At 39.7% G+C, this 61,800-nt stretch overlaps 5 protein-coding genes and 1 non-coding gene across 17 annotated transcripts in view; 2 read left to right on the forward strand and 4 right to left on the reverse strand.

The window, feature by feature from the left end:
* zgc:92907 (uncharacterized protein LOC436733 homolog) overlaps window positions 1–2,851 on the reverse strand; it is a 5,326-nt gene extending 2,475 nt beyond the window's left edge. The window contains exons 1-2 of the mRNA XM_044204849.1: window positions 2,646–2,851; window positions 143–305 (exon numbers count right to left, since the gene is read on the reverse strand). Coding sequence (XP_044060784.1) covers window positions 143–305; window positions 2,646–2,726 — 244 coding nt within the window. The 5' untranslated portion in view covers window positions 2,727–2,851. The remainder of the gene's footprint in view (window positions 1–142; window positions 306–2,645) is intronic.
* Window positions 2,852–9,155: 6,304 nt separating this feature from the next.
* On the reverse strand, window positions 9,156–13,546 carry rap2c (RAP2C, member of RAS oncogene family). The gene is made up of 3 exons (XM_044204853.1): window positions 12,521–13,546; window positions 10,917–11,202; window positions 9,156–10,383 (listed from the first exon to the last, which is right to left on the reverse strand). The coding sequence occupies exons 1-2, from the start codon at window positions 12,791–12,793 to the stop codon at window positions 10,924–10,926; spliced, it is 552 nt and encodes a 183-aa protein (XP_044060788.1). The 5' UTR covers window positions 12,794–13,546; the 3' UTR covers window positions 9,156–10,383; window positions 10,917–10,923.
* Window positions 13,547–15,336: 1,790 nt separating this feature from the next.
* mbnl3 (muscleblind-like splicing regulator 3) lies at window positions 15,337–46,646 on the reverse strand. 11 transcript variants are annotated; one of them, XM_044204860.1, is made up of 9 exons: window positions 45,647–46,248; window positions 37,549–38,592; window positions 31,444–31,608; window positions 30,479–30,682; window positions 30,146–30,385; window positions 29,024–29,177; window positions 26,549–26,584; window positions 23,348–23,442; window positions 22,337–22,497 (listed from the first exon to the last, which is right to left on the reverse strand). In XM_044204860.1, exons 2-9 carry the CDS (start codon window positions 37,720–37,722, stop codon window positions 22,480–22,482), a joined length of 1,086 nt encoding a protein of 361 aa, XP_044060795.1. In that variant the 5' UTR covers window positions 37,723–38,592; window positions 45,647–46,248; the 3' UTR covers window positions 22,337–22,479. The 11 variants fall into 11 exon arrangements, with proteins under 11 accessions (XP_044060794.1, XP_044060791.1, XP_044060802.1 ...); XM_044204864.1 differs by having other exon boundaries at window positions 22,365–22,500; window positions 45,647–46,245; XM_044204859.1 differs by lacking the exons at window positions 23,348–23,442; window positions 45,647–46,248 and adding an exon at window positions 46,537–46,646 and having other exon boundaries at window positions 15,337–22,500.
* A 704-nt stretch (window positions 46,647–47,350) lies between these two features.
* Window positions 47,351–53,197, reverse strand: hs6st2 (heparan sulfate 6-O-sulfotransferase 2). Of its 2 annotated transcripts, none has more exons than XM_044204855.1 (2): window positions 49,618–53,197; window positions 47,351–48,782 (listed from the first exon to the last, which is right to left on the reverse strand). In XM_044204855.1, exons 1-2 carry the CDS (start codon window positions 50,190–50,192, stop codon window positions 47,957–47,959), a joined length of 1,401 nt encoding a protein of 466 aa, XP_044060790.1. In that variant the 5' UTR covers window positions 50,193–53,197; the 3' UTR covers window positions 47,351–47,956. The 2 variants fall into 2 exon arrangements, with proteins under 2 accessions (XP_044060790.1, XP_044060789.1); XM_044204854.1 differs by having other exon boundaries at window positions 47,351–48,785; window positions 49,618–53,010.
* On the forward strand, window positions 50,728–50,800 carry trnaf-gaa. The gene has a single exon. It is a non-coding gene; the product is annotated as a tRNA-Phe (tRNA).
* A 965-nt stretch (window positions 53,198–54,162) lies between the features above and the next one.
* On the forward strand, window positions 54,163–60,717 carry zgc:153018 (Transmembrane protein 179-like). The gene is made up of 4 exons (XM_044204868.1): window positions 54,163–54,671; window positions 55,823–55,960; window positions 56,793–56,871; window positions 58,126–60,717. Exons 1-4 carry the CDS (start codon window positions 54,349–54,351, stop codon window positions 58,315–58,317), a joined length of 732 nt encoding a protein of 243 aa, XP_044060803.1. The 5' UTR covers window positions 54,163–54,348; the 3' UTR covers window positions 58,318–60,717.
* Window positions 60,718–61,800: the final 1,083 nt, after the last annotated feature.

Consider the following 61,800-nt stretch of genomic DNA (forward strand, 5'->3'; position numbering starts at 1 on the left):
CTTATGGAGCAGCATCAGTTGAGTGCGATGGAATAAAAGGAATGATAAATTAATATGTAGCCACTATTCACTCCTGTAAGAGTCAACACTGAGTGTATTGTGCTGAGAGAAATAAGTTCAAGGCTTTTGATATTTTACTTACCTGCGTGGCTGACGACGAGGTCCGCCTGCTTGATGTCTTCTGCTATCGAGTCTTTGAATCGAAAAGCCTCCAGTCTGATGTGTGGACAGCTGTCAGCAGCTGGAAGAAGAGATCCTCTTCCAACCTGAAGAACCAAACGCTCATATCCACGAGCCTTTAAAGCCTGTGGGGAGAAAATAAATATCTTATTGTAAATCTGGTCACAAACACTTTGAATTTATCAAGATGTTTTATAGAGAAGCACTATTTGGATAATAAAGCTAAGACCAAAATGGATTTCACACAAAAATTAAAAACCAATGTGAAAACTTGAAGTATTCTGATATCCAAGTTTCCCCACTAATGATAAGAAAGAGCAGGTCTGAGTCACCTGAGCCAACTCTCTAAATTAACTTCCTGAGAACCAGTTTTAACACCTGACAGCATCACAGTTGTGGTTTCATATTTCCTATTTTGTGGCTGATATTTTCACACAGATTATCAGCCAGGGGCATAGCACAAAATTCTGGACCCTGTACATAATCATTCTCTATGGGCCCCTCTCCGCATCCACGGCTATTCATTCTAGTATCTTTGTAGTATCTTTGTGGGCCCTCCTCACATGAGGGCCCTTTAAACTCAGCGTTTAACATTGTAACCTCTCAATGTACAGTTTTCACAATATTTAAGAAGCTTTAAGGTTGGAAATATGATCTTATCCCACACTGTATCAGCTTCTTCCAGCTCTTCATTGAAGATTGATGTTTAATCTCAGTGACATATTCAGACCCAAGACTTGTTTTTCAGGCTGCATTATTCCATCAAATGGAAATATTCTAAATATCTTATTTCTTTTTTACTCATTTCCCCCAAATTCAGCCTGACATATTTGGTATCTTTGGAAAATGTGGGATCTCCACTAGAATTAAAAATAAAGTTCTGAGAGTCTGAGCAGTGTTTGGCTGCACAGCATGAGTTTGTAATTACTGACCAATCGACGGCTTGTTAAATTGTTAGAAGTTAGTATACAAGGAATTAACACAATATATACATTTTGGTACAAGATGTGAGCTAACAGGTGTCGATCAAACTGCAGCTTTGGAACACTGATATCAATTAAACATTTGAGAGCGCACAATGTTTATCAAAAGATTGAATCCTTTGTTTTTTTAAGAGGTTTGTTCAGTTTTCATCAGTTTTTGTTCAGACATCTTTTTTTCCCTACAAGTGGCTCCTCCCTTGTGCATTGCATTGCAGGACAATAGACCAATAGATCAATACCACACTGAAAAACAAATTGCAACTGATCTAGCATGCATACTGAGAGTGCTATCTTTAGCTGACAGCGAGAAAGTCACACACTCTATTGTTTGAACTCGCCTGGATTACTGTTATGGTCTGTTGTTCCCGTACAAAACACTGCTGCTAGGACCTTGACTTGAAGCAGGAGGGCGGGACCACAACACTCTTAAACCCTTGCACTGGATATGTGTCTCTTTAAGGTTCTACTTTTAGTCTTTAAATGTCTCCATGACCTTGTCCCTGTTTACCTCAGCAATTTGATCATCAGATATGTTCCAGCAAGATCACTTAGATCGTTGTAACTTCTTACACATCCCTGCAATTCAGTCCAGGCTGATCTTTCCAACGTTACAACGGCCCCAAACTGTGGAATTCCCTCCCAGACAATCTCGAGGTGGTTGATAACCTTGTGGCTCTTAAAAAAAAACCTTAAATCATACTTGTTTAGTCTGACTTATAATTAAGTTCTGTTTAATTTAATCTCCATTCCTTCACTTTTATAATACTTTATTTCTGTATTGATCTCATGTGCTTGTTGTTATTCTGTAACTTCTTATTGCTTTAATCATGTGAAGCACTTTGTATTTTTTTTTTTAAAGTGCTAGTATGTGACAGCAAACCTTATCAATCTGATATGTAACTAATAACATTATTATTGGCCACATTACATTCAAGTGTTCCAGTTCCAGGACAGAGGCGGACTATCATTAATAAGTAGTGTTATCATTAATAGTGTAATAAATAGGACCTGTGCTATGACGCTCAAAAGATTCAAAAGATATGCTGTGAAAAACGTCTGTATATTTGCTCTACATGCTGTACTCGAAACGCAGTCAGTAGTATACACAGAGGTGGAAAGTAACTAAGTACTAAGTATCTACTCAAGTACTGTACTGAAGTAAAAATTTGAGATACTTTACTTTATACTTCTACTCCACTACATTTCAGAGGCCATTCTGCATATTGAATACTATTACTCTGATACTTTAAGTACATTGTTGCTAGAAAATCTGTATTTTTGTAAGTGAAATTTTGAATGCAGAACTTTTTATTTTTATAGTGTGGTGTTGCTAAGTGATTTGAATACTTCTTCCACCACTGAGTGTACATATTACATCGTTGCAGTATATAGTGGTATAGTAGTAGCTATGTAGTAAGGAAAGGGAAACTAGCAACAAATGTAAGCTGTGTCTGTTAGCTTACTTAACTTTACTTTACTCACCTGCACGTTCTCTGGACACGTGATGCTTTCAACGAGCTCATCAAAGCTCGTGGTGCCGACGGTTACAAACACTGTCTTCATGGCTGCTCGAGTGAAGCTGTCAGTTTTCAGGTTTGTAAGTATTTTTAAACACAACTCTTCATCCTCCTCTCACAACTCATCTTCAGCCTACCAGCAGCCAGACCTGACAGCTACTTCCGCTTCAAACCGATGACGTCGCAGCGTCTGTGCCACACGTCATGCTGCCACCTAGAGGTCTGGAGCTGTAACTGTTTCATGCACACAGCCGTGGAAAAATACCAGTTTAAATCTCAGCTTTAGTGCCTCTGAGTTGATTTTCCGCACAGTAATACATGGCATGTAATATTAAAGTAAGTCCCTTGAGAAACACTCGTTGGTTTCAAGAAATGTGAGTTTTCTGCATAAAGAAAGAAGCCAATGTGATTAAACAAATTAAGGATTAAGGATATAAGGATAAGGATATAATTTAAGAGTTTCATTTACTACCTATTCAATTTTGATCCGTTCTCTGCCATTGTACTGTGGCCTGATAATCAGACTGAATTGACATTTTGTTTCACTTCATTATTTATGGTCAAAAATATAACAAAGAACAAAACAAACTAACTGGTGACTAGAGCTTACTGAAAAATACAACAGTAATACTACTTCAATGAGATCAGACTGAATTCAATATTTCAATTAATATTTATTCAGTATTTTTATTGTAGAAACACTTGACTTGTATATAGACATTGTATGTTGTCGGTCATTGTTGCTATTTATGTATATTTATAGAACTTTTTCACCTACTTGTATGTAAAGAATATCTATATGTTTATTTTTTACCTATCTCTGTTGTCCTTGTTTTTAGCTTTATGTCTATTTCTATCTTCCTGTAAATTGTTTTGTGTGTAACATTGAGAGCAACTTAAAACCGGAGTCAACTTCCTTGTATGTGTACACATACGTGGCCAATAAAGCTGATTCTGAAATGTTGTCAAATTTGCAATGACACTTGTACGCAGTATGTCACTGCAAACAGATTATAGTAGCAGTTGGCCACACACAGCTGCAAAGCTCCACCTGTGGTCCCAGTTTCTAACATGCTTCACCTTTACTTTCACATTTTGTTTATTTCTGTAACAGAATTTCTTTGCCATTAGACTGAAAGTACGACTTATAAGTACGACGGCAGCTGACAGTAAGGCTGCGTTACCAACCGGGACAGGGCTTCTGCAGTCTTAAGGCCCTGGTTAAACTCTAGTTTAAAGACCATTACTATTTCAGTTGATTTTGTGCTCATGTGGCCTAAATGAATTTATGTTTAATCAAATGACCAGAAACTAACAGACACAAAGCAAACCCTGAGCCAGATACATCAGCATAGGAGAACTCTCTGTACTTTAAGGCGAGTACAAACACAATGGCTGAGGGACAAGTAGAAGAAGAAGCTTAACGGCATAAGAAGGAAGTTTCAGGACAATACTGAAGTTCATCCACATTATGAAGAATTTGAGGAGGAGCATTCGCCTGATGAGGAAGAGGCTCCTGCTGTGGTGGAAGTTAAACTCCAAGACAAAGCAGTGACAATTAAAAATATTTATTACATTAAGACCAAGAATGAAGGCAGTCTAATGTTGATTATTTCAAGTCCAGCTTTGAGCCTTGAGGAACTGTACTGATCTGCACACCCTGACTGAACCGTTGGGTATTGAGGATGTGAACAGATCCAGGATTCAGTCTGCCACAAACCTTTTTCTCACAGATCAATTTTCTGGGCCAATATGTCACTCCAGACGTCTCATATCATGTCCAGAGTTGTTTCGACGCCTGGGACACAAGACCTGCTGCCTGTGCATGAGACAAGCTGTCTGCCATTAGTTTTAGTTGAGCAGCTGCTCCTCTTTTTGAACCCTGACCCTAAAGTGACAGTGAATAAGTGCTTCATCTCATTCAAAGAGTTGCTGCCCTTTCAATTTATGACAAGCAGGCACAAATGTTTCCTGGGCAACGTGTGATGTAAAGACTTCCTGTACCTAGGACACGCAGGTTTACACCAGCAGACCTGCTGACGGAGCTCCACAGGGGGATGAGAGCATTTACATTATCACTGCTGGTAACGTTTTCACTTCACACGCCCTTGGAGACGGGCTGCCTCACATGAACCCAGTGGGAACGTGTAGGTCAAGAGATGTCTAGGTGACTGGGGTACAAATGGGCTAAATTTGGTTACATGAGGCGACATTTTAATGTGAAGCAGTACAATTTTTAGATACTTGTGTTTTGATTACATTTTCTGCTACTTTATACTTCTACTACACTACATTTTAGAGGGAAATATTGTACTGGCAATACTGTACTGTAAAAACCATGAGGTGTATTTGACAGTTGTGAAATCATTGGAGCAACAGCCTTCTTTGTCAGAGATCTTAGTGAGCAAATCACAAGGAAAACTACATCAATCACAGCAAACCTCTCTTTCTTAAAAGAGGTTCAAGTTGTAATTTATCCCATGTGCAATAAACTCTTAATTTGAATATACCATAGCCTCTTAGCACTTTATCTTTTCCCTTTTCTTATTGTTGCAGTTTGCTTTTATCACATGAACCTTTGACACTGTATTGCATGTGTAGCACCACACCAGCACTTTTAATGTCTTATTGCTTTATTGTGTTTATAATTTATGCTTTTATGCTGCTGTTGTCCTCTTGTGGGACAATAAAGAACTGAGCTGTAGTTTCTACTTACGTTTCAGATGAAGCTTTAATATACAGAACCTACAATGAGCTTATAAAATGCAATGTATTGCTGTCGGTTAACCTACCCAACAGTATATAAGTTAAAATTAGCTCCACCTCAACCAGTCTGCTTATAAAATAAGACGGTGTAGTCCCTCATTCGTCCAGGAGTGTTCTATCGTAGAAAAGGTTTCAGTCGTAGTCATCTGGACACTGTTTTCAGAATCGAGACGTTTGGCTCCCATCCGGAAGTCATTCTCAATTGTCATTCTCAATTGTGACACAATTCTCACAATTGAGAATGACTTCCGGATGGGAGCCGAAACGTCTTGATTCTGAAAACAGTGTCCAGATGACTACGACTGAAACCTTTTCTACAACAGTCTGCTTACACATTATCACTGATAATATAAAACAAATAATAAAAATCACTAATCATTAATCCCATTCTGTCTCATTAAATTAATTAAGGTGACAGAAATCATTCGGCTAACACTTACTTTTGATACTTTAAGTACATTTTAATGCATATGCTTCTGTTACTACTACTGATACTTTTATTTAACGTAAAATATTGACTGCAGGATCTTTGTTTGTACTCGAGTATTTTTACATCAGAAACTCTTTCGTTACAGCTGCTCACTATCACGTCAGTGCACACAGGAATAGAAGTAGTAAGCAAATCAAAATATAATACACTATAATACAGGTAAGATAAATTAAGTACAAAGTGGATATAAAGTATAAAAGCTAAAATAAGTGTAAGTACCAAAGTGGATTTAGAGGTTGATAAGCATAGTATAATACAAAGTAATAATATAAATAATAAGTAATAGTGCAATAATGAGTACTGTGGAAATTGCACAGCAGCAATTAATGTAAGTATGAATAAATAGTAATAAATAGGGAATTTTAAACTGAAGAGTATATTGCACAGCAGTATTAACACAGAATATTGCACAATATTTCAAGTATTGCAGTGATGTTAATGGTCCAATGTCCAGTTTAATGACTTAGGGTCATACAGACTGACACTTAGAGGGAGGAGTTAAATAGTTTGATGGCCACAGGCAGGAATGACTTCCTGTGGTGCTCTGTGGTGCTTTTTGGGGGGGATGAGTCTTTCGCTGAACATTGTTGATTACTATTTCTACTTAAGTAAAGGATCTGACTACTTAATCACCGAACGGTTATATGAAACCATGGTGTCAAACAAAGTTTGACTTGACAACCAGATTTAGCCCAGTTCTTCTTTTAACCTGCAAATCACCAAAACCACGCTTATTTATGGAGGACCACAAGTGAAATGGAAACAGTTATGAAGCATTTCATTAAGTTATATCTAATAGGACAATAAAGCAGGAATTAATAAAGTATCTTTCAACTGAATTAATCAATCCCTAAATACACTAAATGTACTTCACTACGTAATTTAGTAATTAGGTCGATTTACATACTACACAAATATGCCACTGTGAGCACGAGGGAAGGCAGAAATGCCCAAATCATCCCAAGCTACAACATAAACACATGATTTACTTTCTTAGTTATAATCATGTTCTTGTGTAAGATGAGTTTGTTTCTTTGCAGCTTGGTACTGTACACCGCAGACACCTGATGGCCCGATGGCCCGTGGCGGTTTCTGTTTGAAGATGTCTACAACTCTCTTGTGGTGTAGAAAGAGATAAACGCAGCAGGAACCAGGACAAGATGCTCAAAATTAGTTTATTTTCCCTCAAGGAGCTTGGAAGAGCTGCGGTGACCCTGCTGATTCAGAGAGCTGCCAGCTCGGTGAAGGATGCACAGGCTCAGCGAGCAACCAGCAGCTCCACCTGACAACCGCAGAGTGAGAGGAAGAAGAGCCAGCTCTGTGCTCCGTGGGATGTGAAAACTACAGCAGTACCAAGTGTGACAAATGCAAGAATAAAAACTTGCAAAGCACACACTCACTCGACTGCACTCTGCCCGTCTGGTGCATGAAAAAACACACACACACACACACACACACACACACACACACACACACACACACACACACACACACACACACACACACACACACACACACACACACACACACACACACACACACACACACACACACACACACCAATGAGGAAGTGGAAAGTGTAGCCTGTATTTTTAGACAACGTAGCTTCAGAAAAAGTTTTAACTCCTGTGTGTGTGTGTGTGTGTGTCATATATATATTAGTTTGTACTACCAACTAATACTTCTTTAAATATTTCAATCAAAACAAAAAAGGTGTAAAATGTGAGCTAGAGACTGCAAATTATAAAATGCTGTAAGGATTGTAGTGAAATATAAACATTATGATGGGGATCTAAGGAGGGGATCTTGGTTGCTAAGAATTTTACAAAACTGCTAATAAGTGGGCTGAAGAGTTTAAAGGATAGTTTCACATTTTTCTGTATAAAACAACACTCACATGACCACATGCACATTGAAAGAGTTATTCATCGCTGTGCTTGATCACTTCATTTTGTGCTTTTAATGTAAAAAGTGCACAGCAAGAAAACACTGTCCAGGGAAACAGAGAGAGGCTTCACACTAAAAGACTAAAACTTTGACAGACACTCACTTGATTTGTCCAACTCTGACTGCTGAAGCCTCATAACTTTATAATGTATTTTTGCACAGAAAGACAACTGTGGAGTTTGTCCCCCATCACTTACATTGGTATTATAAACGGATCTCTTTGTGGCCAGTAAGAGGAACAACTACAGCGACCAAAACCTCCTTCATCATACATATGGGCATGTGAGTTCATTAGAGGAAACAGGTGCACTTCTCCTGAACTAAACTTGTTGAATGTTCTGCCCAAAAAGAGCATGCGAGTATCGTTTTAAGGCAGACTACAAAAAATTGTGACCCTATTCTTTGAATTAAACCTGCAATAACTTACTTTCTGCCTACTCGGTGGCAGCAGAAACATATCACCTTTTAAGCTTATACGGTGACCTTGTTACCAAACAGCTGCTTGTTTACACATCCAGCAGTTACGGAGCAACATTATCATTCATTTGGAGTCGTGTTTCTGGCCACCTGTTGAATGTCAGTCCAATATTCGCTCTCTTTCAGCTCTGTTTTTGGTCTCCACCAACTCCTGAGACAAATATCTGGCTCTTTAGATGCCAAATGCTCCACTGTGTTCTCCAGCTAGTTGCTAACTGTGTCTGTCTGCTGTTTGGTGCTGAGCAGGTAGCATACAGCGGGATTTTTAAAGCTTTTTCTCTGAAAACAGCTGCCTGCTGTTGCCGCCGAAAACAACGCTATGAGAGTGAACGAGAACAGTTGTTGGGCCGGACAGCTAAACAATGAGCTGAAACTCTATAAAGCTCCGTAAAGCCGAGAGGAGCAACAGGTTCAGGTGATAATTCTCTGTGGGTTCATCACTACGAGCGACCCTGTTCACACCGTCTTCACGTTTAAATTACAGAATGACCACCAAAGTCACTGTTTCTATAGAGGAATGGTTCCAAACCTGGAGCGCACTGAGGCATTGCACATGATCAGTGGGAAAAAATTCAACTTGGCTTCCTTTGTTACTAGTTTCTGAAGATGAAATGAGAAATGATAAGATCGAGGCCAGCAGGAAGAAAACTAGCTTTGGTCACAGAAATGGTTGTGTATCAATCAAAGATAATACTCTAACTGTGCCCCATGACAAAAGCAGAAAGACCAGCATGTTTATTACCAAATAATAATAACTGTTTATCTTTGAGGAAAAAAAGAAACATGAGACCAGGGTGCAACAGAAATTATTTAAGGCTCTGTTAAATCCTTAGCTTCAAAAAACAATGTACCATGTATCCTGAAAAGTCACAAAAAGCAAAAACTAGTATAAAATCAAAAGTTTAAAACTGGCTACCCATGTCATTAGTTTTTAATAAATAGGTTACTATAAGAAAAAGAAAAATACAAAGTTAAATCTGATTAACTGTGCCAGAACTTTTATCAAACCACATTGCAGCGGGAGTTATTTGATGACAAGAAATCAGCATCTCCTGAATGTAAAGCAACACACGTCATGTAATCAAAACACAAGTATGCACTGTGAGCTTCCTTTGGTCGTTCCAAAATCATTCTCCCACAGAGACTCCTCGAGAAAACTGAAAATGGAAGACCTGCGTCCACGCCATTCATGCCTTGTAGACTTTGACAGAATTCAGGCTAAAAACTGTAAAATGGCTCTTCCTCATCACTTAAAGTTGATTTAGTAGAACATTTTCAATTTTAAGCATGCATGTTTTCAGATGAGTTTAGCTGCTTCAGGCTACTGCAATGATAAAAAGGTAAATGCTTGAACCACAGGGCAGCAGAACGGACTGGTGGATAAAGTGACCGTCCCTTGATGTAAATGTTACAGGTTTAACCCACAAAGTCGTAAACCCTGTCCAGGTTTCCTGGAGCTAAAAAAGTCATAGCACACACTGCTGTAGTTTGTGTCAGTTAGTTCAAAGTCAGTTCAAAATAAAGCGAGCAGTATACCTGGGCAGCAAACTGGTCGAAGTATGCATGCTTAAACGTCAAAATGCTTCAATGTTATGAAATACTTTGTCAAATTCCAACCTTGAGACATAATACAAGTAATAATAAAGTATATAATAGCGATTAAAGCAGCTTTAAAAAGAAGCTGTAACCTCACAAACACTCCTGCTTATTATTTCAGGGATACTTTCGACTAAAAGGAAAAAAAGAGACTGAAATTCACAGATGGCCGCTCTCGCTCATTACAAGTCCGTCTATCTGACTCCATCCCGGGTCATTGCAAAGGCCGTTAAGGTTGCAGCAGAAACGTCTTCTAACAGTTATATCAAAAATAGGAGCGACGTCTTTCTTGCCAGAAGCTCTGTGTTAGACAGTGAGAAACCACCTTAAACATAAACTTTACCAGCTGCGGTAAGTTTGTATCTGTTGGATCAAGTCAGGTTGTCCCCAGTTTCATCAAAATCCTTGTGGTGATCCAGTCAAGTATCTGTAAAAAATAAAAAGAGCAAAAACATAACAGCTTATTAGTGGTTAACACAGGCAACATCTGTCACAGAATCTAAAGTTAACTTCCTGTTTTTGAACACAATTTCTTTTTCAGGATGTCACATTTTCCTCTTTCTATGGCTCGGCTCACAGGACTGTCTGCTTCAGTTGTCTCTACTCTTCAGGGTCTTTTCCCTTCCGGCCCTGAGCTGCTCATGCAGTTGTGTTTTTCATGCCACATACTTTCTGCGATCTTTTGATAACAAGCTAAACCAACGGTTTGCGCGGAGCAGCACCACCCACTCGTCTTTCTCACTTCCAACCAAACCTCTCCCGTACACTGCACTGAAACGCCACACAGTCATCCATGTGTTACATTTCTCCTCAGCTTGTGAACCATTTTTACACAGGCACTGCAGGGACATTTTATCACATTTTATAAAATTAGTGAGCGGCCAACTGTGCTGTGCTTGTGAGCTCTTTAACACAGCCCGAATATGAATGCAACTGTGCAAAGGAGAAAAGCGCTTGTACCTCTTCCTCACTGTACCACACAGGCTGTGCAGCACTGTTCCTGCTTCTCCGGCAGTGTGGAATAATTCATCTGTCGGACGATCTCTGCAAACAACTCGTCCACCATAGTCTTGCTCTTGGCAGAAGTTTCAATAAAAGGGCAGCCCCACTCTTGAGCCAGGGCTCGTCCATCTGAACCGGCGACCTCACGCTCAGATTCCAGGTCAACTTTGTTCCCGACCAGGATCAACGGCACCTTCTCGAAGCGCTTCACTCGCACTATTTGGTCTCGCATTGGCCTGATGTCCTGAAAGATGAAGAGGATGAAGAGAGGATATGGGTGTGTGGTTTCTCATGAAAACTGCAGGTTGCTTGTAGCAATGGGACAAATAATCAGTATGTCAATGTAGTTGTTTTCCAGTTCCATACTACAAACTCTCTTTTTTAAAGCAGATTTTTAATATGTTCACACTACAAAAGTGAGAAAACTATGTATAGGTCAAAAAAGCCAGTCTGCATACTTACAAAATATGCTGTTGATTTAAAAACAACACAATGCAAAAAACGAAAGGCAGACATACATACTCACAACTGCAAAAATTAAAATAATCAAGTATGGTGGTGATACAGCTGAAGGAAGATTTTAGTTGACAAATAAATAACATGTATCATCATGTAACATTTTCCTTTCTCTTTGTAAGGTTAATTGGCAACAGCATTTCAAAGTGGCAGTTTGATTTTTGGTGTTGCATCATTTCCTGTTAGCAAAAAACATGTAAGTACACAATGTTTTTGCATGCTAACTGTAATAACAGTATACAGTGACTATCTGAATATATTACATACAGTATACACTTAGTATGTAGTATGGAAACTGGGACACAGCATATATCGTGACACCTTCCCTTGCATAACTTCATCATTACACAAGTATTGCTACGTTTATTAAACCTGTAGATTATGGTAATTTTCTAGTTTTTGTGGCAACTCACTATTTTGAGTTTTCTGTTAAATACAGTTTGGCTAGATGGAAAAGTTTTGGTTACTATGAGGCAAAGAGTGTCCTCCTTTTCCTGCACTCATAACCATGAAGCCCTTTTGTATGCTGTTAGCTTAAGTTGTTATTTGAATGATGGCACACTTATATGTGTCTATGTATGTTTGTTAAAAGGTCTCCATGCGCTTACTTGCACAATGTTTCATATTTGTTGTCTATAAAATTGCTTAAAACTGAACGCTTAATTGTGCAGTGAATAAATAAAGCATTGATTCCTGCTTTTCAGAATTATTTTGAAGCATTGTTTCTCTACAGTTACAAATACATTGCTGCGTATAGTCAGTTATGTTTTTGCATTACACCAGGTACCACAGAACCGTCTATATAATGATGCCAATTCACCATGAGAGCATTATATTAATGAATTACCTTAAGATTACTATAAACACCACCAATTTCCGTCTTTGAATAATAAAGTAAAATGTGGATGGTGCAGGGCTCTGTAGTTGGCAGCACTGACAGTATGAATCACACCCCAATACAGCGTCTAAATGCCCTGATTAACTACCAGGATATTAACAGTTTCCACCTGTGCGTGGTTTAAGGTGTGTACGGTGACAGCAGGTACCTGGAATGACTGCTGGTTGACCAGACTGTAGACCAGGATGAACCCCTGCCCGTTCTTTATATACAGATCTCTCATGGAGGCGAACTGCTCCGTCCCCGCCGTGTCGAGGATCTCCAACACGGAGGGAGACGAGTCCACCTCGATCTCCTTTCGGTAGAAGTCCTCGATGGTCGGGTCGTATTTCTCGATGAAGGTGCCGGTGACAAACTGGACGGTCAGCGCGGACTTGCCGACGCCGCCGCTGCCCAGCACGACCACTTTGTATTCTTTCATTGGGGCGGTCGAGGCAGGCTAACTTAGCAGCTAACGACTTAGCTACACTGCTATACTCGCTCCAGAAACATTTATCAGGCCTTTTAAAGAGCTAACAAGCGAGCTGACAAATGTTAAGCGATATAAAATGACTCCTCGTTCACATAAACCCAGGTCTAGCGCTCATACTCGTTGTTTTTCCTACGTTGCCTTGCTAGTTAGCGAGTAAAAGTTGACGTCCGTTAACGTTAACTCTGGCGTTAGCTAGCGTTAAAGCTAGCTCGCGTCTGGCTAAATTCACGCTGTGCCATGCTCGAGCCTCAAGCCTTTACATCCGATCTGACAAACCAGAAGTACCGGGGAATCATCGGCGAACTCGCTGTCTGGTTACAGGCAGCAAGTCACGGTGATACGTTACACTAGCCCCAACAGAGAGCATGCCAATTCCCATACACACACACACACCAGTCCGCCGGTGTCGCAAAACGCAGCGCTGGTTATGTCCGTCCGTCCGTCCGGGCCTGGTTAAGGTTCCGGCCCAGCCCGGCGCCTCGGCACCCGGGCGTGCTATCGACGGACAAGCCGCAGATTCGGTACTACAATCCGAGGGTCCATTGGCTGCAGTTTGTTGCTGCTCCAGTGTATGTTTGACTCTGTGCTGGGCAGGTTTGATTACAGAAAAGGAAATCTTTTTCCAGTATTTCCACCAACTGATTTCCTGAAGCTAACAGTCTGGCTTCCGCTAACGACAACAAGACGTCCGGTCTGACTATTTTCAGAATAAAAGCGTTTCCTTTTTACAGCAATAAGCTCTACATACTGAAAAAGGCTTTACAGGTGCTACAAACATGACTCCTAACACCAAGTTTAATTTGATGCAGAAGTTAATCTCATGGTAGTCCGTATTTGGACATGTTAATGAATTACTTCACAATGCCAGGAACTGTAAGACAACTTTTCATTTCAAATGTATATGTTTAACCATTTACTAGTCAGATGTTTTGATTGATTTAAGGTAATGCAATGTTGTAGAATTATCCATTTGCATTTCATATGGATAAATGTCCAATTTAAGGGGCGTCCTAGTGGGCTAATGGTTAAGTTAAGTTACTCTTTGACAGTACATGCACCTCCGCTTATTAATATTATTTATTACATAAGGAGTTACATTGTATTTTAGACTGTACTTTCATCACCAACCAGTAAACCCACTTGGTACTTGACACTTAGTTTATCTTATACTTATACCGACAGGATACTTAATTTATTTCTGACCTGTTTTATAGTGTTTATTTTTTCTAGTACTTTCTCCTGTGTGCACTGACGTAAAGACGAGCTACTGTAACAAAGAGTTTCCCTACGGGGATCAATAAAGTATTTCTGATTCTGATTCTGATTCTGAAGACGCATGCCGTGTAACTTAAATGTCCCTGATCCGATTTTGGTTGGGAAAACTTTGTTGCATGCTATACCAATCCCTTCTCTCTCTCCATGTTTTCTGTCTGTATCTCTGCTGTCACTAATAAATAAAGGCAGAGCAATAATATATTACTATATTAATGGAGGATAAAAGCCACATTTAATATTCTGTTGTTGCTAGACGATAGTTGTTAGTGATTCAACCTTTGCCTTGTTATTGAAAGCTTAACTATTCTAAATTTCAAAATAAGACGGTGTAGTCCCTCATTCGTCCAGGAGTGTTCTATCGTAGAAAAGGTTTCAGTCGTAGTCATCTGGACACTGTTTTCAGAATCGAGACGTTTCGGCTCCCATCCGGAAGTCATTCTCAATTGTGACACAATTCTCACAATTGAGAATGACTTCCGGATGGGAGCCGAAACGTCTCGATTCTGAAAACAGTGTCCAGATGACTACGACTGAAACCTTTTCTACGATATTCTAAATTTCGGTGAGCAGATGTGTCACAGGAAGTGATTTAATTTACCTTTCCATTAGATTAAGCCACACTCTAACACCAGCTGAAAATAATTTATTTTTTGCTGTCCTCCTTCTCACACCTTGCTACAGCGATGTAGAAGTGTACTCCAGAGTGTGACATTGTGGTTGGATGTGGTTAAAGTTGCTGAAACAGACTTGAAAGACTGGTTTTAAACCTGTTATTAAGTTTCTCTAAAAAATGTATGAAATATAAACTTTAAGGTGTTTTTGTTTCTTCTTTTCAGCACATGATGCTTGGAAAAGTACTTCCAAAATTACATAGTTATTTATCAAAAAACAAGTTTGATTTGGTCTGATGTGGAAGGGCCATAATCTAAACTAAACATTGTAGGCTGGAAGGTCCTCAAAGGTGTTGGTATTGGCCTACAACATTTTTACAATAATCAAAACTCTTGTTTTAGCTGAGTGGAATTGCACTTTCTAATGCAATATTTTAAGTCTTTATTAATGACACATCCATGTCTTCAACTGTAAATCGAACCTTCATTCATATCAAATATAAATATCATCAAGTCATTAACAGGTAAAAACAATTCAGGAGATAAATGTTAGATGTCTCTTTAAAGGTGACACAAAGAGATAATGAACAACAAAACACACCAGAAGAGGATCACAATTATGTATTTTATTAAAGGTCAAACAGAAATCGCAGAATTCATCATAGGCACAGTAACTTACTCTTAATAGCTATACACGGCAAAATAAATTGGCATGTAGCACAGCAGCACATACAAGCACCACAAGCAGAAAACAGAGTGAAACGATAGATGACTAAGAAACAGCAGTCACTTTCAAGTCTGTCCTAGAGTGTCAGAGAGAGTTTTTCATATGGCTTAGTCCTGAACAGTCTTTGGCCCTCATCATCTTCCACAGGTTGCCATTCAGTCTGTGGTTGTACCCAATTTAATAATGACTCACCAACAAAGGATTTTAAATAAAGGGATAAGTTTCAATACATGTGCTGTTTTAAGTCAATTTAAATGTAGAACGTAAAAGGAAAACTAAACCTTGCATGATAAAGGCACAATTACAACTGAATCGTTTTAAAATAATGGTGACAATAAATCAATTTCAAAACAAAATCACAATCTTATTCACTTGTTGGTGACTGGAAACCCACAGTGTGTTAAATCCCCTCCACATGTACTTTTCCCCACTTGTGGAGTAAGAGGGCTGTGAACCTTTTCACCAGGATGACTCAGTCAATCCACCACTAGGACAAGTGCCATGGCAACAAAATCGTTGGCTTTAATAGCAATTTAAGAGCATCACATGTCCAAATCTGAAAGAACAGAGTTGCGTAAGGATGTTGCTGCTGCTGCAAGAATACCATTGGAAAACCAGGTTGCTTGCAATTTTGACTAAAATCCTGAGGAGAATTCAGATTTATTGTTGTTTTGGATAATGGCAACAAGGGAGCAAAGAATAACCCATTTCATAAAATGACAAAATTAAAGTGAATTTAAAACCCTGTGAACACATCTCACATCCATGTCTCTCCCTGCTCCTCCTTTGTTTCCTGGCTGCTTTTCAGCCTGCAGGTGGAGCTATTCTGTGCTTTATTTTGGTGCATTACTGGAGAGAGGAATGCACCTGCATTTGTGTATTCATGATGAGCATTTAAGGACAAGGTTAGTACTGGTTTTATATATTCCAGACTGACTATTTCTTCTAATCCACCTCTCTTGTTTGAGACATTACTGAACCAAAAATACCCCAGTAAAGAACAGAAAAAGCTTTTTTTTTTTTTTTTTAAAGCAAACCATTCATGGTTTACAGCTAAGCAATGTCATGCTTGGCAAAGAACAGGGCTCTAGCAAACAAACAAAAGGACAGATCCCTCAAAGCAATCTTTTTATACTGTAATAAAATGATAGACTCATATCATATCATTAACAATACATTGATTTGATTTTTTTAATCAACTCTTTTATCTATATTTATTCAAAATAAATTTTGAGTATTTTGACATAGTTATGTACATAAGTGCAAACAAGGTGAACGTCACACATTCGTATACACCTCAGCAAGGATCGACATCACCCAGCACAGCTGGGCAGGAAGAGGCTTCTGGACCACCTTCTCGGCCAAAACTGAAAAACAGAGCTCACTAATGAAAACTCACGTCTCCACACAGCGAAAACTGAGCGAAGGCCGTCCAGTCTGCAGGAGGTGAACAGCGAGGAGTTTGATTTTACAGAAAAAGATGAAGATCTTTCAATTAGTCCAAAAGCCTCTTTACCTCCCTGACATATAGGTGTTAGCTTTAAAAGCCAAATTCCATTCTTATTTCTCAAAAACACCATGTACAAGAACAAAAACCCTCCCCAAATAACTAAGGTCAAATAAACAAAACAAAATAAACACCTGATCTCCCCTAAGGACCTTTGGATATTACAAGAATTTAAGTTTTCCATACAAAATATTTAATCACGTCGCAATAACAAGACAAACTAATTAGACATTCCCTTTTTGAATAAGTTAGTGTTGTATGTTATTTCAATGAATGTGAAAAAATTCACAATTAGGATAATAGAAAGGTAGCCATGTTGTCATTTTGTTGCCACAGCAACGGCAACTGTTACCATTAACAATGACTCCATCATTGTATACAAATGATTTTCATATTATATCTTTTTTCTTGTTGGTCTACACAAACTATTAACTATGTATAAATGAGTTTTTTATTTCCATGCTGTTTTTTTTTACGTCAGATTTAAAAAAAAGCTTAACTTACCATTAATACATGTCACTTTCATACACAGCTATCACATCTTTATACAGTGATCGAGAAATAAGGCCCTTTGTTTGTGCCCCGGGCAACAGAAGTATGCTCAGGACCGAATTAACTGTCCACATGCTAAAGGATCTGGTCACTGGACACAATGATCAGAGCATTTTGCATATTCCAGAGTAATGATGTATGGGAAAATACAATGAGGCCTAAAGGAAATCAAGTACAAGAGAAAGAGGGAAAGAGGTAAAAACAAATTTTTCTTGCACCACACTGCAAATCCCCTAATAACACGCTCTTGTGCATCAATACATACATCTAAATGTACTTATAAATTCAAATGCCCTCAAGAGGCACAATTTATTTATCAAGTATTTTGTTTTTTTCCAGCTGGACAGCAGTTAGTGAAGGCATAATGATGGGGGGAGGCTACAGGGAGGGGTTTTCTTGGCTGGACAAAGCTAGTCTTTCAAAGCTGTAAGATTTAGACAAACTAATTTGTCTGGACATTCGAATCATCAATTTCATCGAATAGGAGAGGAACATTTGAGCTGCATATGTAGCTGCTCAACACTTACAAAACAGAGGTAAAGGAGAAGTTTCTGTACCAAAAAGTACATTTCTTTACAGATGTATGATAACAGGCATATAATGGGCTACGTACTGTTTGATTCACCATGTAGATAAAAAATAAATGATAGTTTGAATAAATACTTCAGCATTTTGGGAAATACACTTATTTACTTCCTTTCAAGGGTTAGATGAGAAGATTGATATCTCTCTCATTTCTGTACGGTAAATATGATGCTTGAACCAGGGGACAGTTAGCTTAGCTTAACATAAAGACTGGAAACAGGGGGAAAAGGCTATCCTTGTTCTGTCCAAAGTAGAGCGAGACTGAAAAATCAGCCAATATTATTATCTTATTGCAGATATACCGTATTTGTGTACATGTAACAAGAAATTGCAGTACAGAAACAGTGTCAACATTACATAGTTTGTCCACCAGAGAGCACTGACTGAAGTTGATTTTTCAATCGTAAAACGTCCCACATAGTACGTATCTTGGTCACAATTCTTTAAAAAACAACACAAAAAATCCAAGGGATCTGTATCAAGGTTTTTTGTTTGTTATGTGTTTTTGTCAACAACAACTATTGGCTGATATATTGTTATCAGATTTTTTTACCTCCTAAATATCAATATCAGTATCTGACTCAAAAATCCAGTATCAGTCGAGCTATAGTCCAAAGGTAAATCCACTAATTAACACATTATATCTTGTTTGTGTAATTTGTACAAAAACGGAAATGTGAAAACGACAATTTGTGTTTTTAGAGGGAGTTACATCCTGTAACTATTTCTTGATGAACACCAGTTTTTCCATCCACCCAGCTTGTCTCCGGCTTTAGTGCTGGTTGCCTGGCAACCTCAGAATTGCTCGCCTGGCACATGTGCCAAAAAATGATGCGGCCCACTGAATGTGCGCAGTAGTGTTTCTCCCGCTGGCCCCGCCCACAAGTTCCCGCTCGGCCCGTAGACTTTACATTGTGGTGACGTCACAGATTTTGAAATCGCTTTTCTTGGCTCGAGGAACGTTTTACAAGTATAAAACCTCAATGGATCAAAAATTCATAATAGAAAGAGTCATAATTGACCTTGTTTGCAGTTTGAGGTGTCCTGTCAACAGTTTTACAGACGTCTCTTATAATGGTGGCCTATAGGGAAAATGCTTTTTGGGCCGCAGGGGGATTTTTCGTTGCAATAGCGCGAGTGGCCACTGGAAAAAGATGGCTGCAAGGTGGAGCGGTGGCACCGTATCCAGGTCTTATTATACATCCGTGGTAGTGCACTATGTTTACTGTCCACCATTTTAGAGGTGCTTTCGAGGTGCTGTTAGGTGTATTTTGTCACTTCAGTTCCAGGCTAGCCGTTTCCCCCTGTTTCCAGTCTTTATGCTAAGCTAATTGGCTGCTGGCTCTAGCTTCATTTTTAGCACACAAACATAAGAGTGATCTGTCGATCTTCTCATCTAACTTGGAAAGAAAGCGAATAAGCGTACTGTTCCTTTAATTTATACCAATTCAATGTGAACTTAAGGTACAACTGCTACAGTTAAGGTAGCACGCTGATTAGGGGAAAAACATTCACCAACCAAACCCAGGATCCATCCCAGTAAGCGGTGCTTCCAACTTGCCCCCACTAAACACAGGTGGCAGTGTTAATGGGTGGGAGGCTGGTGAGGGATTATGTGAAAAACAAAACAAATGCTAAAAAGGATAGCACACTGATTTTCTCAATTTTGCCCAATGATTATACCATCGTTTATAGGTGCATATTGGGCACTTTGGGTACTTTCGAAGGTAGGGGTACAAAAACTGACTAGCAAGGAATGGTACTGTAATGTACTTGTATGCCATACATTTGTACTTCAATAAGTACAATTCTGCTCATTTGTTACCTTTTCTGAGAGTGAAATATATTTCTAAAAGTAGTCACCACCCACTGACATTAAATATAAATCTATATAACAATACACATACTTTAATATGTCTTAACACAGTATCAGCATGGTATCTATGTGACCTCAGAAAGAGTCTATATATAGTGAATCATTACATTTCAACATGCCTGTCTTTTAGAAGGGCATGAGTAGAGTTTTTGCATTAAATACATTCACAACACAATAACATTATTTAAAATGAATAATGCTCAGTGGGAAATGCTGTAACATCTGCAGCATTTACAACTAATCAAATTTGTGATTCATTGTCTCTTTCAACACACTTATGTATGCACACGACTCACTGATTTATTTCTTTACATAAACGATAAGACAGCACAGCTGTCTCAGAGAAGAAACTAGTACAGATGTGATTTACTGTTATAATAATGTACCAAATAACACATCTATCTTTAAGTACTGGTCTGTTCTTACAGTCTACTGACAGTGGTGGTTTGAGGAGACTTGAAAGAGGCACATTTGAATTTGGATAAAAGTGATTTCAGCCCAGTTTCCAAAGCTGTTACGTTCAATTTTACACGCCTACAGAGAAATTCCTTACAGACATTTGGAAACCTAAAATCCAACTGGTTTGTAATTTCTTTTACCATCAGACATCAAACGGGTGATTTATTCCTCCATCTCCTGACTTTACCATAACTCAGTTCTGGTTATAACAACTGTGGATGCCATATTCAGAGGGCACAACAGTAGAAAAGACGACACATTATAAAGTCAGACAGGACATTTTCAAGTTCTAAGCTTTCTCCCTGAAGAGCCATAAAACATAAAAATCTTGCCACTTATTCAATCCAAAAGCCGCATTAAAAGGAGACAATTACACAAACAAACTGCCTTTTTTTTAAACACATCTCTGCATTTGAGAGGGAGACATTTATTTAGAGGAATTATTCAGGTATTTCGTTAAATGGGGGCAGCTCCTTGCATATACCACCACTTGGCACACACAAACTTTAGGCACAACATCAGGAAACTAATCCAGCTTCCATCTTGTGCATTAAGTCTGACATCAGGTGTAAAAGTTTAAGACGCGCCAATTATAAAAGTCGGTAATCTTGGAAATGTCAGAATAGATCGTTTCGTCTTCATTATGATTTCAGGTGAGTTGATCACAAGAAATCTGGGTTTGTGGCTGAGGATCATGGAGGAAACAGGAGAAACAAACCTTCCTTTTCAATCATTAGACAGTTACCCTTCACATCCTGATCAGACATCATGACTAAAGATATCATTCAACAGTTTCAATAATTTGAGCTGTCTGGTGAATACTGGTGGAGTTTTCAAGAGACAGGCCTTCACATAGAGAACCTCAACCTGCTTTAAGGCAGTTTGTTTCTTAAATCAAGAAATTAACAGCCACATTCTTAAAAATCTCTCTTTAGTATAGAAGTGATTGTATCCTAATTTTATGTCACTCTGTCAATTTGTAGTTTTTTAAGGTTGTTGCATTATATAGTGAGTGTCAGATACTGACTATGAACTGGGGGACAAAAGCTGAGTCAAATCATACTTAACATTTATGAAACAATATAAATTTAAAGAGGCGATCACTGTAATTACTAGATTTTCTTACAATAAAAATGGTATAGGTGAATACACAGTATTTTTGTTGTTTTGTTTTTGTTTTGTTGACAGATATTGCACTTAACTGCAAATAACAAAATCTTTCAATGAATGCTGTCAAGTGATTCGAATTATTTTGGAAAGCTAAGTCTCCTCTGCAGCTGAGCAGACAAATCAAAGGCACAAACAAATTAAACAACAACTCATCGACGTTTCATCAGGCAAAGATGAGATCATGATAACAAACTGAATGGTACACATGGTACAACACAAATGTTACATTTGTAGCCATCTTGAAACGTAAACATGACATGATATGAAACACTCTTTCATTGTGACAACACGTAATGGTTGTAGACCAGCGGCAGGCCGCTCCAGTGGTCTGAATTTCCAGAATTAGCTTTTCAGAGTTTCTGACTTTGGAACAGTCAAATGTGTTGGGTCACCTCATGAGATGGCTCCAACCCATAAAGGGCATTTAGTCTTAAATGTGTGTGTGTATGTATTTGTGTGTGTGTGTGTGTGTGTGTGTGTATGTTTGCGTGCATATGACTGCTGCACTTTTAAGGTGTGGGCATGTATGGCTGTTAGAACGAGGGAGCTCTCTTGCTCAGCCTGATCAAGTCAGTATGCATCAGGATGGCTGCTTTAAAGCAACAGTAATACGTCCAGGCTTGTATTGCGTGAACCATCGCAGCTTTCTTACTTTCATAATATCTCAGTCAGTGTGCACTGTAGGCGAGGCACATGTTTGCTGCATTCAGAAAGGTGACCGCCCTTGGTAGTGCGGCAGGTTTCAGGGGCTTTAACTGGGATTTCGGGAAAGGCTTACTGAGTTTAGCGCCATTGGAGCCGCCACCAGCAGTTTGGGGACGGGACAGAAATGGGTTTCCATGGGAACGCACTGGAGCTCCACTGGCTCGGGAGTCAGAAGCTCCGAGGGGTCTACTGGGAGAGAGAAAGGGAGGGGTGAGAGGAGGAGCAGTGAATTCCCACTGACACAAAGATCAAAACACTAACCTGCAGTAGAGGATTCAGTACGAAATAGTTAGTGTGCAAAATATTTATAATGTAAAGCCAGTTTTTTAATAATAGAGTTTAACAATCGAACCAAAACATGCTTTTCAAATAACTACCACAGCAAGTGGTAAAGGTGCAACAAGAATATGTATTCTGAATAACTGTTACTATCATTGTTAGAATGACGCTGCCAAAAGCCAAATCTGCCAAATTATGTGGATTAAGTTTTTCCTTCTAAATTTAATTTCTTTATTCCAGGTACAAAAAAAACTTTCAGACCATAATGGGACAGTAAAACTCTCTATATTGCAATGAAATTGGATTGGTGGTTCCTTAAACTCCTTAAAGTAAATACAAATAATATAAACATATCTATATGTATATTGGAATATCTATATGTATTGCAAAGATATTTCTCCTATATTGATCAGCCATAGGCAACTGCTAAACCCCCTTGCTATTTGGAGAATTTTACCATGTAACGTGTCCCAATTGCAAGGGGAACTCACTAAAAAGAAGAAAGATTAGATAGAAGACAGACAGTGGTTCTACACCAAACTACGACATTTAAATGAAAACAGATTCCTCTCAGAATAAATTCGGTTTTCATTTGCTCACATCACAACAGACTGAAAAGTGAAGACAGATGAAATGTGAACATAATACATGTGACACTACAGTCAGGTGTTTCTTTAACCTGATGAAAGAAGACTATGAACAGGACTGAGAACCTCCAGAGCTAAAATAAAAAGAGAACTGAAACGAAAGAGCAAACCTGATTCGAGGCGGCAGATTCAGCGAAAGGAACATTGGTGACTGGGGTCGAAGCCGACGAAACAGTGGAGGTGGCGGCACCGTGCATCATGGGAACTTTTATTCAGGCGAGTCAGACGAAAGACAGAGGACGAGGATGTGGGCGGGGAGGAGGGGGAACAGGAATGATATGGTTACCATGGCAAAATGTGTAGGATCAAAAGTCATGGCACAAGTCAAGTGATATTGCCAGGATGAATTTGAACAAGTATCAAGACACATGCAAACGAAATAAGAGATAAAGAAAATTACATATTTAATTAGCCAACCAGTTGCAAAATAAAAGACAAAGCACTGTTCACCAACAGATGGTAGCTAAACAAACAAGGCAACACACAGTCATACAATCTAATCAGACTGGAGTATCTGATAATTGTATTCAAATGGACAGGGCATGTGTATGAAGGGAGCAAATGATCCATAAGAGAAATAAAAACGTTTTAAATGTCACAGCTGTAATGTGACAGTAGTCTCTCTCTTCTTTAGAATTTGTCCTGTAAGTTGATAATATTGGCTGAAATCTGCAGATGAACTTTATTTTCACTGGTAATTTTGTGATTGTGTCAGATTTAGTGACTGACTGGCTTTGCAAGATAAATTTCAACATCTCGCTTTCACTTTGCATTCAACTTGTAAACGTCCTGTGATGAAGGTGCTTTGGACAAAGACAGCACTGGCACCATCACCATCACTATACTATCAAAACAGATATGAAAAAAGGGATTACCAGAGATAATGTCTAATTCTGGGACAAATAACTCAGGTCAGTTTAATAGTCATTGGGAGTACTGCTGCTACTACTCCTACAGCTCCACCCAACTTACACCTGAGAGAGATCTAATCAACCAGAGTTATTGAAAACACCTGTGTGGGCGTAAAGAGCATTTCACAGAACGCTTGTGTTACAAACTGTGTGTACTTTGCATGATGTGTATATTTACTTACCAGGTAGGGAGGGTCTAATGAAATGGTGCTTTTGATAACATTATGGGAAATGTAAGATCTAGTGTTTTTGGAGATAAACCCATAAAAGGGACTAAAAGTGAGGATAGCTCAACCTTTGCTGCTTTGATTTGAACCATTTTTGTCTATCTCTTGTGAGTCCCCTAACATTATGGAAGTGCAGTGCTGAATCACTGGAAAAATCTGAAAGCTGGATTACAATCGCAGCAGTTTCAAATATTCTCTTTTCCCACCAGCAGCATAACACATTCTGGAAACCTATTTCACTGTGATTTATAACAGCAACAGAGACATGGCATTTTGGTTCTGCTTTAACTGACAGTGAAATTATTTTCCAAATGTGGTATATTGCTATCATAATATCAGCATGCAGCAGTGGTAAATGTGGTATGGATGGGGAACACAAAGACAAATCAGGAAATACATGCAGAGATGTGGACACACACACACACAAACACACGTCTTCAGGAAACCTTTTATGATTACCATCTACAAGATTCGTGACTGCAATTAAGATCAGCATCGTCACAACTGACACTGTATATTTCTTTTCTGTGTGTGTGTGTGAGAAGGGGTAGATTCCTGATTCTGATAGATCTTGAATATTTAAGTAGTATATAACATATTTTGTAATCATTAACACCTCTAGACTATCACAGATGAGAAGCCCGGCTCACTGGTCTGGATTTTTGTTTAGGGCCACACATACTGTACTAAATGTATTTAAAAGACTTAAATAAACATGTAAAATTAGTAAACTGTTGCTGCATTGGCCGTCATCCTATTTTCTATGATCAAACGACAATTTATTCTGATATTTTTAGTATCAATTTTGTGAATATTTTCATCACACAGCCACAATAAAAACTGGGAAACACAACTCTACACTCAGTTTAGTTTTGCTTAGGGAGGTTTACGGGGGCTGGTATAGCTGAGGTCTGGGCAGGGTTAACCTACAGGGAGTCCCCTCACCACTGAGTCCAGGCACTGGGGTTTTCATAAGCACTACAAGAGACAGGAGGAAGGCTTACAGCGAGAGCATCAACTGCTGGCCCTCAACCTACTTCCCTGAGCTACCTGAGCTGGCTACACCTGCACACACACATACAGTACACGCACACATGTACACACACCAGCGATGCTCGCACAGGGTTGCAATGACTACTGACTTGCTTACACAAAGCATGACTCGTTAAACAAATAGGACATGATGCAATGAAAAAGTGAATTCAAAATGAATGTCTATCATATGGTCTTCAGGAGGTGACACGATAATCTGTGGTTTGTTCTCCCAAAGGCATGAATGTACCTCTATATTGACAGCACCATGGCAGTTTGAGTTCATTACCTGCAAATTTCATATACTTTACATTACTGCTGACCAACTACTGGTTTCTTTCCAGTACAGGATGGTGTAAAAATCAACTTACAGAAACTTGCAGCTTGTTAGAGGGAGGTAATCCATCACAGTTAACATTTAGTCACCTTTACTCTCTATCACAGTTACCTGATTGTCAATACAGTTGTGAGCAAGGACTGCTTTTAAAGCTCCTTTTTCTCAGGAAAGAAACTTCCACATCTGCATTTTGATTATCATCCATGTTCTGGATTTAATTTTCTGAGCTTCAGATTTTTTTCAGCATTCAAAACTCCATATATTTTTTAATGTCAGAGCTTCCTTGGATGCATAAGACATTATTTATTCGCCCAGGTGGACTAAGGGGTTAAGGCACTGACAATGCACCTGCAACATCCTCAGTTTGTGTTTGGCCAGGCACGTTTGTTTCATTTCATTCCCCATATCTCTCTCTCTCCCCACATTTTCTGTCTACTCTCTCACAAAAAAATACAATTTCAAACAAATTAGAAACAAACTCCATCTATTATTTGACAAAATATGGAAACTAATGATTCACTGTGATGCATTACCTATCACAGGAAAGTGCCAAGTTAATTATACTGTACAGGTATGAATTAAAACAAATGGCTACCTAGATGGCAAAGAAATGCATTGAAATCCTAATATACTGTGGCTTTGGAAAGTTGTTGGCAGTACTGTAAAGCATACATGATTTGTAGTTAATTGGCTAAAACACACAAACCAGTACGGTCATGTTGTCCTCCAATTTATCAATCAATCATTCAATAAAGGCTCCTCTCCACTACCACATACAGTATATATCAGATATAGCTGACCTACCAATGGCTCCTGAGGGCAACATGCACAGAACAGTGCCTGTCGAATTGTTAATAGACACGTGTGTGAAAAACAAGAAATGGATGAGAGCAGACGAGAAGGACAGCAAGAGGAGGACAAAAAGAAAACAAGGACAAAGAGTTGTGGTAAAGAAGAAGGTATAATTGGTAACAGCAGGTCAAGGCAAGTCAACAGGTTCAAGTTAGTGCAGGTGACACGAGCGACATCGAGGCTGTCACAGTTAGTGCACGCGTGTGCCGACACACAAAGACAAGTTGTTGATCAGTGAAGGATAAGAGCGCAAAAGCAAACTACTTTCAAGTGATGAGCAGACAAGACACTGACGCTTTAAACAGTATCAGTATATTGTAGAAATGATATATCCAAGCGGCAAAAAATGAAGATGAACCTTGTGTATAATAAATGTGCATGTGAGTATTCAGTGTACGTTCCCTTCAGCACAGAACAGGTACAGTATGTGGGTGTTTTGGCTGCAGACCTCTATGTTGTATAATTTAGGCACGTGGCATATCAATAATTCATGTCTGACAGACTTCAAGCATTTCACTAACCACTGCTTCTTTACATTTACCATGACATGAAAAATGTCTTTTCAGTGTTGATAACCACTAGTGTCCCTTGTATCATTATGTGCCAAGTTAACGAAATATATTTTTCAAGCATTTTTATAATTTTATTTTATATCCCTATGAGGTTTCTTTATTTCTTCAGTTTCATCTAGGGCTGCAACTAATGATTATTTTCATAGCTTTTTCAATTCATCGATTTATTGTTTAATCTATGAAAGGTCAGAAAATATTTGTTAAAAATGCTCATCATAAATTTTGACAGCCCAATATGACACAGCATGTCATTTCTGACCAACACGTCAATACCCGGATATTCAAGTTACAATTATCAGTATATAAAATGAGAAAAAGTAGCAAATCCTCACATCTGAGATGCTAGAAGTAGCAAATATTGGGCATTTTTGCTTGATAAATGAGTTAAACAACTAAGCGATTTAAAAAATTGTTGCCAATTAATTTTCTGTAAATCCAGTAATGAATTACTTGACTAATTGTTTCAACACAAATTTGATCCAATAAAATGTGATTATACGTTTCCAGCCAACCCGTCCTTCAAATCTAAATTAAACCCTTCAAATCAAGTCTCTCCTGATGTTAAAGGTTTTATTGATAACATTTTTATGCAGACAAATATTAAAAAAAAACAAAAAAACATCCACAGAGCTTTTAGAAAGGTGCGGAATAAAAGTATCACTTTAACTAAAAAAAATATTATGATTGTGAATTAACCATTTTAAAATTTTTGACGGGTCCAAAATGAATGTTTTGTTTATCTCTGTGTGAGATGTCTGATGTTTGGTTCCTGCTTCTAACAAGGCTTGTGAGCCAATATTGTAACGATGCTGGTATCACATGGCGTCTCTGTGTTGTCAGTGATCTAGAGTCTTAGTAGTTGCCAGTTAGTGCAAGTTTGTGGAAAAAATCAGAAAAATGGCGGTATGGCGGAGTTTGACGGTAACTGCCTGGTATCACTCCGGTACCGATCCCAAGTGCTTGCCGACAAAAGCAGGAGCAGGACCGGGACCAGGGTGAACACTGGTTCAGCTTTTGCTCGTTGGAGTCAGCTGGAGAAATTTCAAGGGCTGAAAGGCCGAGGTGGCCACTTTTTTTCTTGTCCGGTAAGTTAAAGCTAAAGTTTGCTAGCTAGCTAACGTCTCACTTCACTCGACCATGAAATACGCAGGTTGTGCAACAAATTGGCAAACACAGGAATGGAAGGGGGAGTATGTCATCTAGTGGCTGGATGTTATCAATGTTACCAATAGCTCCTTTAAGTAACAATCAGACGACCAGTTTAATGACCAAAACACACGGAAGAAAATTACAATCATGTCATCATGGGACCTTAAATATGGTTAAGAGCAGTAGAACTGTTGTTGGCTATCTCCTTTGCTCTGTCTCACTTTCTTTGTTTAGCTGCTACTTTCTGTGACTTGCTTCTACTTTGGGTCAAACCACACACAACTTTTCCAAGATCCAAGAAATGCATGCACCCACCAACCCATGCACCAACAATCCCACATAATGGCATTCTGATGTGTTTACTGTCTGTGTTTAGTTTGGACTGATTACTGTAACGTGTGTTCTCTAACTAACAACTCTCATCGCACATCAAAGGGAAGTGAAGCAAATGCAAGCAACACAAGAAAGGAGGAGAAGCGATGCGTGATAGAAGGGGTAAAGGCGAACAGTTACACTGTAGAGAAGCCACAGCATGCACACAGTTACAGCTACACCTGTAACTCCCCGTATAAAAAAACCCTTTGGCATTTGTCTGCCCAGAATCAAGAACCAAGAGTTCATGATTCCAGTTTACCTCCTGCATGTACGGTAAGGTAAACACTGTACGGACTATGTTTCAGTGTTGCTAATGTGTGTAGAGACTTACCAGTGGGGATGAAGGCTGGTTGATGGAGCTGCATGTTAGCCAGGGCTTGCTGGTAGTGGAACATGCTGGGGTTGAAGACAGTGGCAGCAGCTCCATTGCTCTTCTCTAAGATCTGCCTCTTCTGTAGCGGCTGCATGGCGCCTGGAGGCAGACCCTGGCCGAGAAGAAACCCAGAGGAAGGAGAAGAGAAGTTATCTTTCAACACTGCGGGCTACAAAACTTATATCAACACTTTCTCTAAAACAAAAAAACTGCATTATCTGGTGGAATTTGTCTCAGGGTAAAAATACAGTCATCTCTGTAAGTGCTCTTTAGACTCAACATCCAGTTGATGTGGATGTTTCTGTTTACCACCACAAGAGGACACTGCAGTATGTAAGATTAGCTGAAGTGATGTAGGACAGCCCAGAGGTCAGAACAAGAGCAAATATCACAGTTTAGGACGGGATGCGCTGTCATTTTAAATATTAATTTGTTTTTAATTATCCTGCCTGATTATTCTGATTAATTTAAGATTAAATCAGTGAAAATGTGAACCGTTGTTGGTAGTAACAGAAACACTACAATCATTCAATAGCATTAGCAATAGCATTAAAGCCTTAGCAGCCGCAACAACAAACACTAAATGAATGCTAGAGTGTATAAACCTTGGACACATTAAATTTCTAATCCCTTTCATTTTACTATTTTGTATCTTTGGATTGACCTGATTATGTTACAGCTGCTCACAATGCTAACTTTAGCCCTTGTAGCTTGCTTCACTGAGAGTACAGGCTCAGACACAGCAGCAGACATTCATGAAAAACATAATCCCCAGACTACATTATCAAATTTCAAGCTGGCTGAGGGATACTGTGATACCCTGATCCTTGCATTAGTAAACAATATCTAAGTAGAGAACAAGAAAATCTTCTACTGTTTCACTGCTGTGATAAGCAGATATGGTGAACATTGATTTGTAACTTTTAAGAAGGTGAGTACAGGCTTACACCTGTGTTTTTCTATTCTAGGGTTCATTGTATCATAGACAAGCATTTGATGACACCTTGGCCAATGTTTATTTTTGGTAAAAATAAAGAGTTCTCAGTATTTGTCCCTGTCACAATGTTGAGAAGGACTCACCAAGGCTGCGGACGCTGTGTTTTGACTGGCTTGGTGCTGTGCAGCCTTGATCCTGGCCTGCAGGTGAGCCGGCGGATGGAAGTACTTGCACTTGTCTCGGCTGCAGCGGCCTTTAATGTAGTCCATGCAGACAATGACCGAGTTCTCGCTGCAGTCCACCATGCCAGCCTCCAGGGGGTGAGCGTAGCGGCAGTCGCTCTCACCCCGTGTGCAGTTACCGCGCTGGAATTCTCGACAAACCTGGAAGGGCCAGCGGGATCACTGATCAACATTTACCTTTCATCATACTTTGGCCAAACATAGAAACACAACAACTGCACACAGGCCGCATACCTCCAACTTGTCTGTGCGCACATGTTTTTGTGCGGAGGTGCCGTTGCCCATGGCTGCCAGGCCGGTGGGACTCCCAGGGACCAGCAGGGGAGTGCTGGGCAGTAGCTCGGGCATCAGGCCCATGCCTGGGCTCATGTGGCTCAGATATGGACTGAACGCCATACTGGGACTCGTTGCCAGGGAGGGTGTCACTGGGAATGTTGTCTGAGGGAGGAAGAGAACGGCAGAGATGAGAGAGACAAAACAACTTTCTCTGGCTTTTGGAGAGGATTTGATGGTAACATAACCAGTACTGTGTTTTTTTTTACAGCAATAAGAGTAATGCAAACATGTGTATGGTTAATATATACAAGACTTTAAGTGTCACTTCTGATATTCAGCTAATTTCACATTTCCTTTTAAAAAGTTGAATAAGACTTAGACGGCAAAGCTACCTTCACTGCTGCTGATCAAAACTGCTCGGCATCATAATCTACTGTAATTTCTATTGAATATGAGTCTTGACCAAAGATAAAACAAAAAAATAAATAAAAACTGATGTGCCACATGACAGTAATTAAATAATTTTGAATATTTATATTCATTTAAAATTTGCCTTTAAACATGCATTTAAAACACCCAAAGGGTTATATTTGGCAGACATTTCTGTATATAATTCTCACTGTAAATGGACAGCAAGTAACTTTAATTTTTAAATAACAGACAGAAGAACGCTCTTTTTTTATTTCCTATTTTATCTTTATTGGAGGACAGAAGTTGGGTACATTTTAACTGCAGGCATAACCTTGATGCCAGCAGTAGCAGAGAGTCAAATATTATTCTGTTATTAAAGAATAACTGCCACCCTGTTGCTGACTCGAACATCACTCACAGTACACAAGTATTAGTATTTTGATGAATAAATTAAATTTATTCAAACACATTGCATCAATTAAGAAGTCACTGTTGTAGTGTGGGCTGCTCACTATGGGCTGCAACTGTGCTCCAGGCAGCATGAACTGCATCTGTTGAGCCAACATGGCTGCCGTGGCCTTCTGCTGGATCAGGTTGTTCCTCCCATTAATCTCCAGCTGGGTTTTCAGGTGCGGAGGTGGATGCAGGTATTTACAGTTCTCACGTGTGCAGCGTCCCTAAGGAGGAGAGAGGAGGGAGGAAAGATGAGAGCAGGTAGACGGGGTGACACTTTACAGTGACTCTTAGTTTGGGGAGAAGAAAACACAATACAGGAAGATGAGAATAATGTGACTGAGACGTTAAAGACCACTGAACTCTCCAACACCAAAGATAAAAAGCTCACTTTACTGCAGCATCTGATCTAAGTTTGGTTTAACTCATCCATGTAATCAAGTACAATTTGTTAAACTAAACATCAAGAATCAAGCGTGTTTACAGAGCAGAACTATGTACAATAAATTCTGGAGAAATAAAGTACTAATGAAGTCCCAGAAGACTGCAGATTGGATAATTCATGAGAAACGTGCAACGACTTTCTAAAAATGTTCATCATTAAAAGTATGCAATGCTATAATCAACAACAACAACCTGTTTCTTGTTTCTTCAAGCAAATTACTTGGCCATTGAGTTACAATCAAACTACTTTTCATTTTATACCGTTAAGTCATTTTTTAAAACAATGTGAAATGAGAGGTTGAATATTTGAGCCAGCGTTGGATTTTCCCACAGATGGACAGCTGAATCCAAATAAACTTTGCTGACCAGAGTTAAACTGGAGAGTGAAAACATATGCTCGACTCTCACCTTCCTGTACGACAGATTCTGTATCTTTACCTGGTCGCTATCAGTCCAATAATTAAGCTACTTTCAAAGTATTTATTACTGACTGCAGCACATGCACTTGTTTTGTTCAGAGAAGAGCTAAAATGGGATTATATGGAGAACAGAGACCAGTAAGCTGACTTTCTTCATAATAATATTATATTTTATTATATTAGCATGTTTAAAAAACAACAACACTTTATTGGCAAGCCTGAGAAGCTTAACTTGTTTTGTTTTGCGGACATGAGGTTTAAGTGTTGCAATTTTCTATTGGAAAAATGTGTCCCAATAACTACTAACTAATAAATTAATTATTAAAAATACATGTTTTAACATGACTTTGTTCAACATGCTAATCTAATGAAAACAGGGAACTATTCATGACTATTCAATGGCGAATGCAGCACGAGACATGTTGGCTGAGCAGCCAGTATTCTGACATTGGGCTTATGTGCATAGTCAAAGCTTTTCTATTTGTCCTGTATGCAAAAGCTTCATTCAACACATGCAGGCCTAAACAATGACGGCAGACAGCTTGTATATAGCCTATAACTCTCTGACCTTCCATAAATATTTCGGTATCAGTAATTAATCTTGTGATCAATGCCATATAACAGTGAAACTTTGGGTCCAAACAAGCGTTTCAAAAACCTAATACTAACTTAGGTTGCTATAATGCTGTATTTTAGTCAGCTGAGGCTTATCCTGATTCAGCAGCCTCTGCCACAAACCATTTTGATCACAAGTAATTCTTTAGGCTCATTTTTACTTGTCATTTTTGGCTTCTTGACAAACCCTAAATCAGATTTTGAGCCATTTATCTAAAAGCAATTCATTTTGCCCCAGAACCTCATTAAAGCAGTGTCCTTCCTCCCTGCCTGAGTCTGTGGGGAAGGTGAAGATGGTGCTGCAGAAACACACACTCAGAGGGAAAACTGCAGTCTCCATTAAACCCCTGGGCCGACAGCAGCTGTCTGCCCCTGCAGATGAGCTGTTAACCCGCTAAACTACCTCCACTAACGTCAGCCACATGCTCTGTCATCAAACCACACCCACACAAACCAGCTCTCATTAGGTGATCATGAGCAATGCCGCACAACTGACAAAGCATAAAGCAAAGGAAAATAAAAAACTGTGAAGACAAACTGACGTCATGGTGCAGAGACTCTGACGTTGATGGATGATGTCACGCTGAGATGGGGACACATAAAAAAGGGTTTAGCAGCAGGAGAAGTACTTAGGACAGGAGGAAACCGCAGTGTCTCCTATACCAGCCTCCACAAGGGATTCACACAACCACACACACCAAACAAAAAGCATACAGGCAGACATGTAGCAGCCTGAAAGATGGTCAAGATGGTACACAAGCTTACACAAACACCCTCGCCTACACTGGAGATGCAAGCAAGCTTTGCGTCAGCGAGCTGTGTGTTTAGGGATGAGTCTGTAATGAGGAGTGAGTCCCATGAGTCCAGCAAACCTGCTCAAACTCAGAGCGAAAGAAAAATACCTATTAATGAGCCTAATGATGTACTTTATGCAGTGTGTGCTCCAAAAAAACTTGGACCAAATTACTGTCTGAATGTTGTGCTCTAGTAGCATGGACATTGACACAGACACAAAACATTTATAAAAGCTATAAAATCTGGTGTAGAGATGGAGGCCAATGAAAAGTGGTGTTGAAGAGAGTATTGGGTCAGGAATCTCCTTTTGGTAGCCATGGCAACACACTACGTAACACAGACAAAGTCCCTGTTAGTACAATAGTGTGTTGCATTCAGAGAGAAGAGAGAGATGGGACAATAAATAGGATCACTGCACAGATTAAAACTGTTGCACACATTTTTAGAGCTGTATTATATCCCATATTAATATTGGACAAATGATCACCATGCTCAAGTTTGATGTAGAGATGAAACACTTAGTGGATTAATTGATTAGTTGATTGACAGAAAATTAATGGGCAACAATGATAATTGATTAATTATTAGTAAAGTAATTTTTAGCCACACCAGCAGCATGGCTCTGTGGATGGCACTGACGGTCTGTCCAACACTCTGGTTCAGACTGAAATATCTCAGCTTTTTGTTGGATGGATTAAGATGAAATTTTATACACAGACATGCATGTTCCCCAGAGGATGAATCCTACCGAATTTGGTGATCCCCTGACTTTTCATTTAGCGCCATCATCAGGTCAAAATTTTTATTTGTTCAATACTTTGGTTTATGACCACATACCACTTTGTTTTATGACCACAAAAGTAATGACATTCCCATCAGCCTCAATTGCACTTTGTGTTTAGTGCTAATTAGCAGATGTTAGCATGCTAACACGCTGCACCGAAGTACAGCCTCACAGAGCTGCTAGCATGGCTGTGGACTCTTAGTCCTGCTCATGGAAAAATGCAAAAAATGAGCTGGTTCCAGCCTCTCAAAGGTGAAGATTTCCTGTGTTTTCTCATCTTATATGATAGTAAACTGAGTATCTTTGGGTTTAGAATTGCTGTTTGGACAAAAGACACATTTTAAGGACGTCCTCTTTGGCTCTGAGAACTTGTGTTGGGCATTTTCTGTCAAGTTATAGACCAAAAAATGTATCGATTAATCGATAAAGTATTTGGCAGATAGTTGCAGCCCTACCATGATGTCGTCCAAAGTGACATGCAGTTGAATCTACTGTATGTTGGGCAGATGTGAAGTCCACACTAATCATTTGAGATGACAGCAGCACTCCAGTTAACAAGGTAAAAAGAACTAGGCGGTGAGCTCCCCCCTCCCTCCCCTGCAGCAGGTTCAGACCGACCAGACAGAGCTAATGGAGGAGCAACAGGGAATGACAGCGGTCGGCTTGGACCAGGCTGGAGATGCCAGATATGGGAGGGACGGTGAGGAGGGAGGCCATTAGCAGATAAATCCATAAAATTAACAAAGAAGGGAGGGGTGGGCGGAGAGCGGGAGGAAGGAGGGATGCTGTAAAGCGGCTCTGTTGGGGACAGCGCAAGGTGCTTCTTTGTTTTTTCTAGTCAGTCGACCAAAAACAACGGCTGTCAGCTGAGTATAATCCTGAACAACAATGAGCATAGAAACAGACTGTTGTACAGAGGTGGTTGTTGACATACTGTTCAGGCACCAGAACCCTGCTGCAGCTCCTGATAAAGAAAGCCGCTTTGACCTTCAACTGTCACCAACTTGAGTTCTTTCTCAAACCAACAACATGACCCCGGGGCTTCAAACAACCAAAACGTGGCCTTTAATGCTTGTTCACTGTCTTTGGTACAAAGCAGCTCGCCTCTTTCTCCCATCAATGCAACCAGTACAGAGCCAGGCTGTTGCTCTGTGCTAAAAACAGCCGTGCCACTCAGGAAGATCAAACTATCCAATGGGTACGCACTCCTGTGCTGTTGCTAGGCCCCCCTCTCTGTTTCTCTCTCTCTCCATCTCCCTCCCTGCTCTGGAGGACATAACACAGAAAAATGGCTGAATAATAAATTCTAACTCAATAAACGAGGAGACAGCAGCTGCACTAAGACAGAAAGCCCCTTGTCTGGGTCTCAGTTTTTCCCTGCATGAAAGCTGGTCGAGCAAAACCTCTCACAAACACACGCCAACACAGCAGCAGTCTATTCCTGATTTTAGTGCAATTGGCCATTGAAAAGTCAGAGCTGTTCTAAAACACAGTAAAGCATCTTCACTTCTCAGACTGTGTATGAGTATAGCTAGTGTTGTGGTTCTGTGGTGGAGGAGGGAAGACGAGAGTCAGGAGAGTAGCTGCAGTGATGAAGTAGCACGACCGACAAGCCCACATCACTGATGGATGGACAGAAATTACGCCTGGGCGAAATGGAAACAATAAATATTTTGATAACCAGAAGACATTCTTATGCATATCTATATGTGTTTAGGTATAGAGATCATATGTCAGTTTGCCTGGTTTAAATTAGGGTTGGGCAATCTGACAACGGCACTGAAAATCCTCAATTCTGATTGGCTGGAAGGTGTGGATTATCTTTTAGTAACCAGACATCTTTGACGCAAGTGTTTGATTTCGGTTTTGAATTATTGCTTGTCGAGTATTATCTCTTACATTTATCATGAGACGAAATTTGTCCACTTTGTTTTGTCCACAGAGACTTTTCAATGCCATTTATACAGCGGTAACTATCCCTTTAATATATCTAGTTGTATTACATCATTGCAGGCAATGTTGCAAATCAGTGGGTAAGACTGTTTTATGGCAATATAGGATTTACAGGATTTTTTAATCAGTGTAATGAAGTACCTTGATATGGCATTATGGTGGCCTAGTGGTATAGGACACATACCACATAACCTCAACGTTACAGGCTTTAATGTGTATGTCACCCCCCCCCCTTTTCTGACTTTCTGTCTCCCAACAATATACTATATTATAAAGGCAAAAATGACCATGTCATTCACATCTAGATATTTAATCTATAATTAGTTTTATATAATTAGTCTATAATAGCTTTAAATGTATTATATTATGATATATATATTGCTAGCACAAAATAAAATTACCTATGCTGTGATTTGATTTGATCCACCCTTAGTTGAAATTCATCGCTTTAGACTCCATGATGACAGGCCAAAAAATGTATGTAAAGCTGGTATTCTTAAAAATCATTTTGCGAGAAATCTGACTTTTTAAAATTGTTAATATGAACAACAAACTTGTTCACCCTAATTTACGATATTAAAAACCCTCAACACAATTAAGGACATAAAATAATGATAAAAGTCCCTATACTTCCCAGTCCCAGAATCACAAGGATATATAAATGAAATTAGAAAGATTCTGACAAAAATAGCTTTGAAAAATCTAAGTTGAGGTAAAAAGGGTGGATCAACTGATCAACTGACAGTTTGCAAGGTTTTCCAGGAAATTCATCATGACGCATCTCCTCTCTCGAACAATTTAGTTAGTAGACAACACGCTAAACGATTTAAACTCATTAAATATATAACATTTGATATATGAAATAGCACTTCATTCATACATTCTCCTGAGGGTTAATGTTTTGCTTCCTAAAAGTGTATTGGCCACATAAAGTAGGCCACCTCATCTGAAACAAAGACCATCTCTGCTATAAATCACAACAGGAAACCCTGGTTTGTGTGTATCTGTGTGTATAAGTGGGCAACTTATTTGTTCAATACTATGCAGAGCCAAACGACATCAACTAACTTGACACAGATTGCAACGCATGTGTCTAAACAAACGAGATGTAATATGGCAAGGATTGACGTGTGTAATATTTGTTGCATTGTTACCTTGAGTGAGTCAAAGCAGGCGATGACTCGGCCATTCTCCACATGGCAGCTCCGGGAGGGGTGGGCAAACTTGCACTCGGCATCAGACCGCGAGCAGGTGCCTCGCTGAAACTCACGACACACTTCCAGGGTCAGCCATTTGGTGTCCCGTCCCATGGACATGCTGACAGCCATCGGAGTTGCTCACAAGCACTGAGCAGCAGTGCGGGCAGATGGATGGAAAACTGTCTGATGAGAGCAAGGGTGACTAATAGTGAGGCAAGACAAAAAAAGTCCCCAGCAAAACACAGAGGAAACAGAAGCAAAAATATTTTCTGTCTGTCCTCAGCGCAAATAGGCAGCGGCCTTTAGGTTGGTGTATTTTAAGGGGGTTGTTTATTAGTTCTTCATGGGAAAAGTGGCAGCTGAAGTTTCACTGGGGTGAGATAGAGGGGGTTGACTGTGAGCAGAGGCCAGCTCTGTCTCGAAGAAAAAAACACACAAAAAAAACCCAAACTACTCTGAGGACATCACTCTGACATGCTTGGATACATATCACAGAGCATTTGTGACTTCACCTGGATCAACTGACGCCCACCACAAGTCTCTGTTACATTCACGTCAACATGGCCAAGGCTGGGGCAGTCACTGTAGTGCTCGTTATGTTTGAAGAGCCTGAAAAAGAAGATTTCAGTAGAACAACAAAAAGAGAACCTAATAGGGATGGTGTCCTTGCACTGATGAGACAAAGTGGCGGCTCAGCTCAGGGTATGTGGGGACTGCAGCTCAGCAACGTGGGATGGATGACTCTGTGGCTGTCAGGATAAAATATAGCCTCCATTCAAGGCCAAACACACATTGAGTCCTGTCCTGCTCTCATCCAGCAGAGTCAGACAGCAGCTAAACAGCAGCAGACGTCCCCTCCCAGTAGGCACTTTGGAGTTCCACTTCCTCCTCTTATTTCAGTCTCTTTCTCATCCCTCCTTTGCCGTTATCTATTCTTCTGTTGTCATCCTCCTTACTGACCTCTCTTCTGCATGTCCTTGCTTGTTGTCTTGCTGCAGACTGTAAAAACAGAAAGGCAAACATTCATTCAAAGCATTAACTAAACACCAGCCTGTTGAAGAGAAAAATGTAAAGCCACAACCTCGTGTAGAGCTTGTTTAAACGGAGCGTGATGAGGACCACGAGGCAGGAGGTGGAAGGGAAAAGAGAATAAAGCGAGGACAAACAAATAGGGGAACCGAGCATACGGGAGGGAGGGAGGCAGCAATGAAGAGGAAAGGGCAAGCTATGTCTTGATTAAGTGATACGAGAGAGAGAGAGAGAGAGAGAGAGAGAGAGAGAGAGAGAGAGAGGATGGGAGAGAGGGGATGGAGGGAGATTGCAGGCAGGACAGAGACGTCACTTCAACTCCCCAAGGAGCAGAAAGTAATTGACTAACTTGACATGAAGCTGCAATATACTGTGAAAAGCGGTGTCCTTGAAATCGCACAGGCTGGCACGTGTGGTCGACACTGATGATTCCCAGACAGTTATTAATGTGAAGGGAAGAAGTAGGAAAAGGAGAGACAGGGCAAAAAAGAGAGGGGGGTAGTTCTTCACAACTGCAGCTGCTGTGCTCAATGCAAGGCTCCAGCCAATCAGATAGACTTTTGCAGGCACGCAGAGCACATCACCAACCAATGACAGGGCAGTTTCCACAGCAGCTCCTCCCTCCACAGAGCCCGTCCTTGTTCCTCCCAAGCTTTTTTCACTGGTACAGCACAGTCATGGCTGAGCCACATGCTAATATTCAAACTGTACAACAACTCTGAGCCGACTCCAAAAAGCTTTGTATTCTCACAGACGTGGAGGAGTAAGTTATGTCTTATTCAAACAGTAGAATATACTGCAGTGTGATGCAAGGAGGATGCATGCAGTGAGCTGTGCAGCTCACTCTCAGGGAGCAGAGTGACGTGTCCAGACACTAACTGAATACAGATAACAATCAGTGAGGTGGCTCAATAAAGATACAAAAAGAGGAGAAACTACAATTTAGCTTCCCAAGAGAAGGCAAAGTCCAAAATGCATTTTGGACTTGGTAAAAATTTAAGATAAAGGAAGGCTATCCTGTATAAAACAGAAGGGCATAGTAGTGCATTAATGCACAAAGTGAATAAACAATAGGCGAGATGCAGGAGAGGAGGAGTACAAAAAATAGGAGGAGGAGAGGGGGTTGGAGCAGATATTATGAGTCCCTGCGTCTGATGGCGGCAGACACAGATGGAGGAACCGACGGGGGGGGGGGGTTATGGGGGGGTGGAGTTGGGGGAGTGAGAGGGAACGAGTGTGTGTGTGTGTGTATGGGAGCATGCAGATAGACAGCCCAGAAGGAGAACACTGCAGTGGAGTGGGAGAAGGAGGGATAAGGGGGAGGTGGGAACTGAATTGATACACCCACCTTCAAACACAAGAACAAAGACACATCCCAGCAAAAAATAAATAAAAAAGAGGCAGGAGTGAGAGATGAGCAGGTACAGCAATTGCTTTGCTTGCTTAACCATTATGCTTGTCTGTGCCTCCTCCTCCTCCCAGCCTACCTACTGATCGATTAGAAACTTTTCTCAGGGGGACAAGACAAGCACTCCTTCTGCAGCTTTGCCTGTCCTGCATTCAGGTCTACATCAGTGTCAAGCGCCCTTGCTTACGCACACCCTGACGACGCAGCTTAGCAATTTGCAACCCGCATCATCAAAATGCTCCTCAGCAACACTCCTCACTTCCTCTCCTCGCCACACCAGGCACCAAATGGTGCACAGTTGCCATTACAACCATTCTTGGAAAGCTACGCAGCAATACTGGCTCTCCTCCAAAGCCATTCTAGTTTATACTGCACCCTGTGCCTTATAATATACACAGTATTGACCTTTCACTGATAAATGCTGCTCTTACTCTGCTTTCCAGGAGTTTAACCCTCCCACAAATGTCACCAACTGTTTAACCAAGCCTTTCCCTGTTAGCATTACCTTTGGCTTCTGTCAGGGCCTTTACGGATACTGGAAGACAATGGGGGCAGTTAAAAATAGAGATATCATGCCATGGCATAATGTGTAAGTCGGTAACATGTGACATGCTCACTTGGGGGGGTTGTGTTTGTTGTTCCATGAACAGACAGAATGGCCTGAGAGCTGTTAGTAAGCTAGTAGAGCTGACATTCAGACAAAATAGTAATAGATGTATTAATTAGTTGCTCATAAGTGGTGTAACCACTTTATCCCTGAATGCAGAAATGCGGGAACATGGAAAAGGACAAATGACTTACAGTACAATATTTGTACTCAGAATAGGCTATCACATGAACAAAACTAACAGTCTGCAGCCATGCTAACAGCTCTGTGAGGCTGTAATTAAGCAATTTTAGGCTAAATATTAATGTCAGCATGCCAACATGCTGATGAACAGCAGGTATAATGTTTACCATTTAACATCTTAGTTTAGCATGTTAGCATGCTAACATTTGCTAATTAACACAAAGTACAGCTGAGGCTGATGGGAATGATGGGTATTTGGTAAATTACAATTATATGGGTAATATGGGTAAATTACAATTTTGTCCTGGTGATGACTGTAGATGAAAGGTCAGGGGAGCATCAAAGTTAGTAGTATTCATCCTCTGGGGACCATGAATGTCTGTACAATATTTCATGGAAATCAAATAGTTGTTGAGTGTTTCAGTCCAGACCAAGGTGGACTGACAGACCGACAGATTGACAATGCCATCCATAAAGCAACACCACTAGCATGGCTAAAAAGCAGTCACCCCACCTAAAGTTTTGATTGCCTCCACTATGTAAGCACGCCATGGGACTAATCTGCACATCAGTCGATGAATAATTTATCAACAGCAGCAGACCGATATACCCACAAGGGTTAGGGTTAGTCTTTATAAAACTGTTGAACTTCAGGGTTCAGGAAAAAACACACAGATGATTGTCTTCAAATATGTCACAAAGTTGTAAGAAACCCAACAGAAATAGCCACATTTTAGCCAGAAATGTACAAAAACAACAGTCACATGAATTGTCTGCATTCAGCAAAATATGTCTACTTGCATTTATTTATGTTTTACATCCTAATCAGCAGTCTTTTTTAAGAGACAGCACTCTTTAGAAATAAAGATCCTTCAGTTATAAAACATCTACTGCCAAGCTGCAAAATTGTACAACACTACCGAGAGATAAAACATGAGGAGGCCAAAAGATACACGAGTATAACTAGCAGCCAAGGAGGAAATAATTAAGAGGCAGATGAAGCAAAAGGATATAAGTGAGAAAAAAGGCAGCGGGAGAAGTTTAAGTACTCTCATAGCTAAACATTGATCAAGAGCTCTGTTCAAGAAATAAGGGCTTGATGCTACATGCTTGAGGCTGCATTATTGTGCAGTTGCAGCCCACACATCTCAACTATCTCAGTGTTGTCCCTCGCAACACTGAAGAATGGGTTAAAGCTCTTAAGTAAAAACAAAACATATAAGAATGCATGAAAATAAGCTTTAGTTATGCTGCTAGGACAGTAAAATAAACAGAAATGTGTAATTTAACCTTATAATATACATGGTATCTAACTAATGAGTGTTTTCATTATCGATTAATCTGCAGTTTATTTTCTTGATTGTTTGAAAAAAAATGCCCACAACAAACATATAAAATTTAATATCATATTTGACAAAGCAGCAAATCCTCACTTTTGAGAAGCTGAAACCTGAAACGATGAATTATAAAAATAGTTGCAGATTAATTTTCTGTCAAGTCGACTAATCTATAAATTGACTAATAGTTTCAGCTGTAATACACAGATACACTTAAAACACTTCACCAAAACTCTATTCCCATATAGTTATAAGAAAACTGTAATAAACTGTACATTTTGTACAGAAATAATCTTAGCCTACTGAACTTGTCCGACCTTTACAATGCAGCATAAACATTTGCAGGGATGCGGCATGGTGAATAAATATAGAGTTCCCTAGTTATAACAGTCATTATGCTGCTGCCTGTCCTCCAGGTGTCTGCAGTGAGAAGAGGGCAGCAGTCAGTAGGTGGGGGTCAACATGTAGGTGGAACAGGATGGGGTGGAAGTATAAGGCGGACAGATGGGGGTGGCTGCTGTTGACTCCGGCGCACTGCGTCCCTCATCAAACACAGTGCACCAAAGGGCTACCGGCAGTGTAACCTTCACCGTAACTCTGACGTCTGCATTACGGCTAGTGTGTAGGCTGGGTGCCTCCTCGACAGACTGCCCTGCACCTTATCTGCTCACACTAACAGATAGCCTTATACCACTAAAACTGTAAAGTGTCAGCCTGCATTCAGTGAAAGGCAGGGTTAGAAAAATAAACCCCTTATTATTATTTCTCCTCTTATATTTTTCCCTTTGCTCTTTTCTCTTGCATAATCAGAGTATGGGCAGGGGAATATTTTAACTGTCTGTCACTTTAATTTCTTGCCACTGGTAGATGGCAATTTTGGTGGTTTAGAGATTTTAAATTGTTCTACTGTTGTACTTATTCTGAATTCCTCTGTATTAAGAGCATTGGGTAAATGTGATAAATGGGAATGTAAAGCGTTATAGGCAAATACAGCAGGTTGACAGAGAGAACAAAAGAATTATAAAACTCGAAAAGGCTATATTTACTGAATAAAATGTAAGTGTGCTCGCTGCTGAAAATATGCACTGAAATACTGGAAGAAGCTGAAGTGTCGAAATACAATTACTGTAAATAACTTGAAACTGAAGCGCTGAAAGAAGTTAAAAGTTTCAGCACTAAATGAAGTTAAGAAAGGAGTTAAAAAGCCGTAGAAATTTAAGCTTGCTCTTTTGATTAACTTGTTCTGAATCGCTCTAGATTAAGATAATTAGGCAAATGTTTTAAATGGGAATGTAAAGTGTTATTGGCTAATACTGCATGTTGACAGAGAGAGAAAAAATATTATAAAACTAGAAAAGTCTCAGTTTTTGGAGGAAAACTCATGTGTGCTCACTAAATTTGCAGTTAAAATATTAAAAATAGTTGAGATACTGAAAGAAGTTGAAGTGGCAGTCTAAATACAATTACTGAAAGAAGGTGGAATGGCAATTAAACCTGAAAAGAAGGCTGAATGAAGTTGAAGTTATAGTTTAAGTGTTGAAAAGAGGTGAAGATTTAATTGAACTTCAATCACTGTAAGGAACTGGAAGTGTGTATTGCTCTATATTAAGAGCATTGGGTAAATATATAAGATGGGAATGTAAAGCGTCATAGACAAACAGAGCAGGTTGACAGAGAAAACACTAGAAGTAAAAAAGCTGTGCTTGCTGCTGAAAATTTGCAAGTGAAGTATTTGAAATGGGGCATTAAAAATATGTAAAATGGGAAAGTAAAGTGTTTTAGGATAATACAGAACAACAAGATCATAAAACTATGGAATTCAGTTTGTCAACTGGGGAAAGACAGTCAGTGATTTTAGCATTTATACGATGGAAAAACCACTTTGGCCTGTATCTGTGTGTAAGTTTGTTTTCACACGAGAGTCTGAGAGTTTCCTGTGGGAGTTTTTTTCTTTTTTAATCTGGAGTTTCCCCATTCCCAAAAAGCTTTTTGGAGGCACAGGTATTTGTGTAACAAATACTGTAGCTATGAAAAAACAAGTCCGATCTCCGCCTACACGATCTGTGTGTTACAGTCCAGCAAACCGACAACTCTTTAGAGAGCAGTGGCGAGGTCGAGTGCAAAACAGGATAACGTCAACGACCAGGTGATTGATTAAAAAGCACAAGGTGGAAGATCCATAAATCACAATGAGAGTGAAAGCCAGCGGCCTGGAGGGAGGGAGCAAAGTAATTAGGTTAAGTATCAGTAATCCTTTCAGCTCATTAAAACACCACACTTCCCATTCAAGCAAACATACAACCAGCCTATCCCATCATACAGAGAGAGAGCCTACACAAAGCATGAAGTATTTGGAACGATGCAGTTTAGCTTGCCTCCTGCTGCACTTAAAGTTTAAATTTTGTGTAGCCCCTGGAGCTTTGGTTTTACTTTGCCATAATACTGGTTTGGAGCTGGGAGTTTCACATCCCTGTAGTGAGATAATGTAAGTTAACCGTGTGGAAAAACTGTAGCTATTATAGTTGAACCATAATACCATAACGTATTGCCAGCATGACATTTTTGATTTGTTGTTGCTGCTGCATTGTAGGTGGATGGTTTTATTTGCACCATAAAACATGGAGCATCCCAGGCAGTTAATGTGTGTCTGTTTGAGAGGGGAAATGAAAACAGGTTATGTGGTAAATGTGGCTGTGTGCCTGTGTGTGTTAGTCAGTTTATCAGTGTTTATATTAAGTAAAGAAAAACTAGCTAGACTGGTGCAGAGTCCACAGCCTGGAGGGCGCATGAACTTGTCTTGACTGGCTGTATTGTTAAATGAGCCAAGATTGTGGCAAGACATCCACTGGAAGTGCATACAATAGGCTATATGTAGGCAACTAGTGTGCCTTGGTGGCTTCAGTGGCTGACCCCTAAGGGTAAACAAGGACAGGACTCAACCACCCTGCATGGCATGCATGCATGGAGGCTGGCTGCAAAACCCTGCAGAAATACAGGCAGATAACCAGGAAGCAACCTAAAGGCGCTCTTCACCCTACCAGGTGTAATGTAATTACACAAATTACAGTGAACAGATAGAACCAGAAAGTAAATTCACAATGATTTGTTGTTGTTTTGTTTTTTTTTGCTCAACAAAAAACAACTTGCACATGAAACACTGGCACTGTAAAGACATCCGATAATAATCCTGCATATTGCATTCAACCAAACCCTTGTGTGCAGATATGACCGCGGCATTATTTGTATCCATACCGAGCAGCTCTGCGCAGACCTGCTCAAAGCATGTTAAATGTAAATGTTATTGCTGCTGTGTCTATGTGTAACACCGCAATTATGCCCGCATTTAACAATAACTGCAGCTTTGAGCTTCCACACAACAGGCAGAGAGGAAGAGGCATTTTAAATGAATGCAACATGAATTAAATATAAAACTAGGTTGCATTAATATTGCTGCAAACTGATCTGCGCCAAACGTGCTCAGCCTCTTACCTGTTTATAGTCCAACTGGATTCAGACTCAAATGTCTTCCCCTAAATTAACCTCGGATATGTTTATTTTGATGGTTATTTTCCCACAAAGACGCGTGCTTTGCCTGGAAGTGAAAGAAGAATAAGGGGGGAGCGCGTTATAGCTAGCTAGAAATAATACAATCGCAGCAAGTAAAAAAAAAAAAAACGTGTTACCGCCGTGGAGAGAAAGAAAGAAGCGGGGTTTGGCTGCAACTACATTTGCTCGGCTGCGACTGAACACACAGGAGAACAACAGATTTGAAAAACATACCAGAGGGAGGGCAAAATGGTGAGGGAGGAGTTGGGAGAGAGAGAAAGAGTGTGTGTGTGTGTGTGTGTTTGCTTTCGTTTATTAGATGACATCTTTAGCATTAAGGGGAATCAAAGTCACGACTAAAGCACAGCAAGTACCAAGATTGGCTGCCACACACACATGTCGCAGGTAGCCATTACGCTAGGTGTGTGTGTGTAGCCTATAATTGAACACAGTAGTCAGTCTTTTAACACGGATAAAAGACTTCAATGAGTCGTTATTACTGTTAGAGCCGCTGAAGGCTGACAGTCACAACCTGGTCTGATTAACGTGAAAGAAATCCACCCATAGCCCAACTGCGTGCTGTCATTTTAAGGATATAATTTAAAGGCTAACTCTGTTTAACTTTACTGAAATATTAGGATAGCAGTTACGCTAAATTAGCTAACGTTAATTAACGGACAAAATTGAAACGTAACGTCTGCCTAACGTTAAAACGAAAATTCCTAAAACCCAATTTGAACACATTTAAACAAAGGCAGTGATATATTCATGTCTCTCACTCCTTTAACGGTTTAAAAAGTATAAAATCAGTATATGTTATTTTTGCTTCTTACATTTAGGTGATAAAATATGTAGTTAAAGGTGCGCTCTTCAGCTATTCCACCTGACGCTAGTAAGGCGCTCTTCCACCAACACGGTTTCCGGTCGTCTTGTGGTTTTTCACAATAAAACCTGCTTTGTATACAGTCTTTGCTTGAGACGCTTTTTAATAAACTATCAAACTTTTGCTTGGCTAGAAAATCTTCAAGTATCAAAAAAAACCAAAACAACCTTTTTTGTGAGGTGAAAACATGATGAATTTGATAGGGTTTCAGATTTTTGGCATTGGTTTTTAATTTGACAGAGGCAGACATTAAATGATTCAGGTTTTTGATAGTCTAATCCAATATACACTAAAACTGAATTTATATATTTCAGTATATAGACAATTAACTGCATATACTCTGAGCTCATTCCTCAACCATTTCTGCAAATGCAACTGTACTGATAAAAACGTAATCCCTCCTTTTAGCAATCCAATAATCTCCATAAAGTCTTGAGCATTTTCATTTTCAGTGTATTGCTAAATAATTCTTCAAAATTTAGGAGCAGCTGTCACAGCTGGTCCCTTTATTAAATCCTCTGAGGATCACACTGAAAAATGGTTCAAATCCTATCCAACCAAATTTGAGAATAAGCTTTGATGTCAACTACCACCTCAGCATCTCCACTCAGGGAAGTTTTGATTTCATTAAAATTACTTCAGCGCTCCCTGCTGGTGTTCCAGAGGTTTACAAATCCAACACAAACGCTTGCAGTCTTTTGTGCACATGATCAGACAAAAGGGCATCAGACACAGAAAGAAGATATCTCAGAATACAACAATAGTTCAGTGAATGTAAAAGTATTTTTATATAAAAACTGAGACTTGGGACACATTCAGTAATTTTACAACATTAGCAGTTAATGCTACACATTGAGGTATCTATGAAAACTCCAATCTCCTTTTCTGTTACTTAAAAGACACTTAAAATCACAGGTACATTTAAAAATGTATGTATTTCATACAAGACAACAATTTGGCAAATATGACGATTGCAAATCACAAATAGTAGCGTATTAGTATTACATTGTTCTTTTTAACAAAGAAAAATTAAACATCCCCTCATTCCAAGCTACATCACAAGAGTTCAGATGTGTTTAAAAGCCAGGAGAGCAGTCTAGAAGGCTTGTGTGATCACTAAAAAGGTACAGGATCGCAGGTACCTACACCAACCTCTCTTTCTGTCAAGGAAATATATCTATTATGAATGTCAGTTGTGGCAAAGAAATACAATAAGTATCAATAAATAAATGTGTGTAATTTAAATCAGTTCAAGGTGAGGATAATTTAGTGGGAGGCATACACTAAAACTAACTTGGATTCATTAACAACAGACAAGGCAGAACTTGGCACACTTAGTATTAAGACACCATACTGCTTTGTTCCCGTCACTACCACTGTTCCACATTGTCCATGTAATCCTCCATGGTGCCGTTCTCATCCAGATCCCACCAGACTGGGAGTAGCACTTCTGACTCTACACCGTCTCCATCAGCCTTCCCCCTCTGCTGCTCCTCAGTTACTACAGTGTGTCTGTCAGGCTGGGGAGGTGTTTCTGTGGGCTTCAGCTGCCTCCCTTGCTTTGTTGTGAGCCTTCCACGGAGCCGCCTCCTCTCCTGATGCCGCCTCTCCCTGGCCTGCCTGCGCTCCTGCTGCCTCGCCACCTGGAAACGCTGCAGAAAAAGGTCACGGGCATACTCATACAGCTCTACGTCCCATCGGTTTAGCTGGAGGATTCTGTGTTGCGTTTCAGGAGGTACTTCAACAGTGGAGGCGCGTGTGCCGTTGAGCTGTGTGAAGGGTGCGATGAACTCCAAGTTGAAGGTACGCTCAAACAGATACTGGGTCTTACGCTGGTACTCGGTCAGCCCAAAGAAGGCCATGCCAAGTAGGTTACGTTTGGCGCTCTCCAGGAGTAGTGCCCAGCGCTCTTCCTCACTCATGGCTGAGACGTTGTAGCAACCCACCAGGCTGAGATCAGCCAGCATGCGGGTCTGCCGGTTGTTGGCCAGGTTGTAGCGGCAGTTCATGAACTCCTGCAGGGAGCAACCTGACCAGTCGTCTCCCGAGTAGCAGCTTGGCAGCTCAGACAGCGTTGGTGAACGTCCATCACACACGTGTAAGGAGGCCTTCCATGTAGCACCACGTTGCACGTGCCGCCACTCGCTCAGGTAGCGTGATACTGGGTCTCTTAAGATGGTTATATAATAATAGTTCCTACTGGAGAGAAAAGAGGATATTAGGTCTGTAATAAGCCAACTCAAACAGCCTCAAGATGTCACTGCAATTCATTTGTCTATTTGAATTAGTGCTGCAACTAACAGGTTTTTTTTCTATTATTAATTAATGTGTTGATTAATTTTTAAATTATTCAGGTAAGCTTTTGTTGTATGTATGTTAGCAAAATTACAAAACAGCCATCATAAAGCCTGGAGAATAGACTGGTTGGATTAGTTTGGCAAGAAGCTCTTGGTAGGCTAGGTAGAGAAGATGGTGTTGAAATACAAGAAACCGTCATTTATATTCATAATGAACTGGTTCTGATTTGACAAAATCAGAAAACGAAACTGCAATTATTTGGTCTGTGTGTACTAAGAAAAGTTTAGTCACTAAATCACACATTTTATTAAGATTTTTGAGTACATATTCAAACCAGATTTTGACCACTTGCTTGCCGTGTTAAAACTTCCTCCAAGGGTCACATTCACACTCAAGGTGAATAGCTAAACAAATACACAGCTGTAACAGCAAATAGGTCAGGTTAAACTGTTCCATTAAATATGTATATAATGTCGAAACGTTTTGACCTGTATTACACTTCAAATCACTTTGTTACATCCCTGCTTTTAGCAAAACTGACGGGACTTTATAGCATGGTTTCCCCTTCAGTAATGATGTTTTTGTGATGTACAGTAGAAGACTATCTTGCAGTATATTGCATGGCTGAATCGCCTGCATTATTCTATATTCGTTATCATGAGTAGTGAATGGTGAGTGTACGGTATAAGGAGTAACCCTAAGATTCCCACCCCAAGCATCCTCCTTCACCAACCTGGGCAGGTTCTCGGGAACCTCGAGAGAGTCCATGCGCGACGGGACGCAGCTGGTCAGCTCAGTCCAGTCCGCATGAAGCCCGCAGCTCCAGCCGGTGGAGAAACGGGAAAAGAGCCAGGTTTCCTTTTTACCTGGCCGGTAACAGGTGCATTTCTTCTGACCTGCGTGACACTCGCAGGGCCTCTCCAGCTGAATATTCCGCACCAGGTGTCGACCAAACGTCGTGCCACCCGTTTTTTGAATGTGCAGAAAAACTATAACATCATCTCCTTTGATGTTGAAGTCTACAACGCGATTTAAATCGGCTTTGGTGAAGTTGAAGCGAGGGACAAAGCGGACCAGAGCGCCGTCTTCTGCAATGTACGGATCTTTTTGGAGCCCGTCTTGGACTTCATTGCCACTGCTCCGGGAACCAGTTGCACTGCCGCCCTTAAACCAGGACCCCAGCTGGTGTAGCATCTGGCACTCAGACCTGCTCGGGCACACATACTGGATCATAATGACGCCAAACAGCAACACCATGAGCAGGACGATTAGGAGCCGGTGGTGGCTGCTGCTGGACTTCTCATCCATCTTCCCGGGACGGACAGAAAAACATCACTCAGGCAGTCCGGACCCCTGCCTCGGCTGGGGAACCTCGGGGACTATTGTTTATATGGCCGCCAAATGAAGCGAAAACAATAACAATGCAGCTGCTAGCTAGCTAACGGCAGCTAGCCAGAGTGTCGACTGAGTCTCAGAAAAACGGGCGATACCTTATTGTAATGTTTGCTGTGTTGTAGGCAGCAGAGCGTGCAGGTGTCATTTGAAATAGTTAAGTAGTTTTGCCAGTAGAAATTAGTCCTACAAGGCGATAATCTTTGTTGCGGCAGTAAACCCGTACCTTCCGCGGCCATCCCATCGATTCTTGACCTTTCTTCCCAGCAGCCTCTGCGCTGATGGGCGTGAAAATTACGTCACCGTGTGGAACGTGGTGTAACGGTAATCTAACGGCGGGGTGAATGTTCTCCACGCGTGACGATGTTCGTGTTAATTACCGATGTAAAAAGGACGAGGGTTGCCATGTCAGCGTGTCTAAATGTGGCGTGAACCCTTTCATGACTTCACCGCCGAAATAGCTCAGTTGGGAGAGCGTTAGACTGAAGATCTAAAGGTCCCTGGTTCGATCCCGGGTTTCGGCATTTTGATACTTTTTTTTTTCCAGTGACGGCGCACAGACCCGTCAGTCATTAGGAGGTGGTGGAGGACGTAGCTCTGACCTGGATACGGTGTTAAACATGTCAAATAAAAGAACAAAGTAATGGCATTTCTTCCACAAGAAGAATGGACTCCGGTCGGTCTACACCGTTACGGAGGTAATGTCCTCGATATTGTGGGTTTTTAAAAACGGACCCGTATTCTTTAGATTCACTGTCCTTAAATTAGACAAATATTAGGCCAGTAAAAATGAATAAATATATGAGTGAATAAATACAGTTTTTTGGTATAGACCATGACGTAAAGAAACTCTGGGACATATAGCAGTTTGAAATGAATAGAAATAGTACAAAAACATAATAGAACAGTTGAATGAAATACATAATAGACAATATTAATTAAAATGAATAGAAAATGTTCCACAATTTTTCTATTAGGCTACACAACAGTAACGCTGCAAAAGGGTTGTCTCAACACCTGTTATAATCCTACTTAAGAACAACGTTATAAACACTATAAACTCATTATTGTGTTATATCATGCCGTGAAAACTTAGATCCTAAACATAAACATAAATAACCTAGTTATGTGCATTTGTATTTACAAATGCAAATCATGTATTATTAACCTGACATCACGTAATGTAATCTATTAAAAATTGAATGAATTAACCGTTTATTAACTATCAATTCAATAAATTAATTCTCATTCATTCTCAACTGATTCCCATATAGCTGAGCTGTGTGTGTATTGGCCTTGTAAGACTCATAATGTTCCACTTTTGTTAAGTGTCACAAACATCATGTTCATTCAACCCTGTGATAATTCACTCTGGAAAATGTGGCTTTCGGCAAGTATTTCATTAAATGCTCATTAACCTGCAGGTGACATATTTCCTGATTGATGTGTTCATGATTTTCATACCTTTCCCACTAAATGTGATTTATGTGAATAAGGCTCTGCATTAGAGCAATAGGCCTCTTACCAGTTACCTCTGCTTACCTTGTTTCTTTGTAGCCTGTAAATAAGAGGTTTAAAAGCTTACACTAATTTGAATCATCCCCAGAATAAATGCTATTGTAACTGGGATTTATTACACATAAACCCATATGTCATGTTTCACCCGCTGTATAATGTGCCTATATGTGCTGACATACTTCTTGTGGTGTATTATGATTTGATAATATTCTACATGTATTATTTATATGCTTAAAGCATTTTACTGAGTACTGAAACATATGGGCTTTGAGGTAATGGTAAATTAAACAGATAAGGACAGCTTCTCTCCGTTGCACAGTGTGTGTATCAGTAGGATGGGGGTTAGTAGGTGGATGCCAATGTCTGTCCCACAGAGAAGAATTTCCCCCCAGCTCCACCCCACATTCCTCTCCACCAAACACAGGCATCCAATGTGGACCCCTCTGGGGCAATTAAAAACTTAAAATGCAGTGTGGACCTAAGTGCCACAGTCTTGGTCCTCTACACCCAGAGCATTGCTGCTTTTCTATCCTACCAGCTTCTTTAACTGCAGCAAACTTAAACGGTGCCCCAGAGTGTTGGATGGACTCTGGGATGCAGGGTCGGGAAACCACTGCTAGCTGAGCAGCTATATGTAACCAGGATTATAAAACACAGCATTAACATGAGCTGCAAGAATGAAAAATCCAAATGTTTAGTTCATAACTTAAATGTATAAGTCGCAGTTTAGTTTTAAATGTTTGTAGGTGTATCCAAAAGCTGATTTCTTAAGAAAATGTGTTTTTTTTTAACTGAACTAAATTCGGATAAAACGTATTAAATAAGCCCCCAGCCCGCCACAGTGCTGCCAAGCCTTAAATGTCTGCTGATTAGCTTCACTGATCAAACCCTTCATCAGTGAGCTCATCCAGATGATCAGCCTGTCTGCACGGTGATTAAATCCGCTTTTGCACGCGCTGTTAAAAAGAGGCCCGTTGGCAAAAACAGACGTCAGGTCGCCGCGACTACGTCACTGCCGGAGGAATTTGCGTACCAAAGATCGTTTGTGTAAAAAAGATCACTCTATTCAAAAATTAGACGATCTCTCAAACTACAAAAAGGGAGTTGTCCTCTCACACTTTAAAGTTTTCTGCAAACAATAACTAGATCTGTCGAGTGGATCTACCTATGGGGAAAATGAATGGTTTTGAATGTTTGCCTATTGATCCGTGAATAAAATAAATTGAAATAATAGTAGTAATAATTGCCTCCACCAAAGAGTTTGTTTTTGACCCTGTTTGTTTGTCTGTTAGTTTCCACAGGTTTAATCATCCATTCGTTTTAGCTCATAATTCATTTGGGGCATAGAAACAAAATTATATATTTCCTGGAGTCCTTCTTTTAAGATTAATCTATACGCCTATGTTTTTTCATTTCCACCTTTACTTCTTTTTACTTCCACTGTTACAAAGTTTTTTGTTAAAACATATTTATTTGTGCCTTAAAAAAAGGGGCCGTACCTTTGGCCAATAACTGGTTGCCATTATCTTTTAGGAGTGGCATATGTGTCTATTACATGTGCACTAGACCCTGTTCCTACCAGACTGTTTAAATCCAGCTTCCAGCGCATCTCTCATGAAACAACAAAAATAATCAACACGTCTCTGCAATAGGTGTTTTCCCTTCTGATTTTAAAACAGCTTTGGTAAAACCTCTGCTTAAGAAGCCTGATCTGGACATTAGTGACCTTGCTAATTACAGGCTTATCTTAAATCTTCCTTATTTTTTAAATAAATTAATTGCTACAGCCGTGGGACAGACTTTAATGTTTAGACTCAGTAACCAGCTAAATAGAAACCCCAGTGCTGCAAGTACCCAAGGTTAGAAAACAAAGGTGTTGAAATAGGATCAGTGAACTATGGTGACCATGTCATTAACTTAATTTGAACTAAAGGATCTTCAATTTAAGTTTAAATTGGGACTGAGATTCATAAGACCCTCCCTGATATCAGACCAGAAAAAAAATGTAATCAGTGCTGATGTTTCTTAGCCCACCGAAATAATCTGGTATTAATAAAATATTATTCTTTATATTATTTTATATTTTTATATTCTTGTATTCTGATATTAACTGGAGGGGTTATAATTGAAATGGCCTAAACACCCAACATGTTCTCCCGCTGTTCATCTATAACATCTATTTCCTCATAACAAAAAGTTTTGATGAGGTGCCTTCTGGTCCATCCATTGTACACCTACCCACACCTATCTATGTAACTACTACTAATAATCATTTTGACAATAATGTTGATGATTCGTCTTCTTGTGTTGGCTTTTTTTCCTGGCTCCTGGATGTTGCGGCGGAGTGAGACCTCTGTGCCTCCTCCTCCTCTCTACACGGAGGGGCGTTGCGTTGAGTAACGGCTGGAAGCGGACTCGGTCCCCGCCCTGGTTTCTTTAAATACCCACCACACCACGGTGAACCGTTACATGGGAAATAAACGGGGATGTGCTGACGTTTCTCGACATTTTTAACAACGTGAATACTTTCACAGTTTTTAGTTTGACTTCTAATATGGAGCTGGACCGGCGGTTGTTGCTAGCCCACTGCACCGCTCACGCGCTGTCGATCGCGGCGGGCTTGCTGGTGGTCGTCCCCATGGCTCTCAACGGCTCCGCCTTTAAAGGCCGCTGCGCACTCTTCTCCACCGGCTACTGGAGGACAGAGAACCGGGCCGAGCTGACGGGGCAGCCGGGAGACGTCTCTCACCTGGTGGTACAGCAGTGGGGCCCACCGGCAGCCTGCCAGTTCGCCACATTTGTCGGTATTTTCACGGTGCTGTACGGTGCAGCGCAGAGCTGGAGGGGCCTCTTCTATCTGCACGGACGACATGACGAGTGAGTCCACTGACACAGATAATCACATTACTGACCTAATTCTTCACAGCTCACTTACTTCCACTATTTCAACAGTTTTACTCAAGTACTGTACTTAAATACTTGAGTATTTCCATTTTATTTTACTTCATACTTCTACTCCACTACATTTATTTTAAAGCTTTAGTTACTTTGCAGATTTAGATTATTAATACAAAATATCAATCAACTAATAAAGTATGATATATTTGGTTATATATTGTATAGGTTTAGCTACCCAGCAGTAAGCATCAATAATATAATCGAATAATATATATATATATCTTCTGAAATAGGCCATCCTGCATAATGAGTACTTTTACTTTTGGTACTTTAAGTATATTTGGATGCTAATACTTGATGTACTTTTACTTGAGTAAGATTTTTAATGCTTTTATTTGTAACACAGTATTTTTACACTGTAGTATTGCTACTTTTACTTAAGTAAAAGATCTGAGTACTTCTTCCACCTCTGGTAATATAGTAGTAGTACCAGACCAGTTGCTGCAGTAGTAGTAGTGTAATTGTAGTTGTAGAGGTATAAAGTACTATTTTAAATATATTTTAGAGACTGGAAATAACTTGTTGTTGTGGCAAGTACATAGCTATGTCCCAAATATATTTAGCTCCTAATGAATGTGCATCTATATACATGCAGAAATACATAATTAATATGTCCATAGATTTGCCTAAAGTGATCCAAAACAGTATGCAGACATGTAAACACCCTCCTGAAATTTCACAAAAGCTGGAAATATGAATTATAGCATTTTCTACATCACAGCTTTAGTGGGTATCAGAGCAGAGGTGAATCGTTCTGTCTATGAAATTAAAATAAACCGTGATAAAGTGCACATTAATAGTTCCCAAGGTGCTGTCTTCAGATGCCTTGTTTTAGCTGACCATCACATATGACGAAGAAAAGCAGCAAATCCCCATATGTGAAGCAGGAACCAGATCATTTGTGACATTTTTTCCTGAAAAATGGCATAAATTATTATTCGATTTTCAAAATAGTTTGGCAGTAATCATTTCAGCTCTAGTGGGCGTGTCTACCCACATACCCAACATATAGCTGTCAGTCTATGTTTTATCTAAAGTGCCATGTGTCTGTAATGTGTGTTTGTGCGCAGCACCCTGTTTTCGTCCTTCCTGACGGTGCTGCTGAGTGTGTGTGTGCTCTTCCTGTCTGGAGGGGCCAGCGTTATCTTGTCTCTGGGACTGGCCTCCTGGTGTGACACTGTGACTGATGACAACACGCGGCCATACAGGTACATTGTCTGATGATAAACTGATGATGAGGGTGTCGTGGTGGAACATGCTGGATGTTGATGTTTGGTTTAGGAGTTACGTGGTGATCCGTTAGACCACCTGACTGTCTGTCACTACGAACAAAAGCAGTAAAATGTGATGGTTATTTTAACAGTTACTGATATTGGTACAGATATTTTTTATTTCTTTGCAGTTTCTTTGTCTTGTTTCCTCCAGTAAAGTTAACCTGTTACTGTAATTGTGATGTTTGCCGCAGATGTTTAACAAACAATTCTGCCCACTAAAAATCCACAACAATGCACACTCATCACCTGTAATTACTAAATAAATCCTTATATTAAATTTGTGTGAAAAACACTGCAAAATTCGGATATAGTTCCCAATACCAATAACATATTTTCAAGTAATTATTGTCTGATACCAGCAAGTTAACCGATACTAATGTGTTATATGTAATTTTAAACTGCGATTTTGATGTTTATATATTTTGATAAAGTAAATTTTCTGGAAAATCTGTAGAGAAACTGTTTATGGGTAAAATAACAAGACAGGAATGTCTGTTTTGGAGCAATCAAACAAATTAAATACCTGATATAATCCACAACCACAGATATTAAAGGGATAGGTACCATGATACAACCTGTAACATTTCTGACGATTGACATTGATACACCCTCACAACTTTTGATCCAGTGTTGATGTACTGATATAACGTTACAGCAGAGAGGTGGAAACATTTTTATGTACTAATGTCTGTAACAGACTGATATTTGTGACCAGTGTGAGTGTGGTTGGGTCCGTTCTCACCCCTTCATGTTTGTTTTTGTTCAGCTGTGCAGAGTCCCAGTCTGTTCCTCTTTACCTGGATGTGGACACCTCCTCTTTCTACACAGAGCTCAGTCTGGCACAGGTAGGAGCGCTCAGAGAGTAAACACACACATTGTGTGTACGATAGGTAGACAAAGTCACTCCCACTTTTCAACCTAGTCTCTGTTTCAGTAGCCTCGACCAGACAATGTGTTTTCCTACAGAGGTCTTCTTTTATATGCAGTTCTAAAATGCTTGGCATCTACTACTGCACTATAAAATAATAATTATTTTGTTAGCATTCAACAGGTCATTAGATCCTAGAGATTAGTTAGTGTCAGAGCGTAATGATTTATATTTTTATTCTATGTTGTTTATTATTTGTTTAGGCTGCACGCATTCTTTTTGGTTTCTAGCACTTCCGGTAATTGGCGCAGGGGTGTGGTTTCACATTATTTACCTGTTCACTTGCACGGCGGGATTCAGAAGAGGGTGAATAGGGCTCTGATATTTTCTGTTTTGCTTTAATGATTCTGGTGCAAGTATTGCTTGTCAGTCTTTTTTTGAATTTTTTATTAATAAACGGTATAAAACACATCTGGACTTGGATTCTTTTGAACGAGTCACAGTTAAGAGCCCACTTAGCCTCTCAGCGGCTTTTTTCATTGATAGTAGTCGCTACAACAAAATTTTCTTTTGCTTGACTGCATTAAGTTCCTAATAGAAAAATAATGTTGTTGATGACATAAATGATCACATATTTTTCACTAACACACCTAATACTGTACAGCTGATCTAAACAGCAGAGGTTAATGCATTCGACTCCCCACACACACAAGCCTGACAATCAGACTGAATTCCCATTTTTGTTTCACTACATTATTCAGTCTGTAAGCCAATTCCAATGTGGGAGGAGGCGATTTTGTTTTGTTTTACCATGACTAATCAGTTTCCTTCCCAACGTCCTTTTCTGTCCACATATAAGCTGCTGTAGTGGTTGCAAGGGAAATTTAACTTAACATTTTTCACAGTAAGAGTTATTATTTCTGTCAGTCGACCTACAACAACCTTTACATCTGTGTCGATCTCGTCCACGCTGATTTTTGTGACACTTTTCCTGTTGCTTTTTTGGGTGTAGCCATTTTTCTGGCTCTTGCAAAGAAAGATGACGTCCCCATTCTTAATCCCTCCTAACACCAGACCTATTTTAATCACTGAAAGAACTGCACTTCTTGCCAATACACACACCAGCATTCATAGCCTTTACTTAGTGTGCACATAGCTCTTCAGTTTATTCTGATGTTTTTATTGTATAAATGTGACTGTAAGCTTAATCAATCACTCCGTGTGTCCTCAGGTGTCTCTGTGGTTTCTGACAGCTCTGTGGATGGCTCAGTCCATCCTGGCTTTCCTGCGGCTCTACCACTCTCACAGCCAGCACATCAGCGGGCCGTGTCGTCCGCGAGAGAAGGAGCTGCTGCTGGGACACAGTCCGTCTGACAGCGGCTCCCCCTCACCTTCTCCAGCAACACCCACCCTCTTAGTGTAACTGGGCGTGTATGAGGTAGTGATATAAGATGATACACTTAACTCCACCATCTAAATTTAGTTTTAAACCACTCTACAGTTCTTACTACTGCATGTAGAATATGGACATGCAAGTATGGTTTAGTACATAATATTAAATGTATGTTTTTATTTTTATATAATTCATAATTCATCATCTTATATAACAGAGCCTGACCAATAAATCGTACATGTCAGCTGATAAGGAACAAGAAATTTCAGTATAGAAATGCCAAAGATATGTTTCAGGTCATTTAGAAAGAGTGTCTCCGTTATATAGTTTGTCCTCCAGAGAGCACTGACAAGTTTATTTTTACACTGTAAAAACGATTATTTACAATTATTTTATAACCACATTTAAGGAAAATGTTTTTTAATCTCTCAAATATCCAATCTGAAATATTGAAATCAGTGTTGGTGTCAGAAACCCAGTATTGGTCAGACTATATTATATAATGACATGATGTCTGAGCTGGGCCAACATCACTTACATTACATTACACTGCCATCCCAGTTTGCCCTGCCTCACGCAAGCATGACCTCACAGTGACACCACAACTTAGCCCCAGTTTGTGCCTCTTATGTATTTATTACATTTGAGAACTAAGCATATTTTTCTGAATGATAAAAAACCCCCAAACCCATTTCCAAAATCCTCAAAGACTCCTCTAACCATTTGGATGAAAAAACATTCAGTCCGCTGCACGATAAAGATTTTGTTGTGACTCCATTTCCTTTCCTATCCTCCAGATAGCCGGACAGTATGCTGCGTTCACGTCATATCATTTAGAGCGTAATTACGAGCAACCGAATGGGGGGGAAAATGTTCCCGTCAGCCTCCAAGTTGTAATTCAAAGTTGGAAATATTCTGACAGCGATGGTGAAAAGACCTACAGGTCGGTGAAATAGCTGCAAACCGTCGGCGAAATAGCTAGAAAGCCTCCATCACTGGCAGTTACATCCGAATAAAACACCAATACCAATAGATTCAGCTAATTTAAAAGGATCTATACACAGTGTGTTTGCCTCTGGTTACAAATACATAAAACAACAACAGGAGGTTTTCCTGTTCTTCCCATTCTGCCGACATATCCCCTTGCTTGTTTTGTGAGAAAAATGTAAATGCGGTATTGTGTATGGAATTATAAAATAACAGTAACATCATTATAGACAGATATAACTGATAATGAAGCTTTTTAATTTTGGTGTATGGCATTGAAATTAAGCAAGGACATGTGTTTACATTTCCTGCTACATTTTTTTGTTTGGATTAGAAAATAGAGTTGCAACTTAGTTAAACATCTTTTTTTAATCATGCGGCAGACTGAGTATTGTTTCATCTATATGGTTAGAAGAGCCTTAAAGGATTCTGGACCCCAGAAAAGTGTTGTTAAATGAGCTTCTGGGCTTTTCAAAGCTGTGCGGGAATTTATTTTTCAGTAAAAACTGAGGCTTAGCTCTGGGACAATGTGCACTAACTGGGACTAACTTCAGCTCTGTGTTGGAACAAAAAGGGATTTTACAGAAGGAAAAAAGAAACACTCATCTATAGTTGAAGCAGATGCATTCAGTGATCTAATAACCACGGTGTTATTCAGAAGCTATTGATCATCATTTGACCACCAGATGATGTTTTCCCTACAGTCTGTCTAGAATATATTTAATATGCATGGTTGTTTACATTTTGCACAGTTGTGTCCTCGTCAGGGAGAAAACAGTTTTGTTGACTGTTCTGAGTGTAATATTCAGATGTAGCACTGAGGCGCTTTTATTGTGAAGCATGTGGTGAGAGTGAGACGGAGCCACCGTGTACGAGAAACAGGCTCACTGTGTGAGCATGACCTGAATGTTCTGTTGTGTAACGGAAAAATCACTGCTGACCTTCTCTCCTCTTGTGACGATTGTTATTATGATGCTGTTTGTCTGGACACAGCCGCTCTCAGGGCGTCAATGAAGCGGTCAAATCTTCTCACATGATACCTGGAGGATAATTTGGAGGTAAACCTTCAAGGATCTGTGATGGTTTTCATATCGAGAGAGATTTGTGCGGAGCCCTAAAGGGTCGGTGAAGAGGAAAGAAGTTACGGACTTTGCTGAGTTTTAAAAAAACCCCCAAATGATTCAAAGTTGTTTCTAAACATCTTTCCTGTTATCATTGACCCAAGTGGTTGTAATGAAACACAGACAGCGGAGCAAGAAATCTGAAGTAAAGAGAGATGAGACAGTAATGTCACTTGAAATTAATTGTAATATATGAAATGTTTTTTGTATTATAACTTGTTTATAATTATAACTAGCTTTATATCGCTTATACCTGTTCATTCACATTCATGCTTTTTTGCATTTGTCTTGTTTGTCGAATAAAAAGCTTCCCGTTATGAAAGACTGTCTCAATTTACATACTTACTAGAAAAGAAAATCCATGTACATCAATACTGACTGAAAGTAGATAATTTAATTCCACTACAGGCAGGCTGTGACTTTATTTCTCTTGCTTTTTTAAAAATGAACATGACTGGAACATAACAAACACAACATAAATAAATAAAATAAACTAACAGAGCAGATTATCACAAGGGTGATATGTAAGTTCATACATAAATACACACACACACACATATACACTGTGTATATATATACACACACAGTATAGGACCTCTGCCTCTTCATATAAACAAAAGTCATTAATTTTCTTCTCAGATATACATGGGGCCATTTTCTGCAGAACGAGAACTTTTACTTCTGATACTTTCAATACATTTGACAATACTTTTGTACTTTTACTTAAGTAAATAAATGATCAAATACATTGAATTAATATAAATCAATTCAATTATAATAAATAAATAGAATGATATTAAATTAAATTACTTAAATCAAATTAAAATAATTGAATTTAATTAAATTAACTAATTGAATTAAATGAATTGAATTGAATTATTGTTGGCTGGATGGGAAATGGGAAATTAACGTAGGCAAAGAGCCAAGAACAGAGTGGGTTGTAAAGACAGCAGTTGAGTGCTATGTAAGGTTTAGTCACTAGACACTGTGTCAGTTACATTAACATTTTCAATTCCTTGCACACTGCTGAGTTTACTTGTGAATGAAAACATAAAGTAATTCCAAATTATATTTACACTGTTACTTAATACTATACATAATTGTTTTACTTATGCTTTAATGAGCATTTAGCATTTAATAGACTAAATGTAAACTAATATCATATCAACTTTAGTAGCTGACATCTACATTAATTGCTCTTTTTGCCTCACAAACACTTTCGACAAATTTCTCTCGTCCAGTGGTGGAAAGTAACCAAGTACTGTACTTAAGTATTTCCATTTTCTGTTACTTTATATTTCTACTCCACTACATTTAGTTGCTAACTTTAGTTACTTTGCAATTTCAGATTGACAATACAAAATATAATCAACAAATAAATGATGATGTATTATGAATGTATGAA

Source organism: Siniperca chuatsi, linkage group LG8, assembly GCF_020085105.1.
Source record: "Siniperca chuatsi isolate FFG_IHB_CAS linkage group LG8, ASM2008510v1, whole genome shotgun sequence".
NCBI classification, from domain to species: Eukaryota; Metazoa; Chordata; class Actinopteri; order Centrarchiformes; family Sinipercidae; genus Siniperca; species Siniperca chuatsi.

Excerpts from the sequence above, each read along its gene's own strand:
- rap2c (XM_044204853.1), bottom strand. The coding sequence starts at position 12,793 with ATGAAAGAATACAAAGTGGTCGTGCTGGGCAGCGGCGGCGTCGGCAAG. Across the intron at positions 11,203-12,520 it reads TCAACCAGCAGTCATTCCAG|GACATCAGGCCAATGCGAGA; the intron begins GTACCTGCTGTC and ends TTCATCTTTCAG.
- mbnl3 (XM_044204859.1), bottom strand. The coding sequence starts at position 37,722 with ATGGCTGTCAGCATGTCCATGGGACGGGACACCAAATGGCTGACCCTG. Across the intron at positions 29,178-30,145 it reads ACACAGCGTCCGCAGCCTTG|GGTCTGCCTCCAGGCGCCAT; the intron begins GTGAGTCCTTCT and ends CTTCTCGGCCAG. Across the intron at positions 22,501-26,548 it reads GTTGCCCTCAGGAGCCATTG|TAGACCCCTCGGAGCTTCTG; the intron begins GTAGGTCAGCTA and ends TCTCTCTCCCAG.
- hs6st2 (XM_044204854.1), bottom strand. The coding sequence starts at position 50,192 with ATGGATGAGAAGTCCAGCAGCAGCCACCACCGGCTCCTAATCGTCCTG. Across the intron at positions 48,786-49,617 it reads GTTCCCGAGAACCTGCCCAG|TAGGAACTATTATTATATAA; the intron begins GTTGGTGAAGGA and ends TTTTCTCTCCAG.
- zgc:153018 (XM_044204868.1), top strand. The coding sequence starts at position 54,349 with ATGGAGCTGGACCGGCGGTTGTTGCTAGCCCACTGCACCGCTCACGCG. Across the intron at positions 54,672-55,822 it reads CTGCACGGACGACATGACGA|CACCCTGTTTTCGTCCTTCC; the intron begins GTGAGTCCACTG and ends GTTTGTGCGCAG. Across the intron at positions 56,872-58,125 it reads CAGAGCTCAGTCTGGCACAG|GTGTCTCTGTGGTTTCTGAC; the intron begins GTAGGAGCGCTC and ends GTGTGTCCTCAG.